Raw genomic sequence first — 72,089 nt, forward strand, 5'->3', positions numbered from 1 at the left:
AACTCTATACACAAGTATGTAGACCCTCGTTTTTCGAAGATACTTGAGGATCGTCTTGACCGCCGTCCAGTGATCAAATCCTGGATTGGACTGATATCGACTGACAAACCCTACTGCACAGCAAATGTCGGGTCTAGTACACAACATTGCATACATCAAGCTTCCTACAGCAGAAGCATAGGGAATCCGTCTCATTTCCTCAACTTCTTGAGGTGTCTTAGGACTTTGATCCTTAGACAGAACGATTCCATGCCTGAAAGGTAACAAACCCTTCTTGGAATCCTGCATCCTGTACCTGATCAACATTTGATCAATGTACAATGCCTGAGATAGGGCTAACCGTTTGTTTGTGCGATCCCGAATGATCTAGATCCCGAGAACATACTGGGCCTCACCCTAATCTTTCATTTGGAACTGGGCAGCTAGCCAACTCCTAATGTCAGTAAGATATCCTACATCATTCCCAATGAGTAGGATACCATCCACATACAGTACCAAGAAAGCTACTGAGTTGTTGATGATCTTCTTGTAAACACAAGGCTCATCAACATTCTGGTCAAAGCCAAACGACTTGACAGTAGTGTCAAATCTGATGTTCTAAGATCGAGATGCTTGTTTCAGCCCATAAATGGACCTATTAAGCTTGCAAACTCTTTGCTTTTGATCTGGAACTACGAACCCCTCTGGTTGAGTCATATAGATGGTCTTCTAAAGATTACCATTCAGAAAGGCAGTCTTGACGTCCATTTTCCATATTTCATAATCATAAAATGTGGCTATGGACAGAAAAATCCTGATAGACTTTAGCATGACAATAGGTGAGAAAGTTTTCTCATAGTCAGCTCCCTAAACCTGGGTATAACCCTTTGCCACGAGCCTAGCCTTAAAGGTTTGCACCTTTCCATCTACACATCTCTTTTGCTTATAGATCTACTTACACCCAATAGATTTGACCCCATCAGGTGAATCAACAAGCTCTAAGATGTTATTGAAGTACATAAACTCCATTTCCTGGTTCATGGCCTTAACCCATTCATCTTTGTCAACATCCTTCATTGCTTTCTTTAAAGACAATGGATCATCGACCTCATCATTCGTAATGACGTTATGGGCTTCAGTCAAACCCATGTAACGATCCGGTGGGTTCATAACCCTCCCACTACGTTAAGGCAGTCTCAGCTCTTGAGTTGGTTGACTAGACGTCCCGACCTCAACAACTCTTGTTGATCTGTCGGCCTGTTCAATAACTCTTGTTGAACCCTCAGCAGTCTCAGTCTCACTAGAGATCTCACGTAAAACGAGCTTACTTCATGGCTTATGATCCCTCATGTGATCTTCTTCCAAGAAGATAGCATTAGTGGAAACATACACTTTGTTCTCACTTAGATCATAGAAGTATCCTCCTCTCGTTTTCTTGGGGTAGCCCACAAAGAGGAAAACCTTCGAACGCGGTTCCAACTTCTTTGGGTTAGTCAGTAGCACATGTGTCGGACAACCCCAAATCCTAAAATGGCGTAAACACCTTGATGGCCTCTCCATAACTCAAAAGGTGTTTCAGAAACACTTTTTGGAGGAACGTTGTTCAGGATATAACATGCAGTCTACACTGCATAACCCCAAAACGAGTTTGAAAAATGAGCATAACTCATCATAGACCGAACCATGTCCAACAAGGTCCTGTTTCTCCTTTCAGATACACCATTCTACTGAGGTGTACCAGGGGCCAAGAGTTGGGATGCAATCCCATGTTCTATTATATAGTTCTGGAATTGGAGGTCCATATACTCTCCACCACGATCAGATCGTAGTGTTTTTATCTTTTTACCTAACAAGTTTTCAACTTCAGCCTTATACTCCTTGAACTTGTCAAAGGCTTCAAACTTACATTGCATTAGGAAGAGATACCCAAACCTTGAATAATCATCTATGAAAGATGAAATATTCATACCCCCATCAAGCTTTAACATTCATTGGACCACAGAGGTCTGAATGTACAAGCTCCAAGGCTTTCTTGGCTTTGTAACCTTTTCCAGTAAAAGGTCATTTGGTCATCTTGCCTTCGAGGCATGATTCACATACTGGCAAGGAGTTTTCTTCTAAACTCTTTAAAAGTCCACTTTTCACCAACTTTTCAATCCTATTGAGGTTGATGTGACCTAACCTTAGATGCCAAAGATGGGCGTTTTTCTTTGGAGAAACCTTTGGTCTTTTAGCTGTTGTTGTCGTACTGAACATTTCAGTGTTAAACAAGGCATTTATGACTAACGACCTTAGTACATATAAGTTATTTTCCATTGAACCATAACCAATTTCCATTCCATTCTTGAAAATAAAACACTTTATTCTCAGAAAAGGAGACGATATAACCTTATTCAATGAGACAAGAAACCCGAGATTAAGTTCCTCTTAATATGAGGAACTACAAAAGCATTATCCAGTAACAGATAACGTTTCTTGTCAACAAATAACTTCAGCCTGCCTACAGCAACAGCTGAAATAACCTCACCATTACCGACTCGCAGAGTCATCTCTCTTTGTGGCAACGTTTGTCATAAACTAAATCCTTGGTAAGAGGAACTGACATGATTGGTAGCACCTGAATCAAGGATCCAGGTAGAATCATCATTCTCTACTAGACATGTCTCCAAGACAAATAAATCATATTTATTGTCTTGTCTCCTCTTTTGGGGAGTAGTAGGATGGATATCGTTTTCCACGAAATTTGTTTCAGACAATTCCTTCTACTGAAATAAATCGGTCATTTTTAAAAGCTTTAAACGGAAATACTAACGATTGCTGAAAAGAAAAACACATTAACCTACTATGGGTTTTAAGCAAATACCCGTTGTAAAATAAAACAACATCCAATAAGGTTTTAGTAAAACTAACATGAACCCCGTGTGACATTTAGTTTCGCAATGACGCTTCAAAGGTTTAGAACAAAAACCGCCTAAGGGAAGTCAGTTATCCCTCCTCTGAATTGAGAAGTTATCAACCAGTCATTAATACCAGAACAACTCTTGTTCCTATAACGACTAGCCATCATTGATTTGGCCAAGAGATCATTAACCTACTTAACAATCTCCCGTAAGTGTGACCCGCCATTTTAAGCCCTAGAGGTTTGTCCCAAAAGGCCAATCCTAAGGGAAAAAATCCGATTGGGGCAAAACCTAAAGTGACCCTATCCATTTATGGAGTTCACCTTGATATTGACCAACTGCAAAATACCCTTCCTAAGGGGGCTGCTACCAGGGCGACACGAGGGCGTACAAAATGATCTCACGATGTGAACCAATGACAGAGACCATAGGACGTGTTGACACACACCCTTCACCCACTTACTATAAACACTCTATCCATTCACCTTGATATTGACTCATGCAAACACTATTCTAAGGGGGATGCATCCTGGGGTATCTCAGGCCAAGCATGAATCTCACGGTGTGAACATACAGGGAGAAACGTGAGTGGAATCATAGACATATCTGATACGCCTCCTCCTCCCACTGAGTATTTAATAACATAGGGTTTAGCTTACTTAGAAAAAACACGACTAAGGATTTTAACTAAGTGACTTTTAGGTTTTCCCAAGAGTAACTTTTACCTTAGATAGTTGAACAACTTTTGATCATCATCCATTAAACTCATTAGCGAATTCTTTGACCAAAACGTCGCATGCTTGTTGAAAATCTATCTAATTCACCTTTCCAGGTAGGTTCCTAGGTAGGGGTGTTACGTTTCCATCAACTTAAGAACCCCAGCCTAGCCAGAACCCGCCTTAGACAAAAGGTCCCTTATAGATAGGTTTACAACAAATTTAATCTTTTATTCCAACCAATTTAATTCTATTAAACCGATTTGAAAAGATTAATTTAGGTTACTAAACTCTTTAGAACCACTGGTACTTAGGTCTATCTCGATCCAATTTTAAAACCTTTTTAAAAACTTGATTTCACCCTAAGTCCGCATGCAACTCTGAGTTATTGATTTTAGGTCTAATTTCCTTTATAACACTTATAAACAGAAACAACCACAACGCGAAGCTAACACATGCAAGGCATTCATAACGCTTATAAAGGGTCTAAGTGTCATGCTCAATGCATTGTTCATTCATTGCTACTTCTTTTATATAACACTTATACAAATCCGCAATGAAACAAGCAAAACATGCTTCCATTCACCCTTAGACTATAATAATTAAAATAAAAGGATGATGCATGATAATGCTCAATGCATGCAAAATATCTCTTATATTTCATGATGCATGCGCATGCTTTCAAGTAATTTCTTCATGCAAGATTATAACATTTATAATACATGATGCATGAATAATTGCACAACCTAAGGTGGGTTTTTAACTATATGACAAACACTTTGACATATAAGTACCATACATCACATGTAAAAGCAATAAAAGTTGATGAATCGGGTAAAATTACCTGAAAAACACAAAAGAAAAGCTAACTATTACAAAGACAAGGAGTCTCCGGTTCAAACAGGCGAACCGGGTCTTGAATCGCTCGGCAAAGAATCACTTCTCCAACCATCCATTGTGTACTAAGCACCTCGCGATCATCTACACGATAAAACAAACTCTTTGCTCTATCGTTTACCAGCGCTCCTAGAGTTAAACGATCGTTTAGCTTTTACTATATGATCGTCTTGAAAAATCCAAAGGGTCATTTAGCTATTACAACATGATCGTGTACCTTTACTAAGCGATGAAGCCTGAAGTACACAATCGCTTAGCGTGATTCGCAAGCGCCCGCCTTTCGTGATCATCTAAGCGACTACGATGCCGCGAAGCACCATCGCCTAAGCGATCGCTTAGCTAGCGTCTTCTATCGCATACGTGTGATCGCATAGGTAGTAACTAAGCGATGAAGCTTGCTAACTACACGATCGTTTAGTGCACGCCTTCTACTAAACGACGAGCATCGCATGCTCCCACTACGATCGTCTACCCCTAGTGCCTACGCGATCGCACAACCAACGCTATGCGATATGGTAAACGATTTACCCTATCGCTTAGCATTAGCTAAATGATTGATTAGAAAATACTACACAATCTTCTAGAATGAAAAATCTAAATGATCGCTTAGTTAAATCCCAACGATCATTTACCTGAGGCTACACGATCCGATCAACGTTTGATCTTCTTCTTTGTTGAGAACTGCATCGCCATGCGTCAAAGCTTCATCATGAACGACTCGACGAACTCAAACTTTTCAAATTATAGACTCGATTGCAAAGTTAATTTTGCCCAAAAAACATAGGGGCCCTTACAATTAACACTTTTTAATACTGAAAGCTTTAACAAAAATGCAGATTAAACTCGAAATGTTCATCAAATTCATCCACAAATGGTGAAAACGGTTAACTACAAATGAAGAAACCCACCGCGACTGTAAAAAGCGTTTGATTCAGATCTATAATTTGGAATATCAGAGAACCTGACTAAACTCTTTAGTCATGGGATCCACCACCCGTTAACTGCTAGGCACTCCACTAAAGATCGACAGCTGAACTCTCTTCACTACAGATATATTATGTGTCCATCTTAACCAATCAGCAGTGCGACAACCCTTCACAGATCGCTCGTAAGTACAATTGGGCCAATAACAATTATGCCCCTGTAGTTACATCTGTCTCCTTAAGTACCACTGATACCTTTAATGAACATAAGTCATAGTCTTACTATGACTGATTCTTCTTTTCCAAAGAGAAGTTGTGGCCACTATGTTTAAGCCCCAGAATCAGCCCTTAAGGGAGCAATCCCTCTACTTATCCCTGCTTCGGGAAAGAAGTGAATTCCATATTGTGAATTGAGTTCCCAGCTCCCAGATCAGACAAGTCCCCAAAAAGGTAGGCATGTTGAGTTAGCAATCTGGCCACTCTCACCCATATTAATCAAATGACTGCTCTCAAAGGCAAGAGTTCACAAAACACTCAGGATTGAGGTCATGTCACCTATGGTCGTTTAGGTGAGATGCAAGTCTCTAGTATCAATGGCGTTATATACAGAGTCTAGTCATCTCATTGTCCAGGTTTATACAAACTCTTTGTATAGGATACCCCCGCTCCACGTCTCCACAGAATGGTCAGGATCTACCATTTGTAGTAGTTTACAACACTTGCAAACCTTTACAAAGCGAGCCGTATCCGTAGTGTCACCAGGATCAGGTATCCCACCTTAATCCTTATACTACAGACCGATTTAGGTTATCATTTAAGGCATGATCCACTTGTATATCACATATACATGCTTAAGTTCACATAAGATAACCCAGGAGCTTTGTTTATTGGATATGAGTAACTGCCAAAATTAAATAACACTTATTTTATTCATTGAACAATGTGTATCTTTACAAAACAACGAGACTCCGGGAGAATTAGGACACCAATCCCAACAGGTCGTATAATCATTCCCATAGTAAATCAACACTGGAGGTTGTCATCCATACACAATATGAAAAGGGGCAAAGCCAGTAGAAGAATTATACGTAGTATTATACCAATATTCCGCCCAATGTCACCAGTTAATCCATTCTTTCGGTCGCTCACCACAATAACACCTCCAATACATTTCGACGTTGTGATTCACCACCTCTATCTGACCATTCGACTGAGAATGATAAATTGTATTGCGATGGAGTTTGGTACTCGACAGTCGGAATAACTCTTGCCAAAAGTGACTTACAAACTCCTTGTCTTGGTCCAAGACAATGGACTTTGGCACCCCGTGCAGTTTAACAATTTCTCTACAAAATTTATCTACTATAATACTAGCATTTAAAGGATGTTTCAAAGGCAAGAAATGAGCATAATCCACAGAACAATATGCTTCCACAGTCATTTCTTATTTAATAGCCAAAAATCTTCCACAGATCGATCATTCTCTTAAAGATCGGAATCGGGCTAACATTCTTTTCTTCAAGTCTTTCCAATCTTTGAACGGCTCTCTGTCTACCTTCGATAGGTACCAGTCTAATGTGGTGTCGTCAAAACTCACAACCACCACCGTCATCTTCTTAGATTCAGTCAACTTATGAACTTGAAAATAACGGTCTACTCTGTATAACCACGCGTCTGGATCACGCTGCTAAACACTGGCATTTCTACTTTCTTGAATTCATTTCGATCGTAAATCGCTTCTTCACCGGATGCTTTCATCGAACTATTTGTTCCGTACACCTTATTGGCATTCGATCTTCTGCCTCTTCCGTCACCTTTGCTTTTTCCTTGGCCATTTCCGTAACATAGGAAATGAACATTTGTTGATGTTTCTCTGCCTGTAATCCCAATCACTCAATACTCTTCGCTAACGTTGCCAAATTCTCCTCTATGGTTGGCAATTTGTTCATTTCGACTCTGAGTTCAAAGATCTCTTGGTCCAATAACTCCAATTTCTCTTCAAAACGTTTATGAACCATGCTTGCCCAGGTGGTTGCTCTGATACCAATTTGTTAGGATACTGATTTTTGAAAGACTTTATTAACGTAACGAGTTGGTACAATCTTCCGGAATAGAAACTAAACGATGAATGAATTCTTTATTAAACGATATGAGTCAAGCAGAGACTAGACGATCACTTATCAAACTACAAACGATCGTTTACAAAACTTTATATGATCACTTACAGTCTCTACACGATCACTGAGTAATACTAGATATCTCTTACAAAACAACCCGCGATCGCTTACAAGATACTACACGATCACTTACAAAATATTACCCAATCGCTTACCAAATTCCATACGATCGCCTACCAAATGCTACACGATCGCTTAGTAGAAGAGGTAGACGATGAGCGACACACTACGATTGAATCTACACGATAGAGACTTCCGAACTCTCACTCTCGAGAGCTCACCTTCCTCACTTTTAATATTCAAAATCCTCCACCCCCTCTCTTTCGGTTTCTTTCTTCTTTTAAACATTCACTTCTCCCAACAGAATTGAAAGTAGTCTTTAACCGATTCAACCACCTCTCCTCTATTCTTTCTTTCTTGATATTGTAACATAATTGGAGGTCTATCAGTTTAATTAATTAAACTCTTTAATTAAATTAATCAATTTTCATTAACTACCAGTCACTCTATTAAAGACCGGTAGCTGCACTCTTTGCATTGTAGATTTATTTTTGTGTTCACAGATATAACCAATTAACGTCGACTCTTCATAAATTGCTCATAACTATAGCTAGGTCAAAATACCGTTTTACCCCTATAGCTACATCTAACTCCTTAAATACCATTGATCCCTCTAATGAACAAACATTTTATAGTCCAACTATAAACTAATACCTCTTGAGCTAGTGAGAGGTTGAGGTCTCAATGCTCAAGACCCAGAATAAGCTATTAAGGGAGCAATTTATCTACTTTCCCTAAGGTCGGAAAAGGAGTGAATTCCATCTTGTGTAGTTGTGTTCCCAGCTCGCTACTCGGACAAGTCCCCAAAATGGTAGGCTTGTTGAGTCGGCTAATAAGGCCACTCTCACTCATACAAGTCAAAGGTTTGCCCTCATAGACAGGAGTTCACAATTCATTCAAGATTAAGGTCAAGTCACCTATGGTCATCCTAGTGAAATGTAAGTCTCTTCTAGCAACAGTGTTATATAGAAAGACTATTCATTTTGCAGTCCAATCTTATACAAATTCTTTGTATAGAATACCTCCGCTGGCATGTTTCCACATGAACGATCAGGATTAGATCATTTGTAGCACTTTACAACAATTATAGCATCTACAAAGCAGGCCATATTCGTTTCGCCAGGATAAGGTACCTAGCCTTCTCCATCTACTACAAACCGTTTAGTTTATCACTTAAACTTGATCCACCTATGTATCTCCACATACACGTTTAATTTTCATAAAATAGTCTTGGATCTTAGTTTATTGGATTGATTTAATACAGTCTAAACATTAATAAAATACCTATTATTTTATTAGATATATAATTTTTCTTTACAAACTACAAGATACACTCGATTTAGGACATTAACTCCAACACAAGAAATGAAAAAATCGTGGGTTTGGTAGAGCAAAAATTTTAGTTAAGGCTCATTTTTCTAAACCTAAAAATTCAATCAAAGAATGTAAAAAATGCAATGTTTCCCACCCCTAACTTAAAGATTGAACATTGTCTTCAATGTTTAAACTATACAAATATGTTCAAGGACAAAAAGTAAGGGATGTAGAGAGAAACTTCCCTAGTTTTTGGCATTGATCGTTTATTTGCTTCAAAGAGAAATCCTTGTTTTTGTTTTGTTTTTTAGCTTTCTTTTTTCTTCTTGGGATTACCTTGAAATTTTTTCCTATTCAAGAAACATCAAAATTTTCAGTCTTTTTAGGTCCTTTCTTCTTGGGATTCTTGAAACAACTTCCTAAGGATTTGCTCTTCTTAGGAGACGGGAGAGCTTTGAGCTCAATCCCTTTTAATTGCATTTTAAAAACAGAGCAAAAGTTAGAGGCTTTATTTTTATTATTATTTTTTTGTTATTAGAAACAAAGTTTCAATTAGAATCATGAGTTGAAGGCTTTTCTTTTAAACAAACTTTGTTTTGAAAAATTGAATTTATTTTAAAAGTATCAACATTTTGGCAAAAATTTTTGGAGGAATTCAAATAAAAATCTTTAGAAGAAGATTCATTGTTTTTGCAAATTTTAAGAGAAGAATATGAAACATGCTTTTTGTTCGAATTATTATGATTGCAAAAGTTGAGAGATGCATAAGAAGAATTATGTGAAGTCCAATCAAAGTCATAATCAATAGAAGGAGCAACCAAACAATTAGAATTTGCACACAACATGGACTCTACAATTTCATCTATGTGTATCTATGGAGCAAAAGGAAAATATCTTCGGGAAACTTCATGGCATCATAAATGTTGAATGATTTCCTTCTCCATCAAATTCTACTGAAAAAGACCCTTTATCAACATCAATTCTAGTTTTTGCAGTTTTCATGAAAGGTCTACCAAGTAAAATATTAGAAGAAGAAATAGAGTAAGGTTCATCCATTTTTAAGATATAAAAATCTACGGGAAAAATTATTTCGCCAACTCTTAACAAGACATCCTCAATTATGCCTAGAGGTTATATCTATGATCTATCGGTAAGTTGTATGCAAACATTAGTTTTTTATAGGTCATTCAATTTTAGGTCTTCATAAACATGGAAAGGCATAATATTTATTAAAGCATCTAAATCTAGCATAACATGAGTAATAATTCTATATCCTATTTTGCATGGCAAGGTAAACATTCCCGAATCTCTATAATTTTTAGGCATGTCTTTCTTTAACAAAGCAGACACATTTTTGCTAACCATTACGCTCTCCTCTTGTTTCCCTTTTCTTTTCTTAGTACATAAGTCTTTAAAAAAAAAATTCATATCTAGGAATTTTTTGTACGACATTAAGCAAAGGGATGTTGATTTGTACCTTTTTGAACATTTCAATAAGTTCTAAATCAACTTTTTCTCCTTTAGTCCTTGCTAATCTACTGGGGAAGGGGGCCTTAGGTACATACGATCCTACTTTAGAGGGAGAGTAGTTACATACCTCGGGAAAGATAGGAATTTCTTTTGGTTTACTTACCTTGTTTTCTTGTTCATTTACCTTTTTCGGCTTCTTGGGGGGATAATTGGATTGGGCTAGCTTTTTTAGAGGAAGAAGGAATGTCCTTCCCACTTCTAAGAGTTAATGACACTTACATTCGCGTGATCCGATTGGGCGGGGAGCTTACCGAATGTTTACTCTCAAGTTTGCTTACCACGATTGGAAGTTAAGTGATTTGGGTGCCCAAATTGGTAAAGCCTTGTCTAGTCTCTTGTTAAAAGGATTTGGTGTCTTGTAGGAGTTGAATGTTGTATTTTTTAAGTTGGTGAAATTCCTGTTGAAATTTTAAGGAGTGGTCAGCAAGTGATTTTACAATGTCCTCTAAAGACATACCTGAGGAGGTTGAAGATGATGATTGATTCCGATCCTCATATTGCCCTCGCGATCCCATTTGAAATTGGGATGATCTTTCCATCCTTGGTTGTAGGTTCGCCTATGGGAGTCATATTTTCTCTTAAATCCTCCAATGGCATTGACTTGGGCTTGTGGGCAAGCCTCGTAAGTATATTCGATTACTCCACATGCTCCACATGTTTTGATTCAAGGAAGCCCTCCCTGAGCTACCTGAGTAAAAAGAGAAATAAGGTTAGGTACTTGAGATCTTAACTCACTTACTTCACTGGATTGAGCAACAGTGTGATTGAGAATCCTTGTCTAAAAATTTTCTGAGAGTTATTCTCCATAGTAGATAAGAGTTGACTTGCTTCGGTGGACGTATTATCTGCAAGAGCCCCTTTGGCAGCCGTATCAATGTTGCTCCTCTTCGATGGAAGCAAACCTGAATAAAAATATTGGATTAGATACTGTTTAGAAATTTGATGATGTAGAAATGAAGCACAAAGTTGTTTGTATCTTTCCCAATATTCATAAAGAGATTCTCCTACACTCTACTTAATCTCATATACTTCTTTTCTTATATTATGAGCTTTAGATGCCGAAAAAAAAATTCTTTTTCAAACTACTCCAAGTGTTGATGGATCACGCCGGCAAGTAGTACAACTAATCATTCGTCACATACTTCAAAGAGAAGCGAAAGTCCCTAGGTGCATTCCATCACAAACTAAATGAAACTCTTTCATGTACTTATGCGGATCTTCATTGGGTTGTCCTCTAAATGTGGGTAGGAGATGCACAAGTCCCGATTTGAGTTCAAATGGGACGGTCGTCTCTGGATATACGATGCACAAAAGTTGTTGATTATAGTCCAGCTCTGCTAGTTCTTGCAAGGTTCGTTCCCTTGCATCTCCCATGTTGTTTGGTTGAGTAAGTTATTCTTCTTGATGCTCAAAAGCTTGCTCTTCAAATTCTTCTTCTCTTCCTTTTGTTCTTCCTTTCAAAGTCGCCTTTCCTCTCGATCAATGTCTACAATAAAATCACAAAGTACACTCCGAGAGGAGCGAGTCATGCACAAAAGGAAATTTAATCGCATTAACTATTTTTGGGTTTATAATTTCGTTTATTTTTTTTAAAGGAATTCAAAATTCAAAATTAAGCCGATTGCTCGATTCTCCGGAAATGGCTCCAATTTTTTTGGGCTAAAATTAGTGTTGTTAATTCAATCTAACCTAAGACAAATGAAATTTATAAAGCTCAAACTACGACTAAAACAAACAAGTAGTTATAGCAGAGGTAAGAGGTCGATCTACAGAGAACCTTTATTATTTGGCAAAAATGAGTTTTTGAATTCTAAATTGTAACAAATGGGGGGGGGGGGGGGGTGAGAGATAATAAAATTCAATGGAAAAAGTATCTTGGGGAATTTATGTAGATCAAACCAATTCGACATTCCACAATTAATCCCTATATTGCATTAATCTCTTGGGTTTTCTTAATTATGACATTCTTGAAACTCAGAAAACTAAAAAATCAAGCATGATTATATGAATATTCTAAATTAGTGGATTTTTTCAAGAAAATAGGAAAAAAAGTCCAAACTTTCAATCAAGATCACTAATTCTTGCAATCTAATTACAATTTTGCATATAAAAATAAATTAAATCTAACTTGTTAGTTTATTTTTAATTGATTTCATTAAAAATCTCGGCAAGAACATTCAAGAACAACAAATTGTATAAAAGAAAATGAAGAAAAGTCTCAGGAATTTGCTAATCTACATAATCCCTAAGAAAGAATTTACCTACTCATGGAGATGGAAATTCTTCAAGAAATCCATTAAGTCTTACATTGAAATGTACAAAGATTGAACTAAATTTGACAGAATCTCTTAAGAATTACAAAGAAAAGCTCTTAAGTTCGTCAAAATTAATATCTCTCTATTTTTAAGAATTCTGGAAACTGAAGCTTTTATCTATTGAGGGTTGCAACGTTGTGACCCTAGGCTGACACTCACTCCAACGTTGGCTTGCGTGAGGCATGTGCATGATTTTTGTTTTTCCGTCAATCTTTAGAGCGTTGCAATGCGATGCTGCTCTGTTTTGCAGCATTTTGGTGCTTTTTGTCTCACAACGTTGAGGTAGCATTGGACCTAGTTATGGAGAGAGCGTTGTGACACTCCGAGTAGTGCTGAAGTGTATAAATTGATTCAATTTAGGGGTGAATGGTAATGGTAATTTGCTTTTGCTTTTCTTCTTAAGTTGATTCTTTTGACTAATTTGACTTCATTTAGCTCCAAATTTATCGTAACGACTCCATAGGTGTCGAGATTGGATTTTACCTATCAAATAGACATTTTAAACAAACAATTGAAGTAGAATTGAGGGATTTAATAGCAAGAAAATAGCTCTTTTCAAGATCTCTCATTCGTTCTATGATGAGCTATACTTCTCTACCTATCTCGTTCTGGGGTTAAACAGTAGAGACTGTAGCTTATCTTTTAAACCAGGTTCCATCAAAAAGTGTTATTGGAACACCTTTTGAATTATGGAGAGGTCGTAAAAGTGGTTTATGGCATCTTAGGATTTGGAGATGTCCAACACATGTACTTGTGGCAAATCCAAAGAAATTGGAACCACATTTAGGATTATGCCTATTTGTAGGTTATTCTAAAGAAACGAGAGGTGGTATGTTCTTTGATCCAAAAAGATAACAAAGTATTTATATCGACAAATGTTACTTTCTTAGAAGAAAACAACATTAGAGAACATAAGCCAAGGAGTAAAAGGGAAATTTAGTCTAATGTTACTTTTAAGAAGTAAAGTATTAAACAATTAAAGCTAATAATTCATCTACCCCCAAAACAATAAAAAATTTAGTCTAACATGGCTTTCATAGACAGAATCATATCATACCACAATATAGGAATTAATTCAAGAATACAAAAGGGAAAGAAAAGCTATCTGGCTTTCGATCGCGTCTCTGGGAGGGATTTTGCCCTCAAACAATCTTCGATCTCTCCAACATTAAGAAAACTCCATACTTTGCTCTAAACCTTCTCTATATAATGCCCCAGGCCTAAGATTTGGAATCCAGATTTGATACCTGATGGCCCCGACATTCCCTTGCATCCATTGCGACTAGGCTACGCCATCCTTACTCGTCTTGAATGCTTCTAGAAGTGAAAGTTGTCCCCACAAACTAACACTAGTCCTTTTAGCATGCTTTTTCTGTACTCGCATGCATCTTAGGAAAGTTCCCAAGAAGGTCACCCAATATAGGATTGCTCTAAGCTAAGCACGCTTAACTGTGAAGTTCTTATGATTGAACCACCGAAAAGGAAAGTGCACCTTGTTGGTATAGGTAGTGACTTTCAATTCTTTTAAGTCTTTCTTAACTATACTTTCATATCCTTAGGATCCCTCATATTCAGATGTGATCTTGGTTCATTCATGTCCCCCTTCTAAACTCGGGGCGTTACACTCTAGGCCTAAAAAACTCCAAAATTCAATGTAGAGAGGCTGACCAAAAACCCTAAATTAAAAATAGGCAAACTTTTTTTAAAAAATATACAATTTCTTTCCTATACTGACGCCACGACGCTTGTCTGTTTTGCTTGTCTCATGTATCTGTTTGCGGCAGTACCTTTAGGCGTTGCGACACTGTGTACTGTGTTACACTACTTCAATTTATGTTGCTTTTGGCAAAAGTGCTTAGGCAGCATGGTGGCACTGCCTTGTTTATGGGCACTCCTTGATTTTCTCCTCTTTTCTTCCCTACCTGATACACTTGATCTCGGTTTATCTTGATTGTGCATAATTGGACCGTTTTGACACATTTTAGCTCTAAATCTAGTCTTTTTGCTTTTATCTTGGAAATCACTGACAAACACATCAAATCTAATAACATCAAGTAAAATACCTTCTAAATAAAAGGTAAATAAAAACACTTTTTAAATGCTTTTCAAATAAGCTTTATCGTCCCTAGGAGGAAGGTGGCCTCAATTATAAGAATCTTGTTACCTTCAACCAAACTCTATTGGCTAAGTTGGCTCAGAGAGTGCTCAACAATCCTTTCTCGCTAATGGCTAAAGTGGTGAAGAGGCGTTATTTCCCCAATTTAGAAATGTTGAGCTCGACAGCAATGTCATCTAGCTCTTATTTCTCGAAAGGTTTCATGTGTGGGATGAGTCTGTTGAAGCTGGGTATCTGAAAGGAAGTTGGAATGGGGCTTATGTGTGGGTTTTTGATGATCCATGGATCCCTCGCCTGATTTTGTTTAAGGTTGTCACACTAAACTTGGGTTATACAGAGATGACAATTTCTTTCTTGATCATAGATTCTTGCATGTGGGATGCAGACTAGATCAAGAATATTTTCTTTCCTGTCGTTTGGGATTCAATCCTTATATCCTGTTAGGAGCTGCGATTATAGAGGATAAGTGGGCTTGGCATTTTGATCGATAGGGATGATATTCGTTTCGTAGTGGATACTCGACATCTCTCCAGTATGGAATTTCATGTTCTTCTTCTAGTAGTGAGGGGTTGTTTGGATGGTGGAAGAAGTTATGGGGTTTGAAGATCCCATCTAAGGTTAAGAATTTCATTCGGAGGTTTTCCATGATCTTCTCCCTACTTGTCTTAATCTTAGAGTTGTGGTATTGATGTCCCTCCCCTTTGCCCTATTGTAGGCATTTTGAAGAAGCTACATATCATATCATTTTTACATGTAATCGGGCTATGAGAATTTGGAAAGGTATAATTCCTATGTGGAGGGATCTTGATTTTCGGACTATAGGGTAACCATGCATGGGTTCAATAATTCTTGTCTTTACCTATGGTTGATTTAGGGAAAGCTTGTGTTGGAGCTTGGGCGATTTGGGGACGATTGAAATAAGGTTGTGCATCATGATGTTGTTCCTTCTGTTGCTTTTAGGTATGAATGAGTTATTGATTATATTAATGTGTATTTGCAGTGTGGTGTGCCTAAGCTGGATGAGCAGTTGGGGGGATTGGGTTATGCCCTTTTGGGTCGCCAAGATCCTTTATCATGTTTGTTGATGCTTCTTGTATGGAGGGGAATCGGGGATTGATGTAACATGTTTCGATTCGATTCTACTTGATGAGTCGACAGGGATTCAATGCACCACGTATGATTTCTTGGACCTATATTTGTTGCCTATTTGTGCTGAGGCTCATGGAGTAATTGAAGGATTAAATCTTGCTATTCAAAATGGGGTTAATGATCTAAACATTTTTTTTCCTGGTTGTGAGCTCTTAATTGACATGACCAAGAAGGAGATGGATCTGTTTTTAGAAGTCCTTCACAAGATCGAAGAGATTTGGAAGTTACACTCTTTGTTCATCTCCGTCAATTTTTGTTTTGTTCGCTGTGACTAGAATTGTACGATTCACACCCTTGCACACAGGGCTCACGAGTATTGCTTTTTCGTGGTTAAGTAACTTTTTTGAGTGGCTTTTGTTAAGTTGCCAATGTGATGTTAGACTTTTTTCCACTAATTTATATAAAAAAATCGAAGGAACTAAATTAAAACTTTCTTCCTATCGTATGATTAAATTTGCCACTCAACCTTAGTGCTCGAAATTGACAAATCAATTTGGTCAATTTCCCTAACTTGCCTCCAAAATCATATGGAGGGACTAAAACTCTACAATGGACGATCGAAAACAATCATCGATTAACTTCACTCAGTCTCTCCCCATCCACAGTCGCTCAAATGGGCTTCTACGTTCTCAGAGCCCCTCCTTTCTCTTCCTCCACTACCATTATCCTCAAACCCACTTCTTCCGCTTCGCTTCTCTTCAAATTTGGCTATGCTCTCTACTCTTCACCCTTTTCCAAGTTTTCCTCCTCCTCCTCCTCCAGGACCTATTTCCGAGCTTCTTCAGCCAGATATGTTGCTTCTACGGCCACTGCAATTCCGCTTTCTGGGTCTTTACCTCGGAGGACTCGTAGTTTTCGTGGTGGGTTTATTGCAGCTACAGCTGCACCTGGGTCAGTATACAAATCGGAGGAATTGAAGCCTTCTATTTCGCCTGAGCAACCTTGGGTTCAGAGAAAAAATGGGACCGAGTAAGACTGTAAACTTCTTTACAAATGTTAACTCGCATTTTCTTCTATTCGTTTTCTTCTTGAAAATTGTGAAGTGATATAGATATATTTATTAATGTGTATGTTGTAATTGGGAGGCCTAAAAGAGGTCGATGAGCTAACCTATGTGTAACTGAAATGTTGAATCATTATGTGTATACGGATGGACGTTGTTTGTTACTCTGATAACCGATTTTGAAGTTTATGCCGTTTAAGGTTGTTACTGCAATAACATAGTATAATTTTTTATGTACAAGTTTGGGCTGCTTGAGGCACAGAAGTCAACGAGGGCTAATCCTTGAACACCGAGTATGCTTCTATTTACAGTGTGAATTGTTGTTCTCCAATTTAGTTGCTCTATTTTGCTAACGCTAGGGGCAGCACTCTAAGTTGGACGCCGGATGTTATAGAGGGCTGAAAATCTACCGTTTGAGTCTGGTGGGAACCTGCAAGAAAGAAAAGGCTTATTGAATGTTCAACTTACGTCAGTTTGGTGTTTGGGACTTTGACAATTTAGTTATGAGGTTATGAGGACGAATATGGAGAGCAATTTATTAAACGCTACATCTGAGAGAACCTAAATGTAGGGCATCTATGAGAATGGCATGTATAAACAGAAGTTGAATTTGATTGTATTTAATAAGGGATGAGTGAGGATCTCATCTTGCTTCATTTATTTCCCTCATATTATCAACTCTTAACCTTCCATTTTCATAAACTAAAGATACTACCTTAGGATTAACCGTTTCCCTATAACATTACTTTCGCCTTTAAGAAGTATAGAATCCATCTAATAAGACTTGGGATCTCAATTTGTGCAGATACCTTAAAGACATAGAGATTGTAGAATGGGGGTCTGCCTCTCTCAACCACCTCCTCTATTGATCATGTTGGATTGCAGATTGAACCACTGACATTGGCATTTGTAGTCCTCTAAATCCTTCACCTCCCTTAGCAAAATTTATGTGTGAGAAGATCAAAATGTTTTTGAGTAGCTTAGTTATGGAGGCAGAACACCAATGATAAGGTTAAAAAAAAGAATCCCTTATCAAAGCTTTATTATCAAATTGGTTTGTCATGTGCAATATGGATGTTGAAACTCCACAATGCACATGAAGATCTTTAGGGGTGGGTGGTGATGTTGTGGGGGGAGATGTGGTCATTGGTTAGATTTACCACCTCCATTTGAGTGTCTGTTGCTAGAAAATTTTGTGATTCCCTTTCTTCTTATTTTGAATTTTATGGGCCTTGTATGTATAAGCCTTTTCATTTTTGTCCAGTCTGGAAATTTTCTTGCACATTATTATATCCTCACCTCTTTAATAGCAGGACTGACATTTATCTATAATTGGCCAAGATTATTTGGATTGTAACCGTCTCAAAGGATGTTAAATTCTGTCCTCGTACCATAGGTTTTTAATGGATCAATGATCATGATAGAGTCAAGGCTGTCAATTGTTTGCTAACCTCTTATGTTCTTTAAAAAAATGCATAAGGGTTCCTTGTTGTGTTGATTTAGGAAAATATGGGGAAGACTTTGGCCATCTCCTCTTTTCTTATTTCTTTTGCTTTAGCAAATGGTATATTTTCAGCGATTTTAGAATCTCTTGGCATGCACCGCATAAGCTTCAAAAACCATGTATCAAATTCTGTTTGGCCACTTTTTTGTAGACAGAGGCACCCTTTGATTTAATCTTAGGAAAGTTTATTTGTTCTTTTTTATAAAAAAAATGAAGAACATTCATTGGGAGAAAATGAACAAATAAAAGGGCATACAAGGCATATAATCTTATTGAGGTTATTATTTTTTTTTCTAGGTCTTCAGCTTGTTTGGTAGAAATAGGCTCCCAGTTGAGGTTAATTGGCAGGTATCTCTCTTTTTTTAGTGTATAATTCTTTATAAAAACGAAGGAATGCCCCTTCCATTTCTGATCTGTGACTAAGTTTCTGCCATCGGCTGAGAGCACCATATGATGGAGCTTTTCCTTCTTTGGGCGGTAACCACATAGTGAAAAAACCTGGAATTAACATCCCTTTCTTCCGACCACTTTAATTTGCAGCTTTTCCACAATGCTTCTTCGTTGATAGCTAAAGAAAGCAGTTGACCTTCAATATATGCTTTGTTGCAATTGGGCAGGCTGTAGAGTTCCAGATTCATCCATGGAGTCCAAAAAAGCTAATTTCCCGAGAAGTCGATTCCTCTAATTGCTAATACTCCCATATGTGAATTTGTTGCATTCATTAATAACAATTTTAAGGCCCCTGAGTTTTTGTATAAACTCTAAGGCCCTTGAGTTTTGTAAACTCATGTCTGGGACAGCCCCTTAAAGGAGTGTTGAGCTACTGGTATTCAATCGTAGGAACAAAGTGGGGATGTTGTAACCAAACATTTTTGAATCTGAATGGTGTGGGACCCCAATTGTTCACTCCAATGCTGATTTGAATGGGATAATGATAAGAAGTTACCCTTCGAGGTGCTTTACTGGAGCGTTTGGACAATGATAAGAAGTTACAACACTGTTCTCTTTTCTTATAAAGATGAACATATACTGACAATTTGTTCAACATTGTTGGCTTTTTGAGGTGGCATCTGGTCTCAATTTTAATCACCGAAGTCCGAATTCTTTGGTCTGAATATGGAGAATGAGAAGGTGCTCACTTTAGCCAACAAATATGGTCATAAAGTTGGGTCTTGGCCTACTATTAATCTTGGTCTCACCCTTAACAGACAGCCCAGAACGCTTCTGGGAGCCTATGATTGAGAAGATTGAAAGAAAGCTCCTCTTACGGAAAAACAATCACATTTCAAAGAGGGGAAGACACTCTCATACAAGCCACTCTCACCAATTTTCCAACTTATTATACGTCATTTACAAAATGCCAACCAAAGTGACTAACATCATGGATAAATTGATAAGCTTCCTATGGAAAGGTAACAAAGATGGCAAAGATCTTCATCTTGTTAAATGGGACAATCTCCTTATTCCCACGAAGGAAGGTGGGCTTGGATTCTACAGCTTGAAAGATCAAAACAGAGCCCTCCTTTCTAAATGGATTTGGTGGTACGTACCAATCTGAAAAGAGGGCATTCTGGAGGAAAATTGTTGATGCAAAATATGGAACCACCCATCTCAACGATAAACTTGGCTTGTGATGCCCCCTTTACTAAACAATTTCTCTTGATTTTTAATCTGTCACAAGACAGTCAAGAAATTCTGCAGCGCAGAGATGGGCTTCTGGAATTTGAGGTTGAGAAGAAATTAAAGAGATTTTGAAATTGAAGAACTTGGAGCTCTTACACAATGCTTATCCACAGTCACCTTATCCCATAATCCTGACAAAGGATTATGGTACCTTCTCCAACAGATCTCTCTTGTGTAATATTGTCCCCCCAACACAGATTCTCCTTTGCCTGGTTATGATTTGATTTGGAAGGGCACTATCCAAAAAAGGTTAAAGTTCTACTTATGGGAGCTATCACACGGAGCCATAACTCATGATAGGTTTCAAAGAAGATTGCCCCATATGGTTTTTGTGTCCACAATGGTGTTATATGTCCAAACAACAATCTGATTCTCAAGGTCATCTTTTGGTCTCTTGTTCATTTGCTAGATCCTTTGGAACCACATTCTCTCTACGTTCAATTGGCAAGCTGTCCCCCCGGATGATCCTAATCTCCTCCTCTCATATACCTTTTGGTGGAAACCCCTTCGAAAAGGAGGGAAAGATGGTTAGAGAGGATTTTATGAGATCCTTTTGCTGGAATTTATGGCAAGAAAGGAATCGAAGAATTTTCCAAGATCAAGAAATCCCCTATAGTTTTTACCAAAAAAAGAAATCCCCTATAGTTAATTTGGTTTTGACTTGGTATCGTTGTTCCCCCTTATTTCACCACTATAGTCTTACCATGCTCCTTTCCAATTGGAAAGGTCTTTTGTAACTCTTCTTTGGGGGTCTCCCCTTCTGTAGTTTCATACCATCAATGAAAATGTTTCATTAAAAAAAAAAATTGTTACCTTTTTTTCCCCTTTTTTCCTTCTTTTTAGCAAACTGAAACTATATTCATGACGAAGCTAATATAAAGAAAAAGGGAGATGAGTTATCCCAAAAAGCCACGAGGTTACAAAAGGCTTCTTGATTGGCAAAATCATATGAAGGTGATAACAAATTGGCTGTAAAGGAAGGAGAGAATATTTGAAGGAATTTACATTGTTCATGTATTTCGGAGGTCTTAAAACTTTCGTGTTGCAGCCTTTAATTGTGGCTTTCTAGCTATGGACTTTTGTATCTAATCTCCCCTTATATTTAATGCTTCTTGTGAGTACTTTCTGTAATCTCGTATAGCTTTCACAATGGTTGGCAGCCCTCATTTTTCTCTATTGTCAGTATCTTCCATGGAGAGAGAATATATTTAACAAAGTTTTTCCATCTCAAGTAATACAGTTTAATTATGTGCCAAATCTGAACCTTTCTTTTCTTTTTATTCTTGACCAGATCCTTACCAGCTTCTGAAGTCCCTTTGAGAGGTCGTATTTATCATGAAACTTATGGGTGTCAAATGAATATTAATGATATGGAGGTTGTTCTATCTATCATGAAAAATGCTGGATACAGTGAAACTGTTGACATTCCTGAGACTGCAGAGATCATTTTTATCAACACTTGTGCTATCAGGGACAATGCTGAACAGAAGGTGTGGCAGAGACTTAATTACTTTTGGTTTCTGAAGAGACAATGGAAAAGTAATGTTGCCATAGGAAGGTCTAAGTCTCAGCACCCTCCAAAAGTAGTTGTTTTGGGGTGCATGGCCGAGAGGTTGAAAGATAAGATATTAGATGCAGACAAGATGGTTGATGTGGTTTGTGGACCTGATGCTTACAGAGATCTACCACGATTATTGGATGAAGTAGATTATGGTCAAAAGGGAATAAACACACTTCTTTCTCTCGAAGAAACTTATGCTGACATAAGTCCAGTACGAATATCCAAAAATTCAGTCACTGCATTTGTATCTGTGATGAGAGGTTGCAACAATATGTGCTCATTCTGCATTGTTCCTTTCACCAGGGGCAGAGAGCGGTCACGTCCTGTTGAATCAATTGTGTGTGAGGTTAGAGAACTTTATAGAGAAGGTGTGAAAGAGGTTACTCTTCTTGGTCAGAATGTTAACAGCTATAATGATACCGCTGAGAATGCAGACGTAGAACCAGGAACTAATTGGAAACTCAGTGATGGATTTTCCACCATAGCCAAGGTTAAGAAAATGGGTTTGCGTTTTTCTGATCTCTTAGATCGTCTATCCACCGAATTTCCTGAGATGAGGTTTAGATACACTTCGCCACATCCTAAAGACTTTCCTGATGAATTCCTTTATTTAATGCGAGACAGGCACAACATTTGCAAAAGCATCCATTTACCTGCTCAGAGTGGGAATAGCACAGTTCTCGAAAGAATGCGTAGGGGATATACCCGAGAGGCTTACTTGGATCTTGTGCACAAGATTCGATCAATCATTCCGGATGTGGGAATAACTAGTGATTTCATTTGTGGTAAGTGGGCCTTTTCAACTTCTATAATATTTTTCCTATAATAAAATTTCTATAATATCTTAGATTAGATATTGGTTATTTTGTATATGAAACATTGGTACCATTGTGTAGTTAGAAGTGCCTAACCAACCAGCTAGTACGGCATTCCTTTGAAGTGCCTAGCCAATGGCAGTGATGGATCATGATGTAGAACTTCTTTGTTTTTAATAACTCCTTTCTTTTCTTTTTGTCCTTAACCCCTCTTCTTTTCTTTTCTTTTCTTTTTTAATTATTTTTTATTATTTTTAAGAGGGAAACGAAACATTTCATTGATAAAATGAAAATAGACTAAGGTTCAAAGCTACAATAATCTTCAATAATCCTTAACCATTTTACCTATAATGAAATGTTTGCAATCAGATTGCAAATATGTGGAACAGTCTAAGCTTCATTTGAAACACTAGCTGATTTGTTAGGCAGTTAACTGGCTAATGTTCTTTCATTCAATTTTTCCCTACATTATCTTACAGTACTTGTAAAACTACTAATTTTTCTAGAATTTATCTGTTGGTGGACCACATTGTCATTGCTTTTCTCTGTTATATATTGGATTCAACTGTCGTTTTGATCCCTAGAATATTGGCTCTCTTTATATAAATCTTATAACTTCTAACATATCCAAAATTGTGAACTTTCACGGTTATCCTTGGTGAAACTTTTAGGTTTGAGAGAATTAGAATATCTTATTCCATTCACTAAAGAGATATATATATATATACAAGAGTACAAGAGTGACCTAATTAGGAAAATGTAAAAAGACAATAAAGGACAAAACTAAAGATATTTACAATTACAAGATAACCCTAATATGGGTAATCTAACACTCCCCTCAAGTTGGAACATATATGTTAATATTAGGCCACCAATAATTCATACTTACCAAATGAGGGGCAAATCTGGGAATTTACCTAATATTCTACCTGCAGAGATAGTGGGACATAAGAATTAGTCAGAGAAAGGGGACCACTATTTGGTTATATCAGGAATGTGGAGGAATTGTAGGAGGATAGCTTTTTTATATGAAGTAGAGTAAGGCTTTTGAAGAGAGTGACAACCCTCTCGAATTGGCTGAGTGTTATTTTCTTTCCTTGCAAGTGTTTCCTTTATTGTATTCCTTTCTATGGATCTTCTGATTGTTCTTGGGTTGTAATTTGGATTTCCTACTCTTTTCTGAAATATAAACATATTTGTAGTACTTGCTTTCTGTTTGTTGGCTTGTTTGGGAACTTGGCTGAGTGTAGGTGAAGCAAGTTCCTAACAAATTGGTATCAGAACCCTAACATCCTTGGGCGAACAAGGCAAATGGCGCAAAGGTAGGTGGAGGAAAGGTTGGAAGTGAACGAGAAGGATATAGCTGAAATAAAGGAGATAATAGTCGGCCTCTGCAAGAGCTTTGAGAAACTGGTCGAGGAAGTCCATGAAAATAGCTTGATGAAGAAGAGCGAGGTCTCCGAAATGGTTGAGGGATCACACTCGAAATAAAAAAGGAAGATGGTTGAAGGGGAGTCGGCTGCCGTCCAAAGGACTAGTAATGATGAGGGAGAATATAAAAGACTGGAGATGCTAGTTTTCGCCGGGGAGAACCCAAAGTCATGGGCCTACAGGGCGGAGCATTTTTTTTTTTGAGATACATGAGTTGAGCGACGTAGAGAAGGTAAAGGTTGCTGTGGTAAGCTTTGGGCCGGATGAGGTGGATGATTTCGATGGAGTCACACGAGGAAACCGATCGGGTCGTGGGTAGATTTGAAAAAGAGAATGTTTGAGCATTTTCGATCCATTGCAGAGGGTAGCTTGGGTGCTTGCCTACTAAAGATCAAGCAAGAAGGCACCTACGCCGATTACGTCAAGAAATTTGTTACATATTCTGCACCATTACTGGACATGGCAAAGGACGTCTTGAAGGACACCTTTCTGAACGGCTTGGAATCGAAGCTACAGACTGAGGTGATTAGTCGTCGGCTAGTAGGCTTGGAGGCCTGAATGAGGGAAGCCTAATTGGTGAATGACTATAACCTAGCCCGGAAGTTAGCCATGAAGGAGTGGAGTGATGCTGGGCCCATTAAGGGAGAGGCCCAATTGGGAATTAAATCCCATCCCATGAGTAAGGGAAACTCCAAGGGGGCTGAAATCGGTGCTACTCGTCAGATATCAATACCTGTTAAGGGAAGTTTCGGAAAGAGGGATCCCCTGATGAAGCATCTGTCAGACGGGGAATACCGTGAACGGCTTGAGAAGGGACTTTGCTTTCGTTGCAATGACAAATATGCGCTAGGTCACCGATGCAAGGTGAAGGAGAATCGAGAGTTGATGTTATTTATCACCAATGACGAATCTAACTCAAAGGAGGAGACGACAGAGGTTGAAATCACCCCAGAGCTGAACACATTCGAGGTCATGGAAGATGCAGAAAGTTCATTAAAGTCGATGCTGGGATTTTCTAAACAAGGAACGATGAAATTAAAGGGGACAATCAGAGCAAGAGAAGTAGTAGTACTTATTTATTGTGGGGCCACCCACAATTTTATCCATCAACGACTTGTGACAGAACTGGAACTTCCTCTATCAGAGACAACCAAGTATGGAGTAATCATTGGTAATGGAGCTATGTTAAGAGGAATCGGAGTAAGGTAGTAGTGTTGAACCTATCCGAACTTGTGGTGACAGTCGATTTTCTTCCAATTAATCTGGGGAGGATGGATGTGGTGTTAGAGATGTAGTGCTTGGTTCACAATGGGGTTCATGGGGGTGCATTGGCTGTCCCTCACAATGTCGTTTGCGGTGGACGATAAATAGGTGACCCTTCAGGGAGACCCATCGCTCACTACATCAGAAGTAACTCTAAAAGCTCTGACCAAGATATGGAGGAAGACGACCAGGGATTTCTAATCAAGTTTCAGAATACGGAGATTGAAGGGGAGGCAGAGATAGCTCGGGAATCAACTGATGGCAGTGTGGAGACCCTTTCAGTAATGATCCAAGCACTATTGGAAGAGAGTGAGGATGTGTTTGGTAGTTCGAAAGTCCTTCCCCCAAGGTGAACAGTAGATCACCAGATTGTGATTAAAGAAGGTCAAGCACTGGTCAACGTGAGGCCATACAAGTATGGGCACACCCAAAAGGAAGAAATCGAGAAATTGGTAGAGGAAATGTTACAAGCAGAAATCATTAGACCTAGTCACAGCCCTTACATGAGCCCAGTGCTGCTAATGCGAATGATAGACGGAAGCTGGAGATTCCATGTTGATTACCGGAAGCTTAACCAGGTGACCAGAGCTGATAAGTTTCCCATTTCGGTTATTGAAGAGTTGTTGGACGAATTACATGGTTCAGCAGTGTATCCCAAATTGGACCTCCATTCAGGATACCACCAAATCAGAATGAGGCCAGAGGACATCGAGAAAACGACTTTTCACACCCACGAAGGGCATTATGAATTCCTAGTCATGCCGTTCGGATTAACTAATGCTCCAACAACATTTTAGTCGTTAATGAACCAGATCTTTAGGCCATTCCTCCGCCAGTTCGTCCTGGTATTTTTTGATGACATTTTAGTTTACAACCCCTACATCACCATCCACGAGTTACATCCACGAGTTACATTTAGTAGTCGTTTTCACTGTATTGAGGGATAATCATTTATTTGCGAATAGGAAGAAGTGCGTATTTTGTCAATATAGGATCCAATTTTTAGGGCACTGGGTATCACAACACGGGGTGGAGGCAGATGATGAGAAGGTGAAGGTGATGTTACAGTGGCCCCGACCTAAGAATGTGACTGAATTAAGGGGATTCTTGGGATTGATAGGGTACTATAGACGGTTTGTGAAGGGGTATGGGGAGACGGTTGCACCACTGACTAAGCTGTTACAAAAAAATTCATTTAGGTGGGACGAGACAGCTTCCAAGGCTTTCAATGAGCCGAAGACAGCCATGGTGACCATTCCAATGTTAGCACTTCTGGATTTTTCTCAATCATTTGTCATAGAGACGGATGCCTCAGGTTTTGGGTTAGAAGTAGTTTTGTCACAAAATGAGGAGCTCAGGGGAAGTCAATTTATGAAAGGGAATTGATGGCAGTAGTTCTGTATGTACAAAAATGGAGACACTATTTATTGGGAAACAAATTCGCCCGTGATATCGGACCAGAAGGCATTGAAGTTCCTACTAGAGCAACGGGAAGTGCAGCCTCAATTCCATCGTTGGCTAACTAAGCTAATGGGCTATGACTTCGATATCCTTTATCAGCCCGGGCTACAAAACAAAGTAGCAAATGCCCTGTCTCGTATACCTCCAGACGTCGAGATTCTAGTGTTATCTTCCCCTGCCCTAGTAGAGGTGGACACCGTCCTGAAAGAAGTAGAAGTGGATGAGGAGTTGCAACAAATTATAAACACCCTGAAGATTGATTCAGAGGGAGTACCTAATTATCAATTAAGACATGGGAAACTGTTATATAAGGGCAGATTGGTACTCTCAAGTTCTTCTTCACTAATTCCAGCATTGCTCCACACGTTTCATGACTCAGTTGTGGGAGGACATTCTGTGTTCCTTCGCACATAAAAGAATGTCTGACGAGCTGCTTTGGCAAGGGATGAAGTCTGACGTCAAGAAATATTTAGAACAATGTGCAACATGCCAATGCAACAAAGTCGAAGCAACTTCTCCAGTCAGATTGTTATAGCCCCTTCCTATTCCTTATCAGATATGGGATGATCTAACAATGGATTATGGTGGTGGTCGATCGCTTGAGTAAGTATGCTCACTTCGTATGCCTTAAACACTCGTTTTCAACTAAGGAAGTCGCAGATCTGTTTGTGCAAGAAGTGGTTAGACACCATGGGATTCCTAAGACCATAATAACGGATCAAGATAAAATTTTCCTCAGCAATTTCTGGAGGGAACTATTCACCATAATGGGGACGGTACTGAAGAGAAGCATGACGTTTCACCCTCAAACTGATGGACAAACGAAGAGGGTAAATCACTGCCTGGAAACGTACTTATGCTGTTTTTGCAACGAGCAACCTACTCGATGGAGCACGTGGATACCGTGGGCCGAGCTATGGTACAATACAACTTTCCACGCTTCTACAAAAACAACCCCATACCAGGCAGTTTATGGGCGTGTGCCTCCACCACTCATCTCATATGGAGAGAACAAGACTTCTAATGACATTGTCGAGCAGAAACTGATGGCAAGAGATGCAGCCTCGAGATTTGAAGGAACAGTTGGCGATAGCCCAAAATCGAATGAAAAAAAAGTTGATTTGAAGAGGCGGGAAGTAACTTTTGAGATTGGGGACGAGGTGTTCCTAAAGCTTAGACCATATAAACAGCGTTCCCTGACAAAGAAAAGGTGCGAAAAACTTTCCCCTTGTTTTTTTTATAGACCTTACAGAGTTCTAGAGCAAATTGGGGAGGTGTCATATAAGTTGGAGTTACCAGAAGAAGTCAATATACACGATGTTTTTCATGTGTCACAGCTGAAAAAGAAATTGGGTGGCAAACACAGGTTCAACATCACCCCCTGGTGCTGACAGAGGAATTCGAACTACAAATTGTACTAGAGACCATATTGGGAGTACGTTGGAATGGGGAACTCGCAACTAATGAATGGTTGGTGAAATGGAAGAACCTCCCTGAGAGCAAGGAAACATGAGAGCCTATTCATCAAATGACTGAACAATTTCCCACACTTCACCTTGAGGACAAGGTGCATCTCAAGGAGGGGGTATTTTTAGGCCATCGATAATTCATACTTACCAAAGGAGGGGCAAATCTGGGAATTTACCTAATATTCTACCTGCAGAAATAGTGGGACGTATGAATTTGTTAGAGAAAGGGGACCACTGTTTGGTTATATAAGGAATGGGGAGGAATTGTCGGAGGATATCTTTTCGGTAAAAAGTAGAGTAAGGCTTTTGAGGAGAGTGACAACCCTGAGTATTATTTTCTTTCCTTGCAAGTGTTTCGTTTATTGTATTCCTTTCTATGGATCTTCTGATTGTTCTTGGGTTGTAATTTGGATTTCCTACTCTTTTCTGAAATATAACCATATTTGTAATACTTGCTCTTTGTCTGTTGGCTTGTTTGGGAACTTGGTTGAGTGCAAGTGAAGCAGGTTCCTAACAGTTAATCATGCCCAACTTGTTACATAGATAATCTATACATGCATCATTCAAAGCTTTCGCGAAGATATTTCCTAATTGCTCTCTAGTTTTCACATATCCTGTAGATACCAAACCTCTTTGAGTTTTTTCATGTACGAAATGATAGTCAACTTCAATATGTTTTGTTCTCTCGTGGAACACTGGATTAGATGCGATATGAAGTTTTGCATGATTATCACACCACAACTTTGTTGGTGTTGTGATATCAAATCCCAACTCTACAAGTTGGTATATCCACACCAATTCACACATGGACTGTGCCATTGTTTTATATTCTGATTCAACATTTGAACGTGACACCACATTTTGTTTCTTACTCTTCCAAGAAATCAAATTACCACAAACAAAAACACAATATCCTGAGGCGGAGTGTTAGATTATAGACTAGAGTTACCTATCATATGGTTTGTAGCTCCAGAGTCAATGATCCATTATGAAGTGGAGGAAATAGGACATTTATAGTGTTACCTATTTCTGCAATGGCAGTAGTGGGAGTATAAGAAGTGGATGGAGTTGAAGATGATGCTATCAATGACTCTTGATACTATTGAAATTTAGCAAACTCCTCTGCAGAAATTGTAATAGACTTCTCAAGATTGTCAGGCAAAGAAGCTATACATGCAGATGACACCCTTTGACCCTTTTTCAACAATCTCTTGCACTCACGTTTCGTGTGGCCATATGACAATAATAGCAAATAACATCTCCTAAATTTGGTCTTTAAGTATTGGGATAACCTTTGGAGTTATTTGAATAAACCCCTTTATTACCCCTATAGTCATTTGTATGCCCAATTAAAGCACTATTAGAATCAAATGATATAACTACTTGTGACTTATCTATATGAAGTATTCAAGTATAAGCCTTTTCCAATAATGAGATGTTTGAGTTCGACAACACTTGATCTTTGGCCATGTCGTATTTAGGTGCAAGGCCAATTGAAAAACTCATGATGAAGAATTTTTCACGTTGAGCTAACAAAACTTTGGGATCAGTACTAATTGACATTAAGGCATTGAATTTTGCACATGTATTTTTCACCTCCATAAAATAACTTGTAAGTGATTTCTCTCCTTGGTCAGGTTGAAATAGATTCTTACGCACCTCAAATACTCTATTGATGTTCTCTTTCCCAGAATAGAGAAAATCCAAAAATTCCAATACGTCTTTAACAAATTTATAGTGATTAACTGATCCAAATTTTCACACTCAATAGAATTCTTGATTTGTAGAAGCATTCTTGAATCGTCCCTCAACCAAATCTTTGTAGAAGCATTAGTTGGTGTCTCTTCAGTTATATGATCATCCACCTCAATGTTCCCAATAAAATGATGAACATTTGATCTCAATAAATAATAATTAATTCCATTCAACTTGTATTCGGTGACTTTTGACACCATCAGAATCATCTCGTACATGACTACTGTTTTCTTGTTAGCCATAACCTAAAAAGGACAGAAATATAGATTAAAATCTAAAAAAAATCTGTATTAAACCAAACCCTATGGTACCAAAGAGACTTTTCCATCGACAAACCACAAATAAGTGAAGATATAGTCCAAACACACAAACTAGTAGGAGGAATACACGATTTCGATTAAAACCACCGAAGACGACTTGAAACAGATGACAGACACTGGCGGCGACATGTGAGGTTCACATGCTGCTCAGATCAACACCGGATTTTATACTTTTGTAGATCAACGGTTGGGCTCTCTGTTGGAATGGGTGGTGTTAAAAAAATAGCGATCAACAGTGACCTAATTTGTACCGGTGGCGGTGGACGGCGACAAATGATGGCAACCTAAAGTGTAGACTTAAGCAGTTCTCAAAACCCTAGATGAAACACAACCAGGTTCTAAACACCAAACTCTAAAGTTCACAAAAACCTTAAAACCTAAGGCTCTGATACCATGCGAAACTTTTAGGTCCGAGAGAATTAGAATATCTTATTCCATTCACTATATATATACACACACATATATATACAAGAATACAAGAGTGACCTAATTAGAAGAATGTAAAAAGACAATAAATGACAAAACTAAAGATATTTACAATAACAAGATAACCCTAATTTCGGTAATCTAACATCCTTGTTTAAGGAAAAGAAAAATCTGTAATGTTGATATTGGCGCTCAGATAAGAAAGCTTATATGACATTTGATTTACTAAATAAGTGTCACTATGTTATTCACACAACACAATGTATATCTCATCCTTCTTTGATTTAGTTAATAATTTTTATTGTGGGGGTGTAGCAAGAAATTTTGAGCATCCTTCTTTCTCTGCTGAAGAACATTGTCAAATTCGTTTGTCGGAGATGGCATGTCAGATAACCTGGTTTGATACTGTTGCATAACTTACTGAGTTGGATCCATGTCATATTTAATTTTCCAGCAAAGTAGCTTGGCTTAATAGTACTGGACTTATTACATGGTTAATGCTGTTATTATTTCTCCACTTTATTAATTCTAATGTAATGCACTTGGTGGTATTGCTGTCTTGATGTATCATTTTTCATTCCAATTTATAGGTTTTTGTGGGGAGACCGAAGAGGAACATGCCGACACCCTAAGTCTGATCAGTGAAGTTGGTTACGATATGGCTTACTTGTTTGCATATAGCATGAGGGAAAAGACTCATGCCCATCGGAACTATGTCGATGACGTTCCAGAGGAAGTGAAGCAGAGAAGACTTACTGAACTCATTGAAACTTTTCGGAACAGTACAGGACGGTGTTATGATTCGCAGATTGGCAGTGTCCAATTGGTGCTTGTGGAAGGACCAAACAAGAGAGCCCCAGAGACAGAGATGATTGGCAAGAGCGACAGAGGTCATAGAGTTTCGTTCATTAATGTCGCAGTTCCACATCGAGATGGTGATTATGATGGACAACGGAAAGCAGTGGTTGGTGACTTTGTGGAAGTCCGTATCTCAAAATCGACAAGAGCGTCATTGTTCGGTGAGGCACTTGCCATTACAAAATTGAGCTCATTCTACAACAGTATGGATGAATCAATTGCCTGTGTGAGCTGATCTTCTAATGAATTTAGATCGTTTTGGCTTTTGCTAAAATGTTATTGCTTTAGTGTTCAACTACCTCTTCAATACCTGAGGGGTGCTTTAGTATTATTTTGTTTTTTATTAGATTATCATTGCATCTTTTTCAATGGGTAAAAATATAATTGTATCTTGGTTATAGATGCTTGTGATTTATGAAAGAGGAGTAGCAACGACCTTACTTGAACAGGACCTGTTGTATAGATTGTACTACTAATAAAAGGGGAGGAGTTGAGCTTTCAACAATGAGATTTGAGGCTTAAGTTGTTGAAAGAGATGTATGAAATTATATTTTACATTCCAATTTTGTCCAACTCACATAGCTAAGGTTGTCTTATTTTCGCCAATTCTATACCTAAAATATTTATATCTAAGTTTCAGTGCAAATTATAATTGGAGCTATAAGTGTTTTTATAAACTACAAATCACATATTCACCCATTAATTTTATCATGAACACGACTTTGGTAGATACAAAATTACAATCGTATATAGTTTGCATATAATTTAAAAAGAATATATTCTTTCTTTATTTAAGCATTTTCTTAATTAATTTATGGAAGGGGAGCTTCAAGTATAACTTAGTATAAATTTATACTATCAACTTTAGGATAATATGAGGTTTGATCTCCTATGATATGAACCATCAAGGGCATCAAATTATTATTTATATTTTATTTAATTATTTTGATGTAGTTTTAATAATTTTCTTATTTTTTCCTTTTTATGACATTAAGTAGATTTTTTTTCTCATTTCGATATGTTTAATGACATGATATTAGGGTTTCATTGAGATTATTTAAAATTTTGCCATCAGGTTGTTTGGGGTAATGAAGAAACATCTAGTCAAATAGCTCATTCCACATCTAATATTTCAAAACTGTCCTAACATTTAGAATTATTTCATAATTAGATTTTAGCTGTTTTTTGGACAATTTTAACCTTATTGTTGCTTATCTCTCTACATTTATTACATATTTTATTTTATTTTATTTATTTTTTTCAAAGGTATTGTAAATAAAGTGTGGGGTGGGAGAATTGAACCTCGAGGTCAATAGTACGAGCACTAAAGCTATGCTCTCGTTGGCATTATATATTTTATTTGTCAATACATTTTTATTTTTTTTTATTTTTTTTTCCCATAGGCTTTTACGTTTTTTAGATGCAGATTAGAAAGTAAAAACAAAATTTTCTATATTGCTTTTCGTTAAGATTCCATGATGTTAGAAAGTAATACTTTTCATATTGGCATTTCAAAGTTTATTATTTTCTCTAAGGATTTTGGCCTAATATCAGTTTTTCCATTTTTCTATTTTTATTTCTGCATTTTAATTTCTTCCAGTTTGCCATTTTCATCGTTCTCTATTATTTTTATTATTTTTATTATTTTTTTTCTTTCCATCAATCCTTTCCTGTCCATCATTTTTTAATTTTAATTTTAATCTTCTCATAGAGAAGACCGCAAGGCTTATTTTGTCTAAGTTTAAAATAATAATCATCAATGTTCAATCAAATTTAAGGGTTAAGTTAAAAAATAATGTAATTTTTAAAAATATTGGCAAAAATAGGATACTGGAAAAAATTTAGTGGTTTAACAAGCAAATTCTAAATACAAGGTTGATGCCTAAATTAATGACAAAAATAGGATAATAGTTGTGGGGAAGAAAATCGTGTACTGGGTACACAATTTTTATTAGTTTAGGCAGCACCCACCTTGGTTGGTAGGGGACTGGTTAATGAAATTGTGGATTGGGTCGACTAAAATTGTGGACCTAGTCCACGAGTCCCTTTTTTTTTAAATTAAAAATTTTCTTTTTTACTTTTTTTTTTCCATGTTGTTATGCTTATAGAATATTAGAACATTCAATTTGACACATAATAAGGAAATGATTAATAATTTTTTTTATATAAATAAAAATTCATATGAAGCTAAAAGTTTGAATTACAAGTCACTCCATATCCCACACGGTGGTCTTCTTCGTGGGTGTTGCATAAGACGAGGTATAGACACTTCAAAATATTGCTAGAATTACGGTGATAACAGACAGAAATTCATCGTGCGCATAATACCTGTGTTGATGATCGGAACTTGATGCGATGTCAAGTTGTATTCCTAGTGTGTGCCAAGGAGTAGTTAGAATCTAATCATGAAATCGTGAGGTTCCTGGTCAACATGTTGCTCTAGAAAATCTTCGACATGTTGTCATTGTCGTATACGATGAATATGTCTTCTGTCATTGTTGGCAACATTAAGTCTTCGTGTTTGTTGAATGATATTTTCTACATTTACCAAGTTTTGGTCACATACTGAACCTAATTAACTGGTAAATCGTGTTATACTGAATATTGGTGTACATCTTGGATAAAATTATTATGTATAATGAAAAGTATCGATATGAAAGAATATTCCATACCACATATATAAAAAAATACATGATAAAATTTTAACCATGCAATAATAGTTGTTGGATCGGTATAACAACCCTAGAGGAGGTGAATAGTTTAATTAATCTTTTTGAAAAATATGCTTAATTTAAACTAGTTAATCCTAATTGATGCTAAGTAACAACATTGATAAAAATTATGCAAATATACTCAATCAATCTCAATCAAAAAGAGCATACAATTAAAATTTAATGCAAAAATAATTAGGAAAAGTCTAGAAAAGAAGACATCGTGATTTTTGTAATGGTTTGGTCAAACTCGTTCTACATCCACTTTTCCAAGTGCCTATAGGAACTTTGATTAAAAATTTCCTTTCTTGCAACGGATGATAGCTGAACCACTACTTTGCTCGTTTTTCGAGTTCAAGAGCAAACCTGATCCTTTTCACATGTTAGGATCTAACCATTACAATATTCTTGAAGCTTTAGAATACACAATAAAATTCTATAAAAAGAGTAGATGTACAAATTTGAGCTCATAATATTTAATCCTCATAATACAATGAAAATATCTCTCTAGAATAAGATGAAAAGAATGGAATTTGAAAGCTTGGAGAGAGAGCAACAATGGTGGTCTTTTGCAATTTTTGAGGATTGTAAAATTGTAAAAAGTTCTTAAAAATTTAGGGAAGATGAAGTATAATAAAAAGAGAGGAAAATGGGGTAAAAAATAGATTTTAATTTGAGTAATTGGAGTGTTCAAAGGTAAAATGAAAGGTGGAGATTAAAAGTGTTAAAGTAAAAAATGAAAATAAAAGAATATATGTAATTTTTTTTATCCAATGAAGAACCTGCATATGTGAAGGGATTGAATCTCGTGCAGAAGCGTGTGAAGGCTCATGCTTTAATATCCATTAAAGAAAACAAGAATAAAAAACAAATAAGCATGTTATAATTTAATAAAATGTAGAAATACTCACTTTTGAAGATTGTTCTTTAGGCGATTCTCCCGTCAAGATGTTCCGAACACTACCACTAATGTATCTCCGCTATTCTCCGATAAGATTATGGTTTGTGAGAGCCCTTTTGGAAGTATGAGGGAAGGAGAGAATTTCTTGAGAGAATGAGTGAGTTAAGACTAGAGATGAAGATTAAAAAAAATAATTTTTTTTATTTCTTTCTTTGTTTCAAGTTGAGTTAAGACTAACTCCCAATTACTCCTCACATGGGGAGTTATTTTTTTTATATATATTATTATTAATATAAATTAAATCAAAATTTAATTTAAGTTAACTAAAAAATATTTAATAAATCTAATTTATTAAATTTAATTAACTAAATATCATATATTTAATTATTATTATATTTAAATCATATTCAAATATATTTTTCTTTCATGACCTACCGTTTCAATATGGATTTTATTCATATTAATTTTTAACATATAATTTTAATATAAATCTAATTTATATTATTTAATATTTGAATCTTATTCAAATATTAAATATTTTATTTTTCTCATTAATAATATTTAACTTTGAATCTAATTCAAAATTAACTTTATAATATAACATATACATATACATTATATTAATTGTATCTTATGCAATTATATTTCTCAAATAATTTGAACAATTCAAATTCATCCTAACCTTTAATAATTCTATTTTTACCCTTAGCTATGAGCTAGCGGGGAGACCTACTAGACCTACAAATTAGAAGCTTCAATGATACGAGATTAATTAATTTCGTTAATTAAATTCATCAACATTCATTAGCTACGGATCACTCCACTAAAGACCCATAGCTACTCTCTTCACACTATAGATATATTTCTATGTCCATGGATATTACCGTTACCGGTAAGTCAATCCTTCATGATTATAGCTGGGTCAAATTACCATTTCACTCCTATAATTACTTTAGTTTCTTAATTTTCAGTGATCATTTAATGAACAACCTGTTTATGGTTCTACCATAAACAAAGTCTCTCTTGGGCCAATGAGAGGGAAGAACCCCCACTATTTAAGACTCGAAGTCAACATTTAATAGAACAACTCATATACTTTTCCTAAAGATGGGAAGAAGTAAATTTCATCTCGTGTAGTTATGTTCCTAGCTCTCCACTTGGTCCTATCCTCAAAATGGTAGACATATTGTATCGGAGATTTGGTCCACTCTTGCTCATACAAATCATAGGACAATCCTTCATGGGTAGGAGCCCATAATTCTCTCAGGATTGAGATTGAGTTACCTACGGTTATCCTATGAAATATTAATATTTTCAATTAACGGTGTTATAGTGAAAGAATTATTTCGTTGTTTGGTCTTATACAAACTCTTTGTATAGGATACCCCACTCACATGTCTATTACATGAATGACTTGAATCAAATCGTTTGTAATACTTACAACACTTGTAATATTTGAAAAGTGGGTCGTATCCATGGTGTTATCAGGATAAGGTACCCAACCTTATCCATATACTATGACCTTTTAGGTTATTACTTGAACACAATCCAACTGTATGTCTACCGCATACCGTTCAAGTTAAATTAAATAACCATGGATCTTAGTTTATTAGATTAAGTTGTGAAAGATTAATAAATGGATAACATACCTCTTTATTTTATTAATAAATAATAATATTTGTAAAACACAACGATGATACTAATTGCTGTAGACTGAGCTGTCTCAAAACTCGATCTGGTTCATTCCGCTCTATGATATGAAAGCATATAAGAGGCTAATTGTCAACCAAATGTCTTAACCATTATGACAATAATCAGACAATAATGCCATAATATCTTGTATGTATAGGGTCCAATTGATATGAAATTTCATACAAGAATAATTAGAACCCAAAAAATATGTAATATTCATTTTATGAAAGATAGAAGGTATTACCTGGTTGTGCATTAGTTGGTCAAATGATAGTCGATATATTAACATGTTTGTTGAGTGTTCTGAGGCTACTAAGATACTGCTCCATCTACACATGCGTATAATATAATTAAAATATTTTATTGTATAAAATTATAGTGGAATAAAGATATAAAGAAAATAAAACCTGGCACTAAGTGGACGTCCAATGAAATCATATAGAGTCCTAACTCAACTTGAGGTGCTATGCTGTATAATAGATCATAAGTCTATACTTGTAGTAGTATTAATGGCTTGCTATTTTCAAAGCTTGTTCATGACTAGCTCGACATAATTCTCTATTCAGCCATGTAAGACAGACATTACCTCGCGAGTACCTACCAACTTCCTCAAAATTCCCCAATAGTGGAAGAAATATGATGTATACCAGTGTGTTGGACTTGCTAATGAACAAAAATCCTCCAATAAGTTGTATAATATATGCTTATGCATATCTCTTTATGCTGACGATGCTGACTTCATCGACATCGGGGGACGACTCTATAAACTGTGACGCTAACTACAGGATACTCAATCTTGACCCTTTGAATTCAAATGGTTGAATGTCTAATAAATCCTCACAAACCTATTTCCAATCATACTGCAAAGATCTAGTCACAAGTTTTTCATCCACCGACAATCCAAATAGAACTGGAACGTCTTGAAGTGTAATTGTGCATTCATTTCTAGGCATATGAAACATGTGAGTTTCTTGTCTCCATCGCTCTACAAAAGTGGTAATGAGGTGCCAATCTAATTGGATAAACCTAATTTGTGCAACTCCTAGAAAACTAGCTTGTTGTATGTAAGGTATGATTCGCAAATCTAGTATTATACTACGTTGAACTACTGCCTCTCTTCTTTGGCAACCCAAAACCATAGTAGATTGAGTATCCTATTGTAAGACCCTAGCATTAAATCTAAAGTGGGAAATTAAATACAAAAGAAAAATTCTAAGTAAGGATATTGGAACAAAAGGATGGAAAACATCAAAATTATCCAAAAAGGTGACCAAAATCCAAATGCCTATGAAGGGCTTAAAACATGTTGGACGCAAGAAGGTATGGAGGATGGAAGCTTTACTTGAAAAATGGCTAAGGTTTGCACACAACCAACGCAAAGGCATACATGAGGACATGGGCAGCAAGCATGCGTTGAAGTGAGCATGTTGGGTGCGCCAGCCATGCGTCGAGGCCAAGTGCACAGGCTATACGCCAAGCGCATAGGCTATGCGTCAAGGCCAAGCGCACAGGCCATGTGTCGAGCGCGCAGCCCATGCATCGATGAGCGCCCTGCCTATGCGTCGAATGGGCAAGCAGGCGAGCCATCCTATGCCTTGCTGAGTCTGTCGAGCAACCATGCGTCGATGCACCAGGCCAAGCGCACATCCATGCGGCCGAGCCAGCGCATAAGCGCCTAGGCAACACACCATGTGTTCATGCTTAGTAGGCCGAGCAAGCACACCTAGCAAGTCATGCGTTGAGGGTAAACGGCCACCCTATGCATTGGTGATGGCCAACTCATGCGTTGGCTAAGTAGGACTTTGATGAAGGAAAGTGAGTTGCTATGCGTTGAGGATAAAAGGTAGGGCTTATTGATGGAAAACTTCAAGGGAGGATGCCAAAGGTATACGAATATAAGACTTAAAACAATTTAAGTAGAAAAATATGTGAGGTATTTAGGTGATTTAGGTGGCAAAAGAAAGATCACACAAAATTCTAGTAGGAGGTGGTTAAAGGAGATTTCATGCAACAAAAGGGATTTTGGCTAGCAAGCTAAAAGGAGAACAACTCAAGGCTAGGCTAAGGATAGGCTGGGTAGACTGAATGTTGGCAGCTCCAAAGTGAGACAAATGGGAGTTGTGTTATCAACATGGGGTGAGTTTGAAATGACTATAAATAGGGGAGTTGAGCAAGGGGAATTCATTCATACCAGCACCTAAATCATGTGTTGAGATCATATTTAGAGAGTGATGTTTGAGTTATTAGGCTGCCAAGTTGATTGGAGATCAAAAGAAACAAGGTTGCGTTGGTGGGGAACCTAGTCAGCCGGACGCACAGCTAGCCCACGCCCTGTGCGCACGCAGCACTGCGTCCATCCGTTTGTCCGCACACGCATCGCTCGACGCATCCCATGCGCTAGCCCAACGCAGCAGCCTCCCCATGCGGTGCCTCATGCCCAGCGTAACGCACGCCTAAACGCGCCAGCCCCCTGTGTGGTGCAGCTCGCCCACTCTACCTACTGCCCAACGCCCAGCTGCCTATCTTGGACCAAATAACCTCTAAAGAGGCTAATTTTGGTATTTTGGCTAAATTGGAGTAGGGTAAGCTTGTGTTTTCAATATATAATGATATTTTAGGCTAGTTCGACATTATTTATTGATATAACAAATATTAATTGAGGAATTTCCATTGATATGGAGGAATTCTCAGGAAGGTATTCTCAAGGTGATTTTAGTGGGAAAACTTGCTTACGGTGAGTGTTTACTTAGTTTTATGCGTTGATATATGGATAAATGCATATGTAAGTGCCAAATGCATGCTTATGATGTTATGTTGTTGCCATGATATTGTTTATGAAATTGCTATGGAAACTGAGATTATACCCAGATTACATAAGTTAGCATGCTTAATAAAAGGTTCTTGGCGAGAAAATATAGTCGGCCTCGGTCGACGGGAAATAATAGTCGGTGACGACTGGCGGGAAATATAGTCAAGTACTTAAGCATGACTAGCGGGAAAAGAATTGTCGATGTGCACATTGGCGGGAAAAGTGGGTTATAAGAAAGTTTTCATAGAAAGTTGTTATGATTGATAATATATCCATGATATGAACATGACACATATAGCATGGAACTGGAGGATGATAATTGAATGAATGTACACATGATCATGCATAGATTATACTAGAATTGTGATTATGTGATTGCTTTCCCAAAAATATGTTTTGCAAAGAGATTATTATTCTAAAAGAACCATTCACTGGGCTTAGTAGCTCACACTCTTCCAAATGTTTTCTTATATCCCCCCCCAGGTAGTAAAGCGGAGCATTCAGGAAGGAGTCTACTAACCACCAACATACCAGGACTTGGTAAATTCTCATGGCACGACTCAGATCATGTAATAAAGAATATAGGAAATTGAACTATGTGTATGAAAGTTAGATAGATTATTGTAAACATGTTAAAATCTTTAATAGATAAGAGGGGAAATGTTAAATTTAAATGTTGTCTTGGAATACTACTGGTTTACCCTCACGCTCCTTTCCCGGTCTTGAGGGTTAAGGCTAGGGAGGGGGTGTGACACCTATACTGACTGTGAATGATGAGTTGTTTGTAGATTTAAAATGGTAGGATTAGATGGACCAGGATCAAGGAATTCTTATACAAGAGTATCTATGAGTGGAAGCGGATCTTTCCAATTCATTGTGACAGAATTTCCACATATACATTCACACAAACAGATATGCATTAACAACGCTGAATTATTGGCATGCTTAAAGGATAAATGAACAAAGAGACTGAGAGAACATACCAGTTGAAGACTTTCTTCACTTAAAATCTCGCTCTCTCCATGAATGACCTCTCGCTTTCGCTAGACCACAAAGCAATCATTCAACAACTCTCCCGTCGTCTACCACGAACAACTTCGTATGAACACCAGGAAACGGGAATGACACCACTACTCAGAGCCCTCAGTATTTTCAAAGTGAGAATTCAAAGGGTGGGCTTTGATCGGATTTGGTAGAGGTGAGGAGGAAAGGAAATCGTGTACTAAAGATCAAGCAAGTGAGAGAAGTGAAAGACTATCGTATAGTCGGGTGCTTGATCATTTAGGCGAGGTACACGATCGTGTAAGGAAAGCTAAGTGATCATCTAGATGATCGTTTAGTTAAGCTCAGGTGCTAAGCGATTGTCTAAGAAATGGTAAGCGATCGTTTAGAGAAAGGGCGCGTGGGTGTGCGATCACTTAGTAAACGCGATGCACTATCGTATAGGCTCTCAAATACTATGCGATCGAATGCAAACACACCGTGAGCGATTATGCGTATATCTTGCAAAATAAAAACCATTTTCATTTTATTCTTTAGTTACGAAAACCGAATTGAACATCCCACCATCTTATGGTTGCAGAGAAAATGTCAGGCAATTATCTCAAAACTATCCAATTAATAAAATAATAAATATAATCATATTATATTCATATCCTATAGTTTGATATCATATATCAACCATAATATTTTCTCATTTACTTGATATAAATCATATTTATATCTAATTTCCTCCAAATGAATGTATCTCATACATTTAGTCAATCATATCATATATAATTAATCAGTTCAATTATATCATATATAATCGAACTCTCTTTTGTCAATTTGAACATTTCAAAATGACCAAAAAACTGATTCTCAACTTGTATCCAAACTACCAAGGGGACCTTATGAACCTATGGCTCGAAGCTCCAACGGTATATGAATAGCTGACTAAACTCTTTAGTCATGAGATCCACCATCCGTTAACAACTAGGCATTCCACTAAAGACCGACAGCTCAACTCTTTTACCATAGATATATTTTTGTGTCCATCGGATATAACCAATCATCAGTATGATAACCCTTCATAGGTGATTGTAAGTACAACTGGTCTAATTTATCGTTTTGCTCCTATAGTTACATCTCACTCCTTAAGTATCACTGATCCCTCTAATGAACAATACAACACAGTTCTACTATGTGTGAACACCTCTTAGGCTATAAGAAGGTGTGTGGCACCACATCGTTCAAGCCCTGGGATCAGCCCTTAAGGTAGCTAGCTATCTACTTACCCCTGCTTCAGGGAATGAGTGAATTCCATCTTGTACAGCTAAGTTCTCAGCTTCCAAATCAGAAGAATCCCCAAAGTGGTAGGTTTAAGTCAGCGGTCTGGCCACTCACACTCATGCAAATCAAAGGACCACCCTCAATGGCAGACATTCCCAACTCACCCAGAATTGAGGTCATGTTACCTATGGTCATTCTAGTGAAGTGAAGTTTCTGTCATGCATGGCATTATATAACGAGACATTAACACTTCGTGGTCAGGTTTTATACAAACTCTTTGTATAGGATGCCCCTACTCATTTGTCCCCTACATGAATGATCAGGATCAGACCATCTGTGACAAGTCACAACACTTGTAACTATTCCACAAAGCGGGCCACATTCGTAGCTGTTCACACGAGGTTTTCGAAGAAATGTGTTTCGTGGAGTTGAACTTGAGTTGGTGTTAATGTTGATTTGATGCGATGTTGTTTGATCTCTAATACTTAATCCTCTTATTCTCTCTCAGTTGGGTGAATATGCTTGACTTGAAGAAGAAAAGCACCGAACGTTCTTGAAGTAGAAGTCTTTGTGTCTTCAAGGGTCTTCTGTCTTCTAGGAGTGCAGCTTCAGGAGTCTTGGGAGTCTATCTTCTAGGAGTGCAGCTTCAGAAGTCTTGGGAGTCTATCTTCTAAGAGTGTAGCTTTAGGAGTCTTGGGAGTCTGTCTTCTAGGAGTGCAGCTTTAGGAGTCTTGGGAGTCTTTCTTCTAAGAGTGCAGCTTCAAGAGTCTTAGGAGTCTTCTGCTTGTTGGTGAATTCTCTCTAGGCTCTCTGAGTGTAGAAAATGCTGACCCCCACAAATGAAGAGAACTTCTCTATTTATAGAGTTCTCAAGTGGGCTTCATGGGCTTGGTTGTCTATGGGTCTGGCCCTTGGGCCAAATTAGTTGGTTTTGGGCCTGTTTTGAAATTTGGGTCCAATTCAGCCTTTTTTTGTAGTTGGACTTTAAACCCAAATAATAATATCAAATTGGGCTAAATTAATCTCATCTGATTCAACCGCGTGCCGTCATCGAAATTTGTCTTCAATTCAATTCGGGACATATGTCAACTTCTAATTAGACCCAAATTTAATGATTTAGAATTTCGTCATTAATTTAATAAACGACGGCAACTTGTGATTGGTCCAAAATTCCTCATTCAACAAATGCCCTCTTTCGAGATTTATGCACATATATGGGTGGATGAATCTCGAAAAATATAAAGTTGGAATCAAAATCCAAATACATTTGTTCTTGAATTTGACCTCAATTGATGTGTCAGTCAAACTATGAATTTAATACATAAGTTTAACTTGAATTTGGGATAAAATTTGGAATATACCCAAATTTTAATTTGAGATTTTATCATTAATAATTTGGCTTGAGGATAAAAGTCTGATGATTTGGATTTTGGGATAAAATTTGGAATATGTCCAAATTTTAATTTGAGATTTTATTTACAATTTAACCCAATGTTGAACAATTTGATTTGGAATAAAATTTGAAATATGGCTAAATTTTAATTTGTGATTTTATCCACAATTTAAATTTGATTTTGAATAAAATTTGGAATATGTCCAAATCTTAGTTAAAGGTGAATTTAAGGACAAAATCTAATAAAATAAAATTAGATAGGAAATTTGTTTAATTTAATTTGAAATTAGGATAGAATCAAATTAGGAAATCTAATAAAAAAAATCTAATATTTTGAATCAAATCTTTATTTGATTTGAATTTCTTAATTTGTTATGGAACCTAGAAACCTCTATAAATAGGACCCCAAACCCCTCCATTATCCTCATCCCCTCTTCTTCTTCTAATCTTCCATTTCTCTCCTTTTCCTCTTCTTTAAATTTTTTTGTTTCCTCTTTTTTTTTTTCCAACACTTTTTTTCCATATGTTTTTTTTTATTTCTTCTTCTTCTTTCCTTTTTTTTTTCCAGAAGATTTTATTATTATTATTTATTATTATTATTATTTTTACTAACTCGTCTTTGGTGCACATAAGGACGACCTTGGCATGAGGCATGGTCTATCTATGGTATGCCTGTTCGTGCTTCCTGATCGTCATGGGGGACCCACAAAGGCTTATGACCCCCTCATTCAATCACTGACTACCTTGCAGCGTCGTTCGTGCATCCTGATCGTCATGGGAGGGGGCCCCGCCAAGGCTTACAACTTTCCCATGCTATCACCCTAGGGAGGATCGCGATAAGGTCTGTCTTATGGCGTCGTTCATGCATCCTGATCATCATGGGAGAGGCCCCGCCAAGGCTTACAGCTCTCCCATGCTATCACCCTAGGGAGGATCTCGAAAAGGTCTACCTTATAGCACCGTTTTCATATCCTGATCGTCGTGAGAGGGGTCTCGCCAAGGCTTACAGCTCTCCCATGCTATCATCCTAGGGAGGATCCTGATAAGGTCTGCCTTGTAGCATTGTTTATGCATCTTGATTATCGTGGGATGAGCCTCGCCAAGGCTTACAACTCTCCCATTCGATCACCCTAGGGAGGATCGCAAAAAAAGTCTACCTTGTAGCACCATTTGCACATCCTGATCGTCGTGGGAGGGGCTCCAAAAGGCTTATAACTCTCCCATTCGATCACCCTAGGGAGGATCCCGATGAGGTCTACCTTATTATGTTACTCCTTGATCAAAATTTGAAGATAAGGAAAATACGCCATCGAGTATTGAAGATGAGGTGGATATGCCATCAAACTTTGAAGATGGGAAGAATATGCCATCAAGCTTTTGAGCGGAGTCAGGTTGGCTAAAGTCGATCTCGCATATAAGGCGAAGTCGGACATACTAAAGTTGTCCTCACATATGAGGTGGAGCTGGACGGACCAGAGTTGTCCTCGCATATAAGGTAAAGCTAGGAAAACCAAACTTCATCTCGCATATAAGGTGGAACCATACCCACATTTTTAGAGAGAAAGCGAAGCTACACCAACATTTTGGAGAAAGGGTGAAGTTGTACCAATATTTTGGAGAGGAAACGAAATCGCACCACGACTTTGGAGATGGAGTGAAGCTGCGTCATTAGTTGGAGATGAAGTGAAACCGCGGCATTAGTTTGGAGATGAAATGAAGCCACGCCAGACTTTGGAGATGAAGCGAAGCCGCACCAACATTTTGGAGAGGAAACGAAACCACACCACAACTCTGGAGATGAAGCGAAGTCCCGCCATTAGTTTGGAGATGAAGCGAAGCCACGCCACAAATTTGGAGATGAAGCGAACCACGCCAGACTTAATAGATAAAGCGAAACTACACCAACATTTTGGATATGAAGCGAAGCCGCCTATCAGTTTGGAGATGAAGCGAAGCCACACCACGACTTTGGAGATGAAGCAAAGCCACGCCAACATTTTAGAGAGGAAACGAAATCGCACCACGACTTTAGAGATGAATTGAAGTTGCGCCATTAGTTTGGAGATGAAGCAAAGCCATGCCACAACTTTGGAGATGAAGCGAACCACGCCAGACTTTGGAGATAAAGCAAAATTGCGCCAACATTTTGAAGATGAAGACGCGCTATCAGTTTGAAGATGAAGTGAAGCCGCATCATCAGTTTGGAGATGAAGTGAACCACGCTAGACTTTGGAGATGAAATGAAGCTGCATCATGATTTTGTAGACCGAGTCATTGAAGATGGAGTCGAGCTATGCACACCGACCTTCAACTTGAAGATGGAAGTGGGGCCATGCATGCCAATCTTGAACTTAAAGATGGAACAGCATCGATGAAGTCTCTGAACTTGAAGGTGAGAAGCATCGACGAGACCTTCGCATTTGAGTTTGACAAAGCATCGAAAAATCCTCCACATTTGAGTTTGATGAAGCATCGGCGAATTCTTTGCACTTGAGCTTGATGAATTGATGAATCCTCCGCATTTGAGCTTGAAGCATCGATGAATCCTCTGCATTTGAGTTTGACGAAGAAGCAATGAATCTTCACATTGAGCTTGACTTACCAACTTTGAGCGTGAAGATGGCATTGCAAAGCCTCCAGACTTTAGCATGAAGATGAAGCATCGATGAAGCCTCTAAACTTGAAGATGGAGTAGCATCGATGAAGCCTCTGAACTTGAAGGTTGAGGAGCATCAATGAAGCCTCTGAACTTGAAGATGGAGGAGCATCTAAATTTGATTTTAAAGAGGAAGCGAAGTGTATTCCAAGTGTGTGTCTTTTATTTACTTTGCTGGCTCCTTACGAGGGATGAACATCTTCAATCCATTGTGTTGCCCCCAATAGGGATGAACATCTTCAATCTGGAGTGTCATTCTGTAATGAGGATGATCAACATCAATCTTGTAGTATCATACTTAGGTGGTTGTGGTACCTTTTCTAATGGACTAAACTTAAATTTCTTTAAGTTTCCTTCGTACCTTTAAAGAAAGGGATCAAATCATGATGTAGTTCAAGTTTTTTTTTTTTTTTTTTTTTTTTTTTTTTTTTACTGGACTGAACTTGAAGTTTCTTTCAAGCTGCCTACATACCCTTCATAATGATAGGGATCAAGTCATAATGTAGTTAAAAAAGACTGTGTTTTTTTTATGCGCGACTGAACTTAAATTTCTTTAAGTTGCCTACGTACCCTTTATAATGATAGGGATCAAGTCGTAACGTAGTTCGTACAAAGATTTTTTTAAACATAAAACTTTTTGAGAAACTTGCCATTGATTGGGCTGACTCTCAGCCCGTCTTGATCAACAATCTTGTATGCTCCATTTGTGTAGACTTCTTTAACGATGTAGGGCTAATCCCATTTAGGTGTAAACTTATTCCCCGTATGTCTTGTCGTGATGATTGGTCTCCTTACAGTGAGCACTAGATCACCGATTTGAAAGGACCGAGGCTTTACATGCTTATCAAAGGATTTAGACATTCTCGCCTTGTAACATTCCAACGCTTGTTGAGCTTCTAATCGTTTTTCATCCAGTGCTTCCAACTCTTGGAGTCGCAGTTTGGCATTGTCCTCTGTAGTCAGCCCTTCTTGCACCGCCATTCTTAGCGATGGAATTTATCTTTCCAAAGGAAGGAAAACTTCTACCCCATAAACGAGAGAGTATAGGGTGACTCCTGTAGGGGTACAGTGAGTGGTGCGATAAGCCCACGATGCTTCACCGATCTTCTCCTGCCAATCTCTCTTCAACTTGGAAATAATTTTCTTCAGCAGGTTGCACAATGTCTTGTTAAATGCCTCTACCAACCCATTTGCGGCAGCATTATACATGGATGACTTGTACTGCTTGAATGTTAAATTTTCACACAAACTGTCCATCAAACTGTTGGAGAATTGTCTCCTATTATCTATCACGATCCGATGAGTAAGAGTATTCTTGTGAAGAAAGGCAAAGGGAAAAGGAAGAAGAAGCCTACTGGGTTGGAAGGCAAGGATAGCGTTGCAAAGGGAAATATTTCCATTACAATGATGAAGGGCACTGGAGGAGACACTGCACTCAATATCTTGTCAAGAAGAGAACAGAGAAAAGGTAACCAGGTTAACTTAACCCTGGGACCATTTACTCAGCTCATCCAGTGGGAGAAGTTGCTATTTGTTTTTAATTGTTAAATCTTGTGTAGAAAAAATTGTATATATTTTTGGGATAAATGAAATGTTCATTTTCAAAAATTATGTTTGTTCTAGCAACCTCTGTTAAGAAACAAATTGTTAAATGCCATTTGTAGATATTCAGATATCTAAATGGCTAGATCAAAGTATAGAAAGTTTAAAGATTTCTAGATCTGACTGTTAACAAAGAGTTGTTGAGAAGATGCATCTTGCTCAAAGAGCTGAGAGTACCTCAATGTAGTGGGAGGAAAATGTCTTTCCTGGCCATTATTGAGATTAAGATGTAATCCCTTTATAGTTTTATTTAAAGCCTATTGTATGCCTAAAAATGTTTACAATAATTCTCTCGGCGAAAGTGTTTGAGAATTACCTAGTAGGACTAGGAATACGAGATAACCTAGGGAAAGTGGGAGAAATATCGGGTATAGAGATATCAAATGGTAAAAAATGGGTATAGGATGCCCTAGTTTATTGTATTTCTCTATAAAACTCAAAAACTCAGTCTTATATATCAAATATATAAGTTACCACTAGAGTTTTAGTCCAAGTGGGATTTTGTTGGGTTTTATGTCCTAAAACTCGTGGTATGTAAACAATGGAGCTTATTCTGAAAATTCCATAAAGGTGTTATTGAATAGATCTATTGCTTGAATAGAAATCTAATAAACCTAAAAGTCCCTTGACTATTGGATGAATACTTGAACTTTATGTGGAGACATAAAGGTGGATCAGGTTCGAGTAAATAGTCAAAATGATTTATAGTACATGGGTAAGGTTGGGTACCTTATTCTGGTAACACTATTGGATACGGCCTGCTCTGTAGTTGTTACAAGGAGTTGTAAAGTGCTACAAATGAAGTGATCCTAATTCGTTCATGTTGGACATGAGGAGTAGGGGTGTCCTTGTGCAAAAGAGTTTGTACAAGATCGGACCACAAAATTAGTCACTCTTACTTTATAACGATGTTTACTGTTTAAGACTGACTATTTCAAAGCGATGACCTAGGTAACTTGACTTTAATCCTGAGCTAACTATGAACTCTTGTTTATCTGGGTTTGCTCTTAGATTTGCATAGGTGAGAGTTGGCTCAACAGCGCCAGCCCAATATGACTGCCATTTCAGGGGTAAGACTGAATAGATAGCTGGGGACATAGGGTGCAAGAGAGAATTCACTCTTACCAGCTTTAAGGATAGTAGAGAGGTTGTTCCCTTAAGTGCTGATTCTGGGGCTTGAACAAGGGATCCCGCCCTCTCATTCCAAATGAGAGGGACTCGGTTTTGTGATTGGATGACAAAATAATTGTTCATTAAGGGATCAGTGGGGACTTAAGGAACAAGAGGTAATTTCGGAGGTAAAACAAAGATTTGACACAACCGTTATTACAAACAACCTGTGAAGGGTTAACTTACTAATCATGGTTATATCGAGTGGACATAATATATCTACAGTGAGGGGAGTTCAACTATGGGCTTTAGTGGAGTGACCCATTAGTTAACAAATGGGGGTTAGATCAGTCTAATGAGTTTAGCCAATCTTGGATCGTTGGAGCCCATGATTTGTAGGTCCATGAGGTCCCCTTACTAGCTCGGAAATGGTTAGCTCTAGAGTAGCGTGATAAGTAATTTAAAACGTTCAAATTATAATCAAACGGAATTGGAGAAAATATATTTAAATATGATTTAAATATATGAAGATAAATTTGTGTAAAAATTAATTTAATATTAGATATTAAATTAATTAGAATTATTTAAATTGTTTAAATAATTATTTATTAATTTTATTAGAAAATTAATTTTTGAAATTAATTTGTAAAATTAATAAATATTGATTTTAGAAATAAAATATGATTTTAAAATCAGTTTGGATTTTTGGAAAATGAAAATTACACAAAACTTGAAAAATGGGTTTTCAAGTTCATCTTCAAAGTAGCTTACAAGGAACCCACTTTCTCTTTTGATTTACTCCAAGCATGAGTTGCTCCCATGCTGGATTTCTCTTTGCATGATATTCTGCAATATAATTGCTACCGATTGAATTTTTGTTGAAAAATTCGGATGAAGAAGGAGTTCTTCAATGGGTTCTGTCCAGTGAGTTTTCTCCATATTCCCTTTGATTCCAGCTTATTTTGAGTCCCACAACTCAATCTAGAGTACCAAAAGGATCATAGGGAAGATCTTGTGGTGGTCTACACAAGAATTCAGAGGATTTTATAGCTGAAAATGGAGATTTCGTTGGTTCGGCCAAGGTATGTTCATGAAACCCATTATACTCTGTTTTTAACATGTTTCTTTTCAACCAAAATTAATGAACTAGAGTGCTTATGGATCCTGATTTCTTCTGCTGCATGCTGGTGTTGATCCAACAATTGGTATCAGAGCATCTTATAAGCATTCAGTTCGGATTAATTCTGGTTTTGGTGGGTGTTTTGTATGAAAATATGAAACTGCTGTAATGATATAGTTTTCTAAGTTGTGGCCTTTAATTTCTCATTGATTTTCCGTTTAAATTTGTAATTAGCTCTTGTTTGATGAGCTTTAATGTCTTCCAAAGGGTCTATAATTTATTTGGAGTCATTAGAGTTAGAATTAAGCTGTAATTCGAAAAAACAAGCGAAGGGGCTAAGTTGCAGATTCCAGACGATCAGCCTTTGTTCATATCGCTGTTAAGCTTCAGTAGCTAAACAATCGTTTAGTTTCATACGTTAGACGATATGAAGGTAACGCTAAACAATCGTGTAGCTTCGGGCGTTAATCATTTAGATGTTGTGCGCTAGACAATCGTCTACCTCTGAAGCTAAATGATGCGTTGTTTTGCTATGCGATGGCACTACACGATCGTGTAGCTTCGGGTGGGAGCTAAGCGATGAGGCGAAGATCTATGCGACGGCGATCGCTTACACGATCGTTTACCTTTGAATGGGAGCTAAGCGATGAGGCGAAGAGCTATGTGATGGCTCTGAGCGATCGCTTACATGATCATTTACCTATGAGTGGCAGCTGAGCGATGCGTCGATTGTTATGCGATAGCATTAGGTGATCGTTTACCTCGGGCACGCGCTAAACGATCAAGAAGAGGTGCTAAACGATGGAGCTATGTGATAGTGTTTGACACTAAGCGATCGTGTAGCATCCTCCGGTGCTAGACGATTACACTATACGATAGAGGACAAACACTATACAATCGTGTAGCTTTGTTAATCGATAGGTATTGGTTGCTAAACGATCAAGCAAGTTGTCACACCCCGCCCCAGACTAATCTTTGAGCCTAGGAAAGAATATGACTGCAGCAGTTATACCCTTTAGTTGACACTTACTGCCTATTAACTCTTGCGGAAATAACTCTGATACCAATGAATAAATTCAACAACTAACTGATTAAGTCGAGGAGATAACAACAACGGATTAAATAGGCCCATTTTATTACAACAATGTAACGTTTATACAACTCCAAGACTTAACTACAAAGTTTACAAGAACAACTATAAAACCCTCTGGAAGTGTAACTGTGATAGGTGGTAGACCTTGACCTTAGCAGCACCTTGGAACTCCTTAACTTTCGCTACCTGGGAAGAAAATCATGAAATAACAGAATGAGCTTCACAAAACTTAGTGAGTGGTAAGCAACTTCTAGAGTCTATTTCAACTCATAAATAACAAACATATCATAGATACGAAGTTACATTCAAACCTCCGCCTCGAATGAGTCTGGTTTCAACTCTATCTATGCGCATGGTAGATAGCTAAACTGATAACTACTTAGAATGAGTATGTTGTCTACCTACACACACGGTAGATAGATAACTGTTACTAAATACAACGCTTACTCTTTACGTTTCCTTTGTCTCCTATGTAAACATAGCTTCCCGCTCATGTGCTCAAAAGCTAGACCCGTCGGCCCTCTGACTATCCCATACGAGGATCCTCCCACAGGCTCAGAAACTAAACCTCTCGATCCCCTTACCATCCCGTGAGATTTTGCTTACGGGCTCAGACACTAAGTCTATTGACCCCTTGGCCATCCCAATCACATAACCTGATTCTCATGCTAGATACTCATTCATAACCTAAGCATATAAAATTTACTCTAAAAGATATGCTTTAAGACTTAAAGGAAAGTACCACTCACCTTGGTCGTTTAGGAACCTTTCTCTCTAGAAGTTCCTTGATCTTCTCGGGCTCCTCTTGAACCCTAAATTTCAGATTCAACTTAAAGCTCAGACTACTCATAATTCTACGGTTTATCTCGAGTTACTTCCTTCTACAAATATGCTCTAAAATGTCTCAGGAAGTTTACCTCAAAATCTTAGCTCATAACTTCTTGTGGTTTGGCCGTAAACATCAAAACATCAAGACTGGCCTAGCTTACCCGATAGCTTGACCCTGCTGTATTTTCCTCCGGAAGCCCTACCCTGAAAACTAGACTCTTTTAGCTTTCAGATGGATTTGGAATCACATCAAACTCACGAGTATTCTAGGAAAATCCTCGTCCCAATCTGATGCTACTTTCTATCCTTTTTATCCAACAACATCTCCCCTCTTGGAACCTCCTGACCAACGCATGGTCTTGCTACCAACGCATGGTCTCCTCTCAATACACTCTTCTTTATGTCCTTTGAAGAGAATTTGAGTTCTTATCTGAAGTCCTTGGCCCTATTTATATGCGTCCAAGATTGCTCTAAGGCTGACACCTCCTACTTGGCCGCATGTCCAAGTGTCTCTTCCCCACACTATCAACGCAATCTTGCATCAGTGCAACCCAAGGTGTCTTGCTCCCCTTTTACCAATGCATAGCCCTCAACTTTGCATGTCTTCTTATAAACCTACCTTATTTGCTTAAGGCCTAAGGTTTCTTCCTAACAGGCCATATGTCCGGATGATGTCCTTGAATGCATTCATCCTTCATATGCGTTCATCCAACTTCATATGCGTTCAACTAGGATAATGACCAATACTTCTTCAACGCATACTACTATCCTTATCCTATGCACCCACATGCCCTCGGATGTCCAATGCGTAGCACATCACCAACGCATAGCACATCACCAACGCATAGTGCATCACCAACGTATAGCGCATCTTCAAAGCATAGCGCATCACCAACGCATAGTGCATCACCAACGCATCCATTGCTGCTTACCATCGTATAACACTGCCGCGTACATCGCGTCCGTCGCTTCCATCGCTTCTTACCATCGCATAGCACTACTGCATCCATCGCGTCCATCGCATCCATCACGACATACCATCGTATCACCGCATGCCCTCGCATCACCGCAATCTACCAACGCATTCTTTCGGCCGCATAGCATCGATGCATCGCATCACCGTGTGACACCAACGCATAGTGCTTGCCGTATACCGTCAATGCATACCTTCGACCGCACAACGCATAGCACCATCGCATGATGCCAACGCATAGTTGCTGCTGCATACCGTCAACGCATACCCCCATCACCGCATGCCATCCATCGCCGCATGCTACCAGTGCATCCCTTCGACCGCAAACCATCGACCGCATACTCTCACGTCCAACGCATCCATCGCACCTGCCTCCATCGCATCCAACGCATCCAACGTCCAGCACCCTTGGATGCACAACTTGAGGCTACCGCATGCGTTCTCTAACCTCTCAATACATTTGGCTGTCGCATGCATTGTTCTTAGCCATACGTCAGCTTCTCTCCATGCCCAAGTAACCTCTCAATACTTCATGGCCAACGCATGACACAACATCAATGCATAGTCCAACACTTAGCCATTTTTCTCCTTGGCTTCTAACGCATGACTACTTTTGGCAATGCCTCTTGCCACTACTTCGGCCAATCATGCGTCCAACCTTACAAATGCATGGTTTTCTTTTCAACTTATGTGTTAATGTCTCCAAATACTTCACGCATGGGTCCTTTTGACCTTACACTTAGCCAAACTCCTTTAATTAAAGCTTAACTCAAAATTACTCAAGGAAAATCTATTCAACACTTAGAAATTTCCTTCACTTCAACATAGGATTTAACTTTCACTTAGTTAATTTCCTTAACCACCTGCTTAAGTAGGAAAAATGGAAATCCAGGTTTCACACAAGCGCTAAATGATCAAGCCAATTGCATAACAATGGTGGTCATTGCTAAACGATCTGACTTAGCGAGATTTTGAGCGAGAGCGAGAGAAGCCGGTTCGACCAGTTCTCTTGAGGTTTGGTCTAATTCAGTTTTAAATGGTTTGTAGTTGGTCTGGTTCAGTCTTTGCTGGTCCGATTCTAACGGTTGAGTTCCGGTTCAAGCAGTTTTGGAGCGGTTCGAGCAGTGTTGAAGCTGTTTTTGTAATAGTTAGGCTTTTGTTTGCTTGTTTTTGCGAAAATTAAAACCATGTCATTACGTGTTTAATTATTTATGCATTGGATGTATGTTATAATTAAATAAATCTTATATGTGCATATAGTATGCCATTTAGATTTAAAATCCCACCATAGAAATCATGCAACATGCATTGAAAGTATGTTATAATTTGTTATAATATATAGTATGCATGTTAGGGTTTCTTGTATTTAATATAAGTGTTATATTAGATAGTGAATGCCTGGATGTTGTGGATGTTTTAGCATGTCTAAAGTTTTATAAGCTGTTATAAAATTGGGTTAGACATTTAAAATCCATAATGAAGAACAGCTGCATGCTCACGTAGGTTAACCACTTATTTTAATTAGTTAAAATAGGTCGTTAAACTTGTAAAACTAGGGTTACAAACTCAACCGGTATATAATCCTGTTGAAGGTTGGAGGTATTTATGTTGACAGTCTATGGAATACCTCGTACCTGGGGATTATGGACGAATAATTTAGCGTTGGTAACCAGTTTTATGAGTATCCGTGAGCGATGTAAGGTAATAAAAGGGTTTATCACCTAGACATCGTAGGTTTAAGTCCATTTATAAGAGTTATACATGGATAAATCACATAGACTTAGGGTTATTTTTATTTAGCCAGAAAAGAACCTAAGTACAATGTTACCCAAACATTAGAACACTTCAGTGGTAGTGAATAACTTCTATATAATAGAGTTATTAGAAAAATTTAGCAGGAGATTAATAATACACACGATATGTTATTCTTAGCTCTCGCATCCCTAAGAGTTCACAGTCTTGATTTAAGCGGTACTTCGTGTCACCCTGGAAGTGACCTCCCTTTGGAAGGTGTTTTCTATGAGTCAATACCAAGGTGAATGGAGGAAGTAGTTCATAGTAAGTGGGTGAAGGAAATGTGTCAACATATCCTACGGTCTTCTTCATTAGTTTAGACCGTGAGATTCCTATGTTGCGCCTACTGGTTAGCTTTAGGCGGCCCTTTGCTAGTCGTTTAACGACGACTATTCCCTTGGAAGGTTGTAACATAGGATTCGGAACAACTCAAGCTCCAGAAATGGATAGGATTTCTTTGGTCATTCGTGGCCTCTGATGTACGAAAATGGCGGGTCTACACTTACAGAACTATTAATTATTAATAATGTCTGACCAAAAGCGGTAGTTAAATGACTATCGGAATATGAGTTATTCTGGAGATCGTATTTAGTCAAGAATGTCTTGATGTAGTATTGTTGCAAAAGAATAATCTTGGGTAAGATATTAAAATTGATAAAACTTGATTGAATATTTAATTTCAGAATGACAAGTTCAATAATACAAGTGTTGGCAATAGATTAAATTCATTGGGGATAATTATGTGAATTAGAAATCAAATTTGAACACGATACTTGTGGTAGAAAATTTGTGGTTTGTCTTAACTTAGGATTGTCCTCCCTCCTAGCTCTAACACAAACCGAAATGAGGATGATACCTGCCCCCACACCGCTTGGTATTCAAGGCTTGGTATTCAACGACGTTGTTGGAGCATAACTCGACAAGTGCGAAGCTATAAGGCAACATATTTTTTGACAAAATGAGGATGATACCTGCCCCAGCACCGTTTTTCCGTGCCGCACCGTCAAAGAACATAACCCATAGCCCTGAGGTTTCTGTGAAGAGAACTTCGTCATTGGGCAAGTCTTCACTTAACTCATAATCCGATGGAACTGGATGATCTGCCATGAAGTCGGCCAACGCTTGCTGATAATGAGTAGAAATGTACGTTATTATAGTGCAAATAAGTAAAACAATAAGGGAATGCGATGATAAAAATATACAAAATCATGTCCAAAAGCGTTAAACTGAGAATATTGCAATCGCATGCGCCCATTGTATAAAAGCAGCTAATTTACTTATTTTGTGTAGGAAAAATGTGTTGGCACAAGTAAAATTGCAATCCAATGAATTAGGCGTCTGCACGCATTGAAAGATTGCAATCGTAAGTCATGCGATCGTATGCGTTCGCGAGAAGTCGCTCAAAAAGGTGGCCGCATAAAGACTGCGCATCAAGGTGTAGCATAATAAATCACGATGGTACGGAAAGCTGATGACGGTCGAATCCGAATGGGTTGAGAAGTACTTAGCTAGCATGACCTAAGATTTACATTTTATGTGATCATCTTGTCTTATGTATGCGTTAGTCATCCTTTAGAGATACTTAAGAGAGTAGTCTAAAAAAATAATCTAGACTTAAGAGAGTCAGGTTAGAATCTAGGCTTGAGTGAGTCAGATTAGAATCGCATAAGGAAGAGATAGAAACTTAAACATAAGTTCTGTTTGCTATTATGCATCACATGCACCCTAGAAATAGGATATGATAGTATGTGGTCACCTTGTGTATGTGTGTATCATTCATCATGCATAGACAAGAATAGAGGGTTAGACATAAGTCTTATCGATATTATCGTATATATCGTATACGTCCTAGAAATAGGAACTATGAAATTTGCATTGAGAGATGACATGTTGTTGTGTGTGTGTAGCATGATCTCATAACTTGAACGCAATCTTAAGAAGTGTTAGTTAAATCCCTTCTTAACCCGTTCATCGCATACTCATTGTAATTCTCGATTTCATCAACTCTTTACTCGAATCCGTTGCATAGGAAATTTACTTAAACAAAACACCATCCAACTTATTTTTTTTTTTGCCACCACAAAGGAAACACATTTACTGTCGCATAGTAACAGTAGTCCCTGTGTTCGACCCTAAACTTACCAGGAAACCTAGTGAGATTTATACTTAGGTTTTACTAGGAAAACGTGCATGTGCAATGCATAACTCATCACCGCAAATATACACCATAATCACATCATATTACAACGCATCATCTGCCCCTTAACTGCCCTTTGCGGTACATAAACAATGTCGTACTGTTGAAGCATGATTGCCCACTTAAGATGATTGGCCTAGACAGGACGTACTTGATCGGATCGGCTTTCACAATTAAGTGGACTGCGAAGGCTTGCATGTAGTGCCTCAACTAATCTATGGCGAAGAAGAGCACAAGGCACGTCTTCTCTGTTGGGGAATAATTTATCTCGGCTCCATTCACAAGTAATAGAGAGTGCGTTCTTTTCCCTTTTCTCTTTCTTGTGCCAACAATGCTACCAGTGATTTCTTCTGCGCTGCAATGTACAGTATCAATGGCTTGCCCGCTACTGGGGCTCCTAAGACAAGAGATGAGGTACCTCTTTATGCTATCAAAAGCATTCTGGCAGGCCTTATCCCATTTGAATTTCTCTCCCTTTCTCATCAGTCTTTGAAAGGGTTGACACCGCCCTGCCAGGTTAGAAATAAACCTCTGGATGTAGGCCAGACGTCCCTACAAACTTCTCAACTCGTGTAGATTCCTTGGTCTTGGCATCTTCTGGATGGCATCGATCTTTGATTGGTTTATCTCTATCCCTCGATGTCTCACAACGAAGCCCAAAAAATTTCCTGAAGTTACGCCACGCGCATTTGAGGGAGTTTATCTTTAACTGGTACTTTCGCAGATGATCGAACACGGTTCTTAGATATTTCAAATGGTCATGTCGTTGCTTGGTCTTGACCACAAATTATCATCGTGATCATATGTTTCCAAGTCGAAAAGTTGTCGCCAGTAAGTTTGTCGGCGCTAAGCAAAGCTATTGTGGTTGTAGTCATTTTAAAACTTGTCGCTGAAAAAACGAACAAACTTTTATAATATTTTTGCTAAACCACATTTTAACCAATTAATTTTAGCAAAACAGTTTCTAAGTACCCTAAGTGTTTAAGACTTCTATTTTGCAATGATGCCTCAACGAGGTAGGACAAATGTCCCCGATGGGGTGATTAGATGCCCCTTCACTAAGATGAGACATTCTCAACCATCAGACAAAACCAACTCTTGAAACTAAAGCTAACATCCATCATTTATTTGGTCCAGAACTATTAACCCTTAACAATTACGCGTAAGTGTGACCCTCATTTTTGGTGCCAGAGTGTCGCCCTAATGAGCCCACCGTAGGGAAGAAATAGATTAGGAAAAGTGACTAAGTAATCTTATTCTCTTACAGGAGATCAAATAAAGAAACGTGCAAAACTGCCATCCTATAGGGGGACACTCCTAGGGTGCCTCGAGGCGATGCACATAAACTTTATTCAATCCAACAAGGAAGATTGTGCGATATGCTGTTGAACTTCTCGCTCCCACTTACTATGAACATTCTCTCCATCCACTTTGGTATTGACCTACCCAAATACCATTCTTTAACGGGACACTCCCAGGGTGCCACAAGGTCGAGGGTAGATCTCGAACGTGAAAGGTTTAAATGAAGCATTATATGCCCCACGTACCTCCCACTGAATATTATACCTAGGGGTTCATTAACCTAGACAATCCAGCTACTGATATTAGTTTAAGTCATTTATTAAGTCTGCTCATAAACAACTTTTGCCTATGAAATAGAACAAGTTCAAGTAGTCACATTTAAACACTTTAATAGACTGTCCTTAACTTGCATGCATACATCAAATCAATCTAATTCACCTTTCCAGGTAGGGGTGTTACGTTTCCATCAACTTAAATACCCCAGCCTAGACAGGACCCGCCTTAGACAAAAGGTCCCTTATAGATAGATTTGCTACACATTAACCTTTTATTAGTCAATTTAATCCTATTAAACTGATTAAAAGATAAAAGCCTAAGGGTTGCTAATCATATTAGAACTGTAATCTTAGGTCTATATCATCCAAGTTTTAAACATTTTAAAACCATGAATTAAACCTAAGTGAGCATGCATGTCTTTCTTATTGCTTTTAGTTCTAAATTCTCTTTAACCTTTAAAAAAGAAAAAACTAAAACACATTGCCACACAACAAGGTATTTATAACGCTTATAAAGTAACCTATGTGTCATGATTCATGCAATGTCCGGTCATATTACTATACATAACTTTTCTATACTAGTAACAACCAAGCAAACATGCTTTTCATACACCCTTATACTATAACAATTATAATATAAAGATGATGCATGTCAATGCTTTTTATGCATGCTAAATATAACTGTTACATTATATGATGCATGAGCATGCTCTTACGTAATTTAAATCGTGCTTCTCTAAATTATAACATTTATTATAAAGAGATGATGCATGACCAATACATAACCTAAGGTGGGATTTTTCTATATGTTCATACCATATGACATATAATAAACATACATCTCATGTATTAAACCAAAGATTAATGGACCGGGATGAACCAACACAAACTGGAATGAAAAAATTCTATCTATTATATATTTCCATTGAGAAAACTGGTACACAGGCGAACCGGGTCTTAAACTGCCGGACAAAGCTCCATCGTTTAGTAAATGCCTCCAGGTAAATGATCGTGTAGTGCAGACTAGACGATAGCGCGAAAAGCTAAACAATCTTAGACGACAACGAGGCTGTGAAGCCTGATCGTCTAGACGATCGCTTAACACGCGAAAAGATAAACGATTTACCATGCGATTACTCCACGATCATATAGTCAGTAATTAAGCGATGAGGTTTGCTGAACTATACGATCGTCTAGTATGCGTGCGCATTAAATGACACCCGAGCATTCGATACTCAGCAATCGTTTACCTCATCGTCTGCACGACCCGATCAACACTTGGTCGTCTTCTTCCTTGAAGAACAACAACCCTTGCTCTGAACTTCCTCACGAACGATTCAAAACTCGAACTAATTTTGTAATTACAGACTCGATAGTAATTAATTATGTCCAAAAACACAGGAGCCTTTACAATTAACTGGAAATGTAAATGAATTTAACAAACCGATGTTACATCCCAGAAAACTCCATTAATCTACACATCCACAAACGATTTAACAATTAAAATAGAAAGCAGACATGTTGCATCCACTGAGAATGTATATGCAATTCCTTGTATTATATGATTTACATGATTAAAGAAGATATATGAGCATGATGTTATTTTTATGAGATATGTTATATTTTCATGTTTTGAGACTCTGATATAGTAAATTAGATATGTTATGCGCATAGAGGCTTGTGATCCTTCGGGATCACTAGAGGTTTTTGTACATTCGTGTCTATTAGAAGTTTGTGTACCTTCGGGTTCATTAGACAGAGATTTGTGGTTTGTTCAAGATTCACTAGGATAGGTTTAATTATTCACTTAGATAACCATTTTTGAAATTGATAAAAATCTATCAGTAATAAAAATTGATAGAAGTCCATTATTGTTTTTTTTCCTATTTCTGTCAATAATTTAACATTTTTTTCTGTCTGTGAAAATTTCTTATATGATAATCAACAATGTATTATTATTATAAATATAGAATTATTACATGAAACTAATTAATACAAATGAAAATAAAACTATAATGTCTAATGAAAATATATAAATCTTTTTCGTGAATAAATTGTTGACGTCACTATAATGTTATCTTTAAAAATTTGAAATTAAAATAATTATTAAACTAGTACATCAAAATTATATTTACATGAGCTAGAACATTTTACCAACACATTAATTTTATATAATAAGAATATATAAAATATAAATTAAACTTTATTAAAATTTAAAACAAATATATTGAATAATATATCTTCTAAATTATTCAAAACTTTATATATTTAGTTAACAAAATAATACAACTGCATTGCACGTGGTACAATATTAGTAAGGGTGTGATTACTTTTCAGGTGTTTAATTTCTAAAATAAGTTATTTAAACAAATTCAAGTGTTTGGCAATTCTTCGAAATAGATTTTGAGACATTTTAAAGTTTACTAGTTTTTATCAAAAGATATTAAATAAAGATGACCTTTTGAAAAACATTATTTTCTCTAGACAATCAAAACAGATCCTAAAAAAGAATATATTATTTTTTATGATTAAAGCATTTTCCCAATTTATTGATGGTCATGAAAGGGATTAATGTCCAAAGTAAAAAAGATCGTTGAAAGATGCATGATACGAGAACATATAAAAGGGGAAGATAAACTTTTTTTTGATAAATGTACGATCTTAAATAGTAAACACTATTGAAGTTAGTGAAATTAAGTTATTTAATGCCAATTTGTGAAGTTATTGGGCCAACTAAATTAGATTAAAAACTCAACTCAACACAAATAATGTCTCAAATACCTTGGTGAGATTTTGATAACAAACTACATTCAAAGTTATGTTTATCCATCTGTTGTAAAATATATATACGTAATGATTGAGAAAATAAATGTAAGAGGATTTTTGGGGTACTAAGTTGAATTATAAAGTCTGGTGTTATGCATGTGCAGTTAAGAAGTTTGTGTTTGTGGTGTAGAGTTGTTAGTCAAGAGTAGGAAATCTGTGTTTGAGGTATTGAGTTTAGTTATTAAGTCAGGTATATTTAGGGTAGCTTTTTGTAATATAAAAAAGTATGATTTTCTTGTGATTATTTTATATTTGTTTAACTTTTTGTTTACTCCTTCAATTGCAGACATATTTTTCTAAATTATTAACACTCAATTTAGATGTCAACTTAAAACCTCACATATACTTTACAACTTTTTTCATGATCATTGTACTTGATGTAGACAAAATACTCTTACTTCATACAAACAACATAATTACAATATCCTCTCACATTAGTGGAATGTATGAGTGTAATATGAAAAAAAAAAAAAAAAAAAATAGCAGGGTCATCAAGGGATTTAGAGCTTTTTATACCAAATTGTAGATTAGAGTTTATTATGCATGTGTGTTAGTGTTGGGAATACAATCAAAGTACCACATTAGCTAGATAAAAAGATGATCATAAACATATAAGGGATGACAACGATCGTCAATGATAAGAAGCCTTTTGGGTGAAATCAAAAGTCAAGAGAGTATAAACTACTACATAAGATAACCATTAAATACTATGAACTAGAAATGTGCACGATTTGGTTCGATCTAATTTTGAGCAAGATCCAACACTAAATTGAATTGGTCGATTTTTAATAAGTGTGAACCACTGAAAACTAGCTAGGCTTGTTTTTTCTTTCTAAACCCCACCTTGATTTTGTTCAGGTGGGTTCTATTCGATTTGGTTAAAACTAGTTTTTTTTTCCTCCTACCTTCTATCCCAACTCAAGCTTTACATGTTGTCTCAACTCATTTTTTGCTCATTGTCTCAAATACAAACACATTTTTGCTTTTTTTTTAACCAAAATCTATCAAACTTTTAAAAACAAATACATTTGTCGTGGTGGACTGTCAAAGTGGCGGTGACAATGGTTGTGTAATGGCTTCATCCTTAGATAAAAAACTCTGATTGCTACGACATGTATACCTAAACTTTTTTATCATAAGATGTATTTTGATCAAATTTTTTAAAAGAAAAATTTCTATTAGTTAAGTAAAACCTTTTTTGAAGAAAAAAAACTTGTATTAATCAGAGTCGCATCCAACATCTATCATTAATATAACATAAGATAGGACTAGAGACGTGCAACCATACATACCTTGTTAGCCCCTAACATAAACATAACGTAAGGTTAGGTCTAGAGGGGTGCAACTATACATATCTTGCTAGCTATGAAGCACAGATACTTCATGTGAGACAAAGAATTAGTATTAGACACGTATCAGATACCGATACTTCCAGATACTTCACAGATACGTATCTGACATGCGATTTGACGTATCTATACTGTCAGATACTTTCCAGATACGTATATGACACGTGATTTGACGTATCTATTTTTATGTGTACTTTTTTATTAAGAAAAAAAAAAGACAAGTAACTCATCTAATCTTTTCCAATCTAAAATTAGGCAACCTATTTAAAAAACTCACTATTCGAGTCTAAAACTAAAAGAAAAATAAATAAATAACGAACCAAATCATAGACTAGAATCATCTAATTTTCATCTTCACATTTGAGTCCCCACAAAGTCCACCAAAATATAAACCATTTGGATGTCTTCAACAATAAGTTCTTCGTTTATCTTCATACTTCTCTCTCTAATCTTTTTCTTCTTCTTTACAATATGAGTCACTTTTTTATTGCATTTTATTAACTATTGTACTTCAACATCTTAGATGTTATTTTTTTTTAATTGTATTTCAATGTTCGTATTCTATTTTGTGTTATTGTTATTAACTTCTATGCTAAATTTATCTATATCCTAGATTCTTTTAAAGAAAAAATGTTTCTTCAACTTATCAGTATCCTTTTTTTTTAGATATATATATAAAAAATATATAAAAAAGTGATGTATCCTTAGACGTATCTGTATCTTAGTTTTTTAGTGACGAATCACCGTATCCGATCGTATCCGTATAATGTAATCGTATCGTATCTATGCTTCATAGCTTGCTAGCCCTGAAATCGTAGTCTAACCTAAAAACAACATGATCTTGACATAGTTATAAGCATACATAATGCACAATATTCATTTTAAAGAAATATGTTTTAATCATGTAATGCAACATAACAAAGTCACACTAGCATAAAACATTTTATTTGAGAGTGTGAGATAAACTATTTACCTCAATCGCGATCCTATTTGTTCTTAATTATTTTTTGTGGTTTGATTATAGAATTTATGAAGAGCACTTTTGATTAAAACTAGTATTAAGACTATCCATTAAGGAACTTAATGAACTTATTTATAGAATTACAACTGTTAAGTCTTGAGAGCATTGGTATGGTTACGATTAATTTTTTACAATATTATAATAAGAAATAACAATAACAATATAATAGTAATAATTATAATAGTAGTGTTAATAACAGTATAATATAGTGATAGTAGTAAAAGCAAGTACTAATACAAAAGTAGGCTTTAATGTCGGTTTAAAACTAACATTATAGGGGTACAATGTTAGTTGAAAATTGACATCGAAGATCGTTCTATAAATGGTCTTCAATGTCAGTTGTCTTCAATGTTGGTTTAAAACTGATATTATAAATTATCAAGATTTCAATGCCAATTATCTTCATTATCAGTTTTCAACTGATATTGAATACCATCTTCAATGTCGGTTCTCAACCGACATTGAACTCATTTTTAATGTCAGTTTTCGGTTTTCATCTTTTTCTTTTATCGATAATTTCCATTATTAAATGTACGTCATGGTTTTGTTATTGGAAAAATAAAAATACATATACACTCTTTTTATTTATGCACGGAAAATCAATAATATTTTTCTTTTATTTGTACATGCACAAAATAAAATGTGAATTGCTATTATATATACAACTCAACTTTAGAAAACACAAAAATTAACTAATTCACAACAAAAAAAAAAGTGACAAATTTTTTAACTAATCTATTAAAAATTTATATTGACCAAACGGTATAGGTTGAGAGAGAAATGAGAAAATGGTGAAGGTTAAGAGAGAAAGATGAAGGTTGAGAGAGAAATGAGAAGATTGTAAAGATTGAGAGAGAAAGGAGTGGGAGTTGTTGAGAGAGAAATAGTGGATTTATAAAAAGAAAAGTGAGTTAGAAATTAAAAAATTTAGAGAAGATCTTTAATGTGGGTATAGTAGCCTCATCTTTAATATCGGTTTAAAATCAACATTAAAAATCTATATTTTTTTTTCTTTTTAAGAAACCAAAATTATATATCCGTATTTAGTTTTTCCAACCGCCATCAGAGGCAAAATTTCTTATAATGAGTAGTAGTAATAATAGTAATATTAGTAATAGTAATAATAACATTAATTAGAGTGATATTAATAATATTTAAACATAACATTAATAATAATAATAATAATAATAATATTAATATTAATATTAATAGTGGGTAATAGTAATAATAACATTGATTATAGTGATTTTAATAATATTTAACATAACAATAATAATAACATTGATTATAGTGATATTAATTGTATTTAACATAACATTATTATTATTATTATTATTATTATTATTATTATTATTATTATTATTATTATTATTAGTGTACTAGTAACTCTTAAAAACATAGTAATTGCAATTGGTGGTATTTTTAGGGATAATAACTAAGTGTATAATATCATTTTAAAAAAATTGTAAATATAACCAAGTCTGTCAATGATAGAATTCTATTGTTAATAGACTCTTACCAGCAATGTGGTCTATACTCTTACCAACAATATGGTCTATCACTGATAGACTATCTTAAATCTTGTCATATTAGTAATTTTTTTTACATTATGTTATATCTATTAATGCTTTGAATCTGATTGTTATATTTGTAATTATCTCTATTAATAATATTAGTAGTAGTAATAATATGATATTAATTTATTGAAAGAAGGGAAATAGAAAACGAAACATAATATAAGAAGAAAGGAAGAGGAAGAGGAAGCACTTACCTAGAATCTCTCGAGGAGGTTGCTCCCACTTATGCCGAAGACTTATGGACAGGGATTTGTAGGGGTGCCTCCACTGACCTCCTCCTTTTTTTTTTTTTTTTCCTTCTCTCTCCAATTTTCTAGATTTTTTTTCTTAATAATATTTTCCTTTCTTTTTCTTTTTCTTTCTAGTTATTTCTTCAATATATATATATATATATATATTAACTTATTAGTCTGTTTTATTTTATTTTAATTCCAATCTTTCTAGATAATTCTTTTTAAAAGTCTTATTATATTATCATTATTTTATTCCTTAAGACATTTTCTTACTTAAATATTTGTTTAATTACTAAATTAGTATTTTATTTGTAACTTATGGGTCCATTTTAAACTTATGTCTTAAATTTAAAAATAGTATTCACTAACTAGACTTAGAAAAACGAATTTTAATGTTGAACCTTAATTAAAATTTAAAATAAAATTTCGTATAATGTTTATTTACAAATTTGGAATGTTATTGGTAGGTGGCTATTGGTCGTGCGAACTCGTGGTCATATAGATAATGGAGATGCCGACATGTGAAGTGTGAACTGGAGGGGAGTCATGGTAGTCTGGAGGAAAATGGATATGGCGTGCGAACGGGGGAGGAGAAGGTGAAGAATGAATGTTGAAGGTTTTTCTTTTAGGAAGATTGAATGGTGAATATTGGATAATTATAGAACTAGTTGCATAAATAGTATTTAAGCTCAAACTACAAGGATAAAACAATTGTATATATAGACCAAAAAATTGTAAAAGACTAAAAAATCCACGCTTAGCCACCATTTTGCTCACTTCTTCCCGATTTTCTCAAATTGAAAGTTATCACTGATAGCTGCTATCAACGATTGCTACCATTGATAGTTGCTATCAGTGGTAGCTTCCAATTTGAGAAATATTAATATAATCTTGAAATATTAGTTTTTAAATTACTATCAATTATCAACGACTATCATTGATACACTTTTATCAATTGAAATCAACATTGAACTATTAACAGTTAAGGCTATCAATAGCTATCAATAATAGACTTTTATAAGTAGTTATTAATTAACATGGAAAGAAAACCATCAACTTTAAAAGATTGAGCTATAGTAGTAATGGAAAACTATTAATGGCTATCACTGATAGACTTTCATAAATGACTATCAACTTTGAAATATTAACACAATAGCTATCACTAATAATCTTCTATCGTCGTTGCCACTGATAGCAGCTATCAATTGCTATCACTAATAGACTTTCATCAATTAGAATCAACCTTGAAATATTAACACTTAAGACAAGCAATGATAGACTTGTATAACTAATTATGAACTTTCAAAGAAACTTGATATATAGATTTTACTAACTTCTATCACCAATATCACTAATATCACGCATATCGTGGTTATCAGTGATAGCTTCTTTCACTAATAACATCACTGATAATATGCTATCAATGATCTCCTTGGTATCATGGTATCAGCAATAGCTCTCTATCACCGATAACATGCTATCAGTGGCAGCTTTTATCACCAATAACGTACTATTAGTGGTAGCTTCTATCATCAATAATGTGCTATCAATGTTAGCTTCTATAACTGATAATATGCTATTAGTGGTAGCTTCTATCAATGATAGCTACTGACCATTTTATTGTCCCTTTCCTTATCTTTCCAAACATTCGTACGATCCTTTTTCTTTTCGATATCTCGCAAGGGTACTTTTGTAAAAACAGCAAAAAGCCAAACCAAACTCTTCTTCTTCGTTTGATTTTGTAAATAAATATTATAGTACACAAATATACAAATATTTCAATTTGTACCGTTCATTTTGGGTCATCTATGCCATTTTTTTTCAAGTTTATTTATGATAGACATCATATTCTTAAAGTCCTATAAAAAGAAACAAAAAACTATTGGCTTGTTTGATATCATTCACATTTCTCATCTTTTGAAAAATTTAACTTTTTTAATAACTATTCTCGTTTCTTATTTCAAACTTTTAAGAAATCTTTCTACAAATGGTGTAAATTTGTGAACTACAAAAATAGTTTCTTTCAAATTCGTTTTTATTTACTATTTATATTTAATATTTCGTTATAATAATCAAACTTGATGATCGGCTTGTTGGTGTTAAGTCACTTATAAATTGGGTACTTTCAAGTCTTGAGTACAAAATTCAACCTCATAATTCTTATGAAAAAAGGGAAAGAAACAAAAATCAGATAGAGAGAAGAAAATTAAAAAAAAAAAAAAAAAAAAGAAGCAAAAATTGGAGAAATGAAAGAAAAAAACAAAAACTAGAGAAAAAAAAGGAAAAAAAAAAGAAAAAAAGGAAGGGAAGAAGAAAAACTGGAAGTGAAAGTCGGAGAAATAAAATAAAATAAAAAATAAAAATAAAGAAATTGAAGAAGCAAAAACTAGAGAAAGGAAAAAAATAAAAAAATAAAAAGGGAAAGAAGCAAAAACCAAAGAAAAAGAAAGAAAATTAAAACATTAAAAACTAAAATAAAAAATAAAGAGAAGAAAAAGGTGTGGAAACTAGAAAAATAATATTTTTAAGAGTTGATATATTTTTTTAAAAAAAAAATCCCTTATTTTACTATCTATTACAAATATCGTAATAAATAACGCGTTGGGTGGGCGGCTGGGGTTCTTATAAAAAAGGAAATTAATTTTTTTACATTTTGGATTTTTATTGCGTTAACGACTAGTTGGGCTTATAAATTAAAAGACAAGGAGTGGGTTGGGCGACATAAAAAACATAAAGTACATTTATAATAAGAAGGATCGGTTCGGTTCAGTTTTAAATCGTTTTTTAACCTTGCGAATTGAGAACAAGACAGAGCAACACGATTCTCTCTTTAGTGAATCAAGGGTACCACATTAAATAAATAAATAAAAGACTGAACCACCCAGTTAGGTTCGCCAATTTTGTCCAATTTTTTAACACCTCTACGTTAAACTAATAATTTCATATGTCTATTTAAAAACGGTTTCACCAACAAAGTCTTTTTTTTTTTGGTATGTTTTTTTAGCATATTAGTTGAGTTGGTTTTAGACTTAGTTATTGGAGATGATCGATGTAGTTGGTGATTAGAGTTGGTCACCAGAGGTGATCATTGATGTTGTCGGAGGTTATAGTCGAGTGGACTGGGACACTGGAGATGGTCGTTGGAGATATTTGCTGAAGGTGGTCTTCGATAGAGGTGGTCCCAGGAGGTGGTTGTCATAGTTTGGTTGTCAGATGTGATGATCGCCTGGAGTTGGACGTTCGAGGTGGTCACTAGAGATGGTTGCCAGAGGTAGACAACAAAACATGTCGTTGGAATGAGGCGACATTAGTCATGGATGGTGGTTGTTATTAGAGTTGGGCATCAAATATGGTTGTTATAGTTAATCGTTCAAGTGGTCGCTAAGTTTGCTACTGAAGGTGGTCGTTAGAACATGTTGTGGGCAATTATTGTTACCGGAGTTGGTCGTCGACGGTAGCTACCGAATAGAGTTACTAAAAACATTGGACGAGGGGAGAGAAACGGGGATAGATGGAGTTCCTCAATAAATGTATAAACTTTAATAGTGAATATTATTGAAGTTGATGGAATTGATTTGTATAATACCGACTTGTGAAAAGTTAGTGGACCAAAAATTGAGTTGAGTTAAAAATCCAACTCAATTCGACTCAAGTCAATGTCCAAACACCCCTTAATAGCTTTCCAAGAAGTTGAAGAACAAATAAAATGATTTTTCTAAAGTTTTCAAGGACTAAATCAGAAAAAAAAAATCTTGTTCAAGGAAAAATTTGAACCTAAAATATTAATTAACTGATTAAAGAAAATTTTTTCTCAAAGTTAGGTTTATTACTACTAATTCAATTTTTAATCAAAGAATTAAATTACATATAATCCACATGAAGAGGTATTGCCTAATAAGTATGACTACCTCAATTCTTTAAAGAATCCAAAGTCCATCAACTTTCTCCCCAAACACATCATGACGAACCTCTCAATCTTCCTAGTGAACCATACCATTCTTCTAAACTTTGCATGGGTTGAAGGCCAAACCTTTGGATCCTCACCTTTTTTCCTCATTTTTACAATCTTCTCCTACCTATCCCTTACCTTCCTCCTTTCCCACATTCCCTTTCCCTCCATTTCCCCTCAATTCCTCAAAGCAATCTCATCCCTTCATAACTTTATCCTCCTCATCCTCTACTTCATTATGGCCATTGGATGCACTCTCTCTTCAATTTACCATGTGTCTCACCCTCGTTTGCTTATTTGCTTCCCACCTCAAACCCCACCAATTGGACCTCTCTTCTTTTGGGCTTACATCTTCTACCTCTCTAAGATTCTTGAACTTCTTGACACCCTCTTGATCATCCTTAGTCGATCCTATCAACGGCTCACATTCCTCCATCTTTACCACCATTCAATGGTCTTGATCATGTCTTATCTTTGGCTTAGCACTTCCCAATCGTTGATCTCAATAGGAATAGTAGTCAATGCCATAGTGCACATCATAATGTATGGCTACTATTTCTTGTGCTCCATTGGGATTAAACCAAAGTGGAAAAAGTTGGTCACTAATTGCCAAATCTTGCAATTTGTGTTTGCGTTAGTGGTTTCGGGTTGGATGTTGTATGAGCATTTTGGAAGGTCATCATCCCTTGGTGGCTGCTCGGGTATGAAGAGTTGGTGTTTCAGTATTGTTTTCGTTGCCTCTCTTTTGGCTCTTTTCATTGACTTTCATTCCAAAAGCTATGTGATGCATGCCAACACAAACAAGAATAATAAAACTTTATGAATTTTTTAGAGGCAATATCAAACTTTTGGATAATATTTCAAGTACCTACGTTTTAGCTAGCCATATGAATGATGTTTCTATTGAAAGTCACAATATATGTTTTATGTACGTCATTGTAAAATCAGAGAGAACTCAACATCTATTGTATTATTATATATACATGTTTATTAGAATGATGAATAAGAGAATGTTTCGAAAATATAGTGGTTAATTAACGTTCACTTTTTTCATGCTTCCCTAACGAAATAATATTTCCATGACAACCATTTCAAGGGGAGAAAGAGAAAAGTGTCGTAAAAATTGACATGCGTGTTTCTGGAAAAAAAATATCTTTTTTTAGATTTTTGTAAAGTTATAATGATTTTTCATTGTCACCAATATATGATATTTATAAATGGTCACTTAATAGAGTTATTCTCTTTTTAAAGGAGAATTGAAGTGGGTAGCAAATTAAATATAGGTTTTAATAACCATGTCATCAGTTTTTCATGTTTTGCTGATATGACAATATATTGAAAACTAAAAAAAAAAATTGTTATTGATTTCATGAGGGGAATCTAATTTTAATTTTTTTTTCTTATTCCAAAATTACCCTCAATTAAAATTAGGGTCTATCATTCCTCTATCTCGCACATTTTCTAGTCTCAATTCACTGAAGATTTGAAATGTTGGTTGGATTTCCATTATTCAAGATTTTGATTCCAACATTATACTGTTGAAGATTTTCTTGTTTGCGTTTGATTCTAAACCACTTAAAAAATAGAGAATAAATGAGAAATAAGTATAAAATAGTAATAAGATGTGTAATCAAATAACAATAAGACAACAATAATTAGGTAATTAGGTAGCAATCAGATACTACCAATTAATTGACAAAAAATAGAATGTAATCAGAAGGCAATCAAAAGGTAATCGATGGTAATGTTAACAACTACTACCTATGTGTCAAAAATCGAAGATAATCAAATAACAATCAAATGACAATATTAGAAATTACTATGTGACAAAATATATAAGATAATTAGATGACAATGAAGAGAAAATCAGAAGATTATCAGAAACTACTAACTAATTGACAACAAATAAAAGGTAATAAAAGGTAATCAAATAGTAATCAAAAGGCAATCAGCTGCCAATATTAGAAACTACTAACTACGTGTCAAAGAATAGAAGGTAATCATATCACAGTTAGAAGGTAATATTATATGGCAATATCAGAAATTATATACTATATCACAAATAATAAAAGGTAATTAGATGACAATCAAAAGATAATCAAATGAGTATCAAAAGCTACTAATTAATTGACAAAAAATAAAAGGCAATCAAAAGACAATCAGACATAAAAAATAAGGTAATCATACAGGAATCAGAAGGAAATCAGATGATGATATCAAAAACTACTAACTACATGTCTGGAAGGTCATCATATCATAATCAAAAGACAATTATGTAGGGATGAAAGCCATAGTGCAACGGAAAAAACCAAAAATCTTTATAATTTGGGGTTTCTGACATACCCATATACTAGGCAATTCAACACTGGGCAATTCAGAAATAATATAAGAAAAACAAAATTTAGCCTACAGTAAAATTAGAACTTAAGTTAAGCATGCTTAAAATTCTCAAAAAATAGATAGAAAACCTTTATTTTTATAGAACCAAGTGAGAATCTAATTCGTCAATTGAGATTTTAAAACACCACCAAAAGAACAACATTCCTATCTTCTGAGAAACTTTTGGTAATTTTTGGATTGTGGGAACAAATTGAATTTGGAAAAAGAAAGGAAGAAGGAGGATTTTTCTTTGAGAGACAAAAGGCCAAAACTATTATGTGCTAGATAACTCCCACGTAACCTCCCTATGTGGGAATTCTTTAATTAATTAAATTAATCATTAATTAAATTAATGATTTCATTTAAATCATATTAAATGAAACATCTCTCCCATAATCTATAC

The 72,089-nt window shown here is 36.4% G+C and overlaps 2 protein-coding genes and 1 long non-coding RNA gene across 4 annotated transcripts; all 3 read left to right on the plus strand.

Annotated features, from left to right (window-relative positions):
* Positions 1–16,440: 16,440 nt before the first annotated feature.
* On the plus strand, positions 16,441–32,133 carry LOC120077798 (Methylthiotransferase). 2 transcript variants are annotated; one of them, XM_039031837.2, is made up of 4 exons: positions 16,533–17,045; positions 18,881–18,931; positions 21,558–22,612; positions 31,358–32,133. In XM_039031837.2, exons 1-4 carry the CDS (start codon positions 16,690–16,692, stop codon positions 31,858–31,860), a joined length of 1,965 nt encoding a protein of 654 aa, XP_038887765.1. In that variant the 5' UTR covers positions 16,533–16,689; the 3' UTR covers positions 31,861–32,133. The 2 variants fall into 2 exon arrangements, with proteins under 2 accessions (XP_038887766.1, XP_038887765.1); XM_039031838.2 differs by lacking the exon at positions 18,881–18,931 and having other exon boundaries at positions 16,441–17,045.
* Positions 32,134–65,272: 33,139 nt separating this feature from the next.
* Positions 65,273–66,319, plus strand: LOC150036000 (uncharacterized). Its single transcript, XR_016529891.1, has 2 exons — positions 65,273–65,383; positions 65,826–66,319. It is a non-coding gene; the product is annotated as an uncharacterized LOC150036000 (long non-coding RNA).
* A 2,998-nt stretch (positions 66,320–69,317) lies between these two features.
* Positions 69,318–70,130, plus strand: LOC150036001 (fatty acid elongase 3-like). Its single transcript, XM_090313540.1, has one exon. It carries the CDS (start codon positions 69,318–69,320, stop codon positions 70,128–70,130), a length of 813 nt encoding a protein of 270 aa, XP_090169666.1.
* The last annotated feature ends 1,959 nt before the right edge of the window (positions 70,131–72,089 follow it).

Source organism: Benincasa hispida, chromosome 5 (genome assembly GCF_027475165.1).
Source record: "Benincasa hispida cultivar pf3 chromosome 5, pf3_genome.v1.1, whole genome shotgun sequence".
Classification (NCBI taxonomy): Eukaryota; Viridiplantae; Streptophyta; class Magnoliopsida; order Cucurbitales; family Cucurbitaceae; genus Benincasa; species Benincasa hispida.

Bases quoted from the DNA above. Each gene is read 5' to 3' on its own strand.
- LOC120077798 (XM_039031837.2), top strand. From the start codon at position 16,690: ATGGGCTTCTACGTTCTCAGAGCCCCTCCTTTCTCTTCCTCCACTACC. The intron at 17,046-18,880 runs GTAAGACTGTAA...TTTTTTTTCTAG, and splicing joins CAGAGAAAAAATGGGACCGA to GTCTTCAGCTTGTTTGGTAG. The intron at 18,932-21,557 runs GTATCTCTCTTT...ATTCTTGACCAG, and splicing joins CAGTTGAGGTTAATTGGCAG to ATCCTTACCAGCTTCTGAAG.
- LOC150036001 (XM_090313540.1), top strand. From the start codon at position 69,318: ATGACGAACCTCTCAATCTTCCTAGTGAACCATACCATTCTTCTAAAC.